We start from the raw sequence: 72,089 nt of genomic DNA, 5'->3' as shown, positions 1-72,089 counted from the left end.
GGACTTTATCCACTCGATAAGTGATAACCACTTGGAAAGTCCGGATAGGGTAGTTCGATCATTCATCGTATGAATATCCATTTGCATGCTTCGAACATCTCTATGTTCCTTACCAATGAAACGTGGTACTCCGCATCGCAAATGCTAGTCTCAAACTCGAGCGATCCTTATCCTTATTATCGGACGGCTCAATCGACTAGGAACAGTTTAGAATATACAGTGACTATAAGATGTGTTTCATGATAGACATCTCCATGTTCTACCACATCTTACATACACTATAGTATATTCAAGGTCTTTATCAAAACAACAATAGTATATCACAATATAACAATATGAAGAAAGATAAAGTCATTGCCATTAATAAAAGTGTAAATAATATTAAACAAAAGATTGTTTATACAAAGAGTCATCAAAGCCCTTAGCCATAAGTTGGCTCACCGGGCACCCACTCTTTCAATCTCCCACTTTCCCTAAAGCCAACTAGTCATACTACGTAGACCCATTGCTTCGCGATGTTTGTCAAATAATGGTCCTGGCAAGGGCTTAGTAAGTGGATCAACGATATTGTCTGCAGAGGCCACTCTTTCGACAGTGATGTCTCCTCTTTCCATAATCTCCCGGATGATGTGGTATTTCCTCAGTACGTGTTTGGATCTTTGATGAGACCTTGGTTCCTTTGCCTGAGCAACGGCACCCGTGTTGTCACAGTACACCGGGACTGGACCAACAACTTCAGGAATGACGCCCAACTCTTGGACGAAATTCCTCATCCAAACGGCCTCTTTAGAAGCAGCTGATGCTGCAATGTATTCTGCTTCAGTGGTGGAATCCGCTGTGGTGTCCTGCTTGGAACTCTTCCAAGAGACAGCACCGCCATTGAGCATGAACACAAATCCAGAGGTTGACTTCGACTCATCCACGTCACTTTGGAAGCTAGAGTCGGTATAGCCTTCCAATTTTAGTTCTCTTCCTCCATATACCATGAACATATTCTTAGTCCTTCGTAAGTACTTAAGAATGTCCTTCACGGCTTTCCAATGCATTTGACCGGGATTAGCTTGATATCTGCTCGTGACACTCAGAGCAAATGCTACATCCGGTCTGGTAGATATCATCCCATACATGATACTACCTATGGCTAACGCATATGGTACATGTGTCATTTTCTCTATCTCTTCATCCGTCTTGGGACACATAGACTTGGATAGAGAAACTCCATGACACATGGGTAGATGTCCTCTCTTGGACCCATCCATTGAAAACCGTTTCAATATGGTGTCGATGTAGGTTGACTGAGTGAGTCCTATCATTCTCTTAGATCTATCTCTATAGATCTGTATCCCTAGAATATAGGATGCCTCACCCAAATCCTTCATCGAGAATCTACCTGATAACCATATCTTTGTTGACTGCAACATCCCTACATCATTCCCAATGAGTAGGATGTCATCAACATAAAGTACTAAGAATGTCACAGCATCCTTAACTACTTTCTTGTACATGCATGGTTCCTTCGGATTCTTGATGAAACCAAAATCTTTTATTGTTTCATCAAATTTCTGGTTCCAACTTCTTGATGCTTGTTTTAGACCATAAATTGATCTCTGAAGCTTGCATACCTTATGCTCGCTTCCCATGGATGTGTACCCCTCAGGCTGCTTCATATAGATTTCTTCCTTAATGTCTCCATTAAGAAAAGCAGTCTTCACATCCATTTGCCATATCTCATAGTCATACCATGCAGCTATGGCAATAAGGATTCTTATGGACTTGAACATTGCAACTGGTGAAAAGGTTTCATCATAGTCAACTCCTTGTCTTTGAGTATAACCTTTTGCCACCAATCGCGTCTTGTAGGTCAATACCTTACCATCAGGCCCAAGCTTTCTCTTGTAGATCCATTTACACCCTATTGGAACAATTCCATCGGGAGGATCTATTAAAGACCAAACTTGGTTTGTATGCATCGAATCTATTTCCGACTGCATAGCTTCAATCCATAAATTTGAATCTGCATCAGAAATTGCTTCCTTGAAGTTTCTTGGATCACATCCAACATCGGGTTCATCTTGATCCCCTTCAAGAAGAAGACCATATCGAATAGGAGGTCTAGAAGTCCTCTCGGATCTTCTAGGTACAGGCGTGTCTATCAATGGTTCCTGAGGTGTAGGATCGTTATTTTGTATTTCGGGTTCTTCTCGAATTTCTTCGAGTTCCATCATCTCGCCTTTCTTATCCAATAAGAACTCCTTCTCCAAGAAGGTGGCATTCCTTGAAACAAACACCTTTGTTTCAGCAGGATAAGAGAAATAATATCCGATTGAATTCTTCGGATACCCTACAAAATAACATAAGCTGGATCGACTATCCAACTTATCTCCCACTGTCCGCTTCACGTAAGCAGGACATCCCCAAATACTCAAGTACGAATACTTAGGAGCTTTGCCATTTCATAACTCGTATGGTGTTTTGTCCACTGCTTTAGTGTGGACGTTGTTCAACAACAATACCGCCGTTTCAAGCGCATAGCCCCAAAACGAAGGTGGAAGCTCAGTGAAGCTCATCATGGACCGAACCATGTCCAACAAAGTTCGATTACGACGCTCCGATACACCATTAAGCTGTGGTGTCATTGGAGGAGTCCACTGAGAGAGAATCCCATTCTCTTTTAGATAGTCCAAAAACTCGGTACTCAAGTATTCTCCACCTCGATCCGATCGAAGTGCTTTAATACTTTTACCTAGCTTGTTTTCTACTTCAGCCTTGAATTCTTTGAACTTTTCAAATGCTTCAGACTTATATTTCATTAAATATAAATACCCATACCTAGAATAATCATCAGTAAAGGTAATGAAGTAGGTGTGGCCATATTGAGTACCAACTCTAAATGGACCACAAACATCTGTATGGATCAAATCCAACAGATTTTGACTACGCTCAGGTTTCCCCTTAAAAGGAGATTTAGTCATTTTTCCTTTTAGGCAGGATTCACAAGTAGGTAGAGAATTAATATCAGACATATCAAACATGCCCTCTCCCACTAGCTTGTTCATCCTCCTTGAGGAAATATGACCTAGCCTAGCGTGCCAAAGGTTTGCCGGGTTTTGGCTATCGATTTTCCTTTTGTTTGTTGTTGCCGGTTTATCAACATAATTTATTGGAACGTCTTTTAGTTTTAAGTTGTATAGATCGTTTTCAAGTTGTCCATTTCCAATTAAACATTCATTCTTGTAAATATTGCAAATCTCATTCACAAAATTGCAAGAATAACCATCTCTATCAAGCATAGAAACAGAAATAATGTTTTTAATCAAATCCAGAACAAATAAAACATCTCTTAAAAGTAACTTAAAACCGTTCTGCAAAATTAAATAAACATCTCCCACAGCTGTAAGAGTGGGTGCCCAGTGAGCCAACTGTGTGGCTATGGGCTTTGATGACTCTTTGTATAAACAATCTTTTGTTTAATATTATTTACACTTTTATGGCAATGACTTTATATTACTTCATATTGTTATATTGTGATATACTATTGTTGTTTTGATAAAGACCTTGAATATACTATAGTGTATGTAAGATGTGGTAGAACATGGAGATGTCTATCATGAAATACATCTTATAGTCACTGTATGTTCTAAAACCGTTCCTAGTCGATTGAGCCGTCCGATAATAAGGATAAGGATCGCTCGAGTTTGAGACTAGAATTTGCGATGCGGAGTACCACGTTTCATTGGTAGGGAACATGGAGATGTTCGAAGCATGCAAATGGATATTCATAGGATGAATAATCGAACTACCCTATCCGGACTTTCCAAGTGGTTATCACTTATCGAGTGGATTAAGTCCGCGGTTTTGGTTGTACACCATTAGTCCTTACGACTTGAAACATCATGGAGACTCTATATGCTAGTGCTGTGCTTTGACTCGTTTACCGACTCTATGGGGGTCATCAGGTGTCGAGATTGGGTACAGTTACGACACATATAGGAGTCAATGCATTGTTGTCAAGGATTCACCACATACTTGCGAGTGTGGATATCCTATGCGATCTGAGGAGATATTAGTGTGATAAATCTCTGGCCAGAGTAATTGATGTGATTTAAGAAATGGTTTCTTAGTAGCACATGCGATGTCACTAATTTGATCTTCAAGATGTATTGCATAGTTATCGAATCTTGAGCGACTCTCGATATACCAATGGTTGTTGATTCGATCGGGATATATGGATGAAGGGACCGTACTGTACGCTAACCAAAATCTACTGGTTCTTGTAGGCACTATCAGTGATACCTAGGGAATCATGGGGCGATGTTGCTAGGCGCTTTACCATGATTCGTTGGGCAAGTCGGAAAGTGTTGTTCCGAGTCACAAGGAGTTGTGAGCCCACGGCTAGCTGTATCCCTGAACCATTGAGGGTCACACAGTGTAATGGAGTTTTAATCCCCGTTGAGATAGTTAAATTTAAAGAGTTAAATTTAATGAACTAAGGAGTTGGACTTCTTAAATAAGAGTAAGGGAGTAGGATTTCCTAAAATGACATAGGGATGGACATTTTAGGAAACCACTGAATTCGGATTCAGGAAAATTTATTTTGACTTTAAAATGTGCAGAAATGGTTTCTGTGCACATTGGTGAAATCGGTTCATCAATCGGAGTCACGATGAATTTTATATTAATTTCTGAACGTGCGGGCTTTGCTTGTCGGGCCCTAACTTATGACTAATGGGCCCTAAGGTGTTAGTGGCCTGCATTATAAATAAGTTATTTCAGTACAGAAATTACAGACAACAGCTCATTATTTTGAGAAGCAAAAATCGAAAACCCTAGCCTCTCAAAGTAATAATCGGCCGTCCCCTTCCTTGCTCTGCCCGAGAAATTTCGGTCTGTGATTTTGAATCGCAGTCAGGAATAACGAATCAGATTCGTTTAATCTCTTCGCAGAAAAACTTCTGATAGATTTTCTAGTGCAATCTATCAGAGGGATTTAAACCTCATTCGTGGACCTGATTGAAGGAGTTCATCGGTTCCAGGGAGAGACAACAAGAGCAGATAAAATCTGTTGGTGTCCAGTAATCTCGTTGCGAGATTGAAGGTAAAATTTAATTAATTGTTATTTGAATTTTACACACACAATAATTTAATCGTTAAACGGTTGATACCCACACCATGGAATTGTTCCATGATAAAATTTTTAAACTTCCGCTGCACCGGGTATCAATCGTGATTGATCTGACCGCCTGTTTTCCAACAGTGGTATCAGAGCCAGGTTGCTCAGATCAAACGATTAAATTAATCAATTGTACAAAATTTTTGAGTCTCGGTTTTTGAAACAAAATAAATATTTTTAAATAAAAAAAAAAAAAAAATTTCGGGGCAAAACCCGGGCAGCGATTGGATCGCTGCCCGGTGGGGCAGCAATTGTTGCTGCCCCGGGCGGCGACCGTTGCCGCCCAGGGCGGCGCACGGCGCCGCCCAGGGCAGCGTTGTGCGCTGCCCAGCGCAGCGCTGGGCGCTGCGCAGGGCAGCGCACGGCGCCGCCCAGGGGCGGCGCCAGGCGCTGCCCTAAGGGGGCAGCCGGGCTGCCCCGGCCCGCGCCCGGGTGCGGGCCGGCCCGGGAGTGTCCCGGGCGGCCCGCGGGAAAAATTATATTTTTATTTAAAATTAATTTTAATATTTAAAATTTTATTTTTGGTCCGGTCAAAAATTGTTTTTGATTGGTTCACGAGATTTCGGATCGAATTGTTCGAGTCCGTAAATTTTAAAATTGATTTTGGATAAATTTGAATTTTTGGAAAATTTTAATATTTTATCCGTAAATTGAATTTTGAAATCAATTATTTTGGTACAATTGATGATAAGATATGATCTTATGATATATTAAGTAAAATATGATTTTATTTGTAAAATTGGATTTTATAGATAAAATATGATTTTATTTGATATAGAGATAAAATATGATTTTATATGTGAAATGAGATTTTATATATAAAATATGATTTTATCTTGTTTAAATTTGAATTGCCACAGCATGTTATCCAATAAATTAATTTTGAATTAAATGTTATTGGATAAGGATGATCGATTGCCATGACCAATTTTGTAGGTGTATGTTAGGAATTTACATTTTGTCTTTATTATTGTTGGTTTTATTAATGGGTCTGGTTTATGGCCCGATATGAATGTCATATGTAATAAAAGTGGGCTTGGTTTATAGCCCGTTCCCACCCCCTAAAAATGTATCCCCTACTTGTCATTGTTATTTATTGTAAATACATTAGATTTAGTGGGAGATCAAGATTTGAAGATGGTGGGCCCAGCAGACAATGAAGACTGAAGAAATGTAAATTGGAAGCATATGTAATAGGATTGCATTTGCATACTGCATATTACCTAGGATTGGACTAAGACCCGTGATTGGCAACCACGGGTCAATTAGAAATGGAATCGATCATCCTAAATAATATGTGATATTATGATTGTATGCATGTTTAGACATAAATTGCGTGAATCCGGCAATGCATGCAATAAATTAAATATGATGAGACAAATATTTTTATAAATAAAATCCCTCATTTTAAATATGATTTAAAATTTATATCAAGATAAATAAAGGAAATTTAAATATTGTTTAAATGTTCCTACCTTCCATCAACGGTCAATGTATGTGATGCTACCCGCGGATACGGTCCGGCTCATATTATTGGGGGGGCCCGTCCGTCGGAAAGCTGTACATTGGATCGACAAATGTTGTAAGTTGGGTGGAACTCCCATGGGATCGGCTCATATTATTGGGGGATCCACATGGCGACCGTCCATCACAACTTAATATTGATGGGTCATCTTGACATGTCACTTTAAACGGCGTCATATTATTGGGCCCTTATTGGACATGAGGTAAATACATGGGGGTTGCTTTGGAAGCAATTGGGCTCTACCTTTTGAGAATTATGGTTGGCTGATATTATTCGGGACCATAAGTTTGTCAATTGGACTCCATGTTCTCACTAAGGAAAAAGTTTCCCGTTTTCACTAGAGGGTGGTGAAATCGTTAAAATAGTGGGAGTGAGATTCATAAAATTAAATTCGCCTATTTTATGTCTTAGTAAATTGTTAAACAATCATTGATATATGTCTGTTTTCCTTTTCAGTATTTCATACAATGAATTCGCGAAATCCATTATTCTCGATCCTCGAACAAAACAAATTGACTGGCGCCAACTATACGGAATGGTTCCGGAAGTTGAAGATTGTCTTAACTTCATAGAAAATGCTCTACGTGTTAGAGAAAGCACCTCCGAAGGAAGCACCAGCTGACATAAGTCCGGAGGAATTGGCCAAACTTGATGCATGGTGTGACCATGACATCAAGACCAAATGCTATATGCAAGCCTCGATGTCTGATGAACTCCAGAGGCGATTTGAGGACACGGTGAATGCTGCTGACATTCACACGCAACTCAAGGAACTTTTTGGGGCTCAGTCGAGGGCTGAAAGGTTCGCTACTGTTAAGGAGTTGATGACGTGCCGCATGCGTGAAGGGACTTCGGTCCGTGATCATGGGGTACGAGTGATTTGGCTCATACAGAAGTTGGCGACCCTAGATTTGGTGTTGGAGCATGAACTCAATGTGGATTTATTGCTTCTGTCTCTTCCTTCTTCATTTGATGGATTTGTGATAAATTTTAATATGAACAAGATAGAGGCCACCCTTGAAGAGATGGTCAATATGCTCGTTACATATGAATCCACACTTAAGAAGGATAAGCCAGCTTTCTTGGTGGGCTCCTCATCTTCTGCGAAGAAGGGGCCAAGTATGAAGGGCAAGAAACGTTCTACCCCACCCAAGAAAGTCGAGCCCGAGAAGAAGCAAAAGACAAAGGCTTCAAACATTGGAAAATCCAAGGATGTTTGCCATTACTGCAAGAAGCCGGGTCATTGGAAGCGCAACTGCAAGGAGTATCTTGAGCAGTTGGGAACTGCAAAGGGTATGTTCTATATTGAAATAAACATGTCACTTAATACAACTTCTTGGGTATTGGATACCGGATGTGGATCTCACATTTGCAATGATTTGCAGGTGATGACAAGAAGTCGCAGGCTTAGAATGGGTGAGACCCAGCTGAGGCTCGGGAATGGTTCCAGAGTTGAAGCTACGGCCATTGGAGATGTTTGTTTGACTTTGCAGAACGGTTTTAAATTATTGTTAAGAGATGTTTTATTTGTGCCAGATTTAATTAAAAACATTATTTCTATTTCTATGCTTGATAGAGATGGTTATTCTTGCAATTTTGTGAATGGGATTTGCAATATTTACAAGAATGAATGTTTAATTGGAAATGGACAACTTGAAAACGATCTATACAACTTAAAACTAAAAGACGTTCCAGTGAATTATGTTGATAAACCGGCGACAACAAACAAAAGGAAAATCGATAGTCAAAACCCGGCAAACCTTTGGCATGCTAGGCTAGGTCATATTTCCTCAAGGAGGATGAACAAGCTAGTGGGAGAGGGCATGTTTGATATGTCTGATATTAATTCTCTACCTACTTGTGAATCCTGACTAAAAGGAAAAATGACTAAATCTCCTTTTAAGGGGAAACCTGAGCGTAGTCAGAATCTGTTGGATTTGATCCATACAGATGTTTGTGGTCCATTTAGAGTAGGGACTCAACATGGCCACACCTACTTCATTACCTTTACTGATGATTATTCAAGGTATGGGTATTTATATTTAATGAAATATAAGTCTGAAGCATTTGAAAAGTTCAAAGAATTCAGGGCTGAAGTAGAAAACAAGCTAGGTAAAAGTATTAAAGCACTTCGATCGGATCGAGGTGGAGAATACTTGAGTACCGAGTTTTTGGACTATCTGAAAGAGAATGGGATTCTCTCTCAGTGGACTCCTCCTATGACACCACAGCTTAATGGTGTATCGGAGCGTCGTAATCGAACTTTGTTGGACATGGTTCGATCTATGATGAGCTTCACTGAGCTTCCACCTTCGTTTTGGGGCTATGCGCTTGAAACGGCGGTATTGTTGTTGAACAACGTCCACACTAAAGCAGTGGACAAAACACCATACGAGTTATGGAATGGCAAAGCTCCTAAGTATTCGTACTTGAGGATTTGGGGATGTCCTGCTTACGTGAAGCGGACAGTGGGAGATAAGTTGGATAGTCGATCCAGCTTATGTTATTTTGTAGGGTATCCGAAGAATTCAATCGGATATTATTTCTATTATCCTGCTGAAACAAAGGTGTTTGTTTCTAGGAATGCCACCTTCTTGGAGAAGGAGTTCTTATTGGATAAGAAAGGCGAGATGATGGAACTCGAAGAAGTTCGAGAAGAACCCGAAATACAAAATAACGATCCTACACCTCAGGAACCATTGCTGGACACGCCTGCACCTAGAAGATCCGAAAGGACTTCTAGACCTCCAGTTCGATATGGTCTTCTTCTTGAAGAGGATCAAGATGAACCCGACATTGGATGTGATCCAAGAAACTTCAAGGAAGCAATTTCTGATGCGGATTCGAATTTATGGCTTGAAGCTATGCAGTCAGAATTGGATTCGATGCATACAAACCAAGTTTGGTCTTTAGTAGATCCTCCCGATGGAATTGTTCCAATAGGGTGTAAATGGATCTACAAGAGAAAGCTTGGGCCTGATGGTAAGGTATTGACCTACAAGGCGCGATTGGTGGCGAAAGGTTATACTCAAAGGCAAGGAGTTGACTATGATGAAACCTTTTCACCAGTTGCAATGTTCAAGTCCATAAGAATCCTGATTGCCATAGCTGCATGGTATGACTATGAGATATGGCAAATGGATGTGAAGACTGCTTTTCTTAATGGAGACATTAAGGAAGAAATCTATATGAAGCAGCCTGAGGGGTTCACATCCATGGGAAGCGAGCATAAGGTATGCAAGCTTCAGAGATCAATTTATGGTCTAAAACAAGCATCAAGAAGTTGGAACCAGAAATTTGATGAAACAATAAAAGATTTTGGTTTCATCAAGAACCCGGAGGAACCGTGCGTGTACAAGAAAGTAGTTAAGGATGCTGTGACATTCTTAGTACTTTATGTTGATGACATCCTACTCATTGGGAATGATGTAGGGATGTTGCAGTCAACAAAGATATGGTTATCAGGTAGATTTTCGATGAAGGATTTGGGAGAGGCATCCTACATTCTTGGGATACAGATCTATAGAGATAGGTCTAAGAGAATGATAGGACTCACTCAATCAACCTACATCGATACCATATTGAAACGGTTTTCAATGGATGGGTCCAAAAGAGGACATCTACCCATGTGTCATGGAGTTTCTCTATCCAAGTCTATGTGTCCCAAGACTGATGAAGAGATAGAGAATATGACACATGTACCATATGCGTCAGCTATAGGTAGTATCATGTATGGGATGATATCTACCAGACCGGATGTAGCATTTGCTCTGAGTGTCACGAGCAGATATCAGTCTAATCCTGGTCAAATGCATTGGAAAGCCGTGAAGGACATTCTTAAGTACTTGCGAAGAACTAAGAATATGTTCATGGTTTATGGAGGACGAGAACTCAAATTGGAAGGCTATACCGACTCTAGCTTCCAAAGTGATGTGGATGACTCGAAGTCAACCTCTGGATTTGTGTTCATGCTCAATGGCGGTGCTGTCTCTTGGAAGAGTTCCAAGCAGGACACCACAGCGGATTCCACCACTGAGGCTGAATACATTGCAGCATCAGCTGCTGCTAAAGAGGCCGTTTGGATGAGGAAGTTCGTCCAAGAGTTGGGCGTCATTCCTGAATTTGTTGGTCCAGTCCCGGTGTACTGTGACAACACGGGTGCCGTTGCTCAAGCAAAGGAACCAAGGTCTCATCAAAGATCCAAACACGTACTGAGGAAATACCACATAATCCGGGAGATTGTGGAAAGAGGAGACATCATTGTCGAACGAGTGGCCTCTGCAGACAATATCGCTGATCCGCTTACTAAGCCCTTGCCAGGACCATTGTTTGACAAACATCGCGAAGCAATGGGTCTACGTAGTATGACTAGTTGGCTATAGGGCAAGTGGGAGATTGTAAGAGTGGGTGCCCAGTGAGCCAACTGTGTGGCTATGGGCTTTGATGACTCTTTGTATAAACAATCTTTTGTTTAATATTATTTACACTTTTATGGCAATGACTTTATATTACTTCATATTGTTATATTGTGATATACTATTGTTGTTTTGATAAAGACCTTGAATATACTATAGTGTATGTAAGATGTGGTAGAACATGGAGATGTCTATCATGAAATACATCTTATAGTCACTGTATGTTCTAAAACCGTTCCTAGTCGATTGAGCCGTCCGATAATAAGGATAAGGATCGCTCGAGTTTGAGACTAGCATTTGCGATGCGGAGTACCACGTTTCATTGGTAGGGAACATGGAGATGTTCGAAGCATGCAAATGGATATTCATAGGATGAATAATCGAACTACCCTATCCGGACTTTCCAAGTGGTTATCACTTATCGAGTGGATTAAGTCCGCGGTTTTGGTTGTACACCATTAGTCCTTACGACTTGAAACATCATGGAGACTCTATATGCTAGTGCTGTGCTTTGACTCGTTTACCGACTCTATGGGGGTCATCAGGTGTCGAGATTGGGTACAGTTACGACACATATAGGAGTCAATGCATTGTTGTCAAGGATTCACCACATACTTGCGAGTGTGGATATCCTATGCGATCTGAGGAGATATTAGTGTGATAAATCTCTGGCCAGAGTAATTGATGTGATTTAAGAAATGGTTTCTTAGTAACACATGCGATGTCACTAATTTGATCTTCAAGATGTATTGCATAGTTATCGAATCTTGAGCGACTCTCGATATACCAATGGTTGTTGATTCGATCGGGATATATGGATGAAGGGACCGTACTGTACGCTAACCAAAATCTACTGGTTCTTGTAGGCACTATCAGTGATACCTAGGGAATCATGGGGCGATGTTGCTAGGCGCTTTACCATGATTCGTTGGGCAAGTCGGAAAGTGTTGTTCCGAGTCACAAGGAGTTGTGAGCCCACGGCTAGCTGTATCCCTGAACCATTGAGGGTCACACAGTGTAATGGAGTTTTAATCCCCGTTGAGATAGTTAAATTTAAAGAGTTAAATTTAATGAACTAAGGAGTTGGACTTCTTAAATAAGAGTAAGGGAGTAGGATTTCCTAAAATGACATAGGGATGGACATTTTAGGAAACCACTGAATTCGGATTCAGGAAAATTTATTTTGACTTTAAAATGTGCAGAAATGGTTTCTGTGCACATTGGTGAAATCGGTTCATCAATCGGAGTCACGATGAATTTTATATTAATTTCTGAACGTGCGGGCTTTGCTTGTCGGGCCCTAACTTATGACTAATGGGCCCTAAGGTGTTAGTGGCCTGCATTATAAATAAGTTATTTCAGTACAGAAATTACAGACAACAGCTCATTATTTTGAGAAGCAAAAATCGAAAACCCTAGCCTCTCAAAGTAATAATCGGCCGTCCCCTTCCTTGCTCTGCCCGAGAAATTTCGGTCTGTGATTTTGAATCGCAGTCAGGAATAACGAATCAGATTCGTTTAATCTCTTCGCAGAAAAACTTCTGATAGATTTTCTAGTGCAATCTATCAGAGGGATTTAAACCTCATTCGTGGACCTGATTGAAGGAGTTCATCGGTTCCAGGGAGAGACAACAAGAGCAGATAAAATCTGTTGGTGTCCAGTAATCTCGTTGCGAGATTGAAGGTAAAATTTAATTAATTGTTATTTGAATTTTACACACACAATAATTTAATCGTTAAACGGTTGATACCCACACCATGGAATTGTTCCATGATAAAATTTTTAAACTTCCGCTGCACCGGGTATCAATCGTGATTGATCTGACCGCCTGTTTTCCAACAACAGCTTTAGCTTCAACTCTGGAACCATTTCCGAGCCTCAGCTGGGTCTCACCCATTCTAAGCCTGCGACTTCTTGTCATCACCTGCAAATCATTGCAAATGTGAGATCCACATCCGGTATCCAATACCCAAGAAGTAGTATTAAGTGAAACATTTATTTCAATATAGAACATACCCTTCGCAGTTCGCAACTGCTCTAGATATTCCTTGCAGTTACGCTTCCAATGACCGGGCTTCTTGCAGTAATGGCAAACATCCTTGGATTTTTCCATGTTTGAAGCCTTTGTCTTGTACTTCTTCTCGGGTTCGATTTTCTTGGGTGGGGCAGAATGTTTCTTACCCTTTGTACTTGGCCCCTTCTTAGCAGAAGAAGAGGAGCCCACCAAGAAAGATGGTTTATCCTTCTTTAATGTGGATTCATATGTCACAAGCATATTGACCATCTCTTCAAGGGAGGCCTCTATCTTGTTCATATTGAAATTCACCACAAATCCGTCAAACGAAGAAGGAAGAGACAGAAGTAGTAAGTCGACGTTGAGTTCATGCTCCAACACCAAATCAAGGGTTACCAACTTCTGTATGAGCCAAATCACTCGTACCTCATGATCACGGACCGAAGTCCCTTCACGCATGCGACACGTCATTAGCTCCTTTACAGTAGCGAACCTTTCAGCCCTCGATTGAGCCCCAAAAAGTTCCTTGAGTTGAACGTGAATGTCAGCAGCATTCACGGTGTCCTCAAATCGCCTCTGGAGTTCATCAGACATCGAGGCTTGCATATAGCATTTGGCCTTGATATCATGGTCCCACTATGTATCAAGTTTGGCTAACTCTTCCGGACTTACGTCAGCTGGTGCTTCCATCGGAGGAGATCTTTCTAACACGTAGAGCATCTTCTCCGAAGTCAAGACAATCTTCAACTTACGGAACCATTCCGTATAGTTTGCGCCAGTCAACTTATTTTGTTCGAGGATTGAGAAAAGTGGATTACGCAAATTCATCTTATGAAATACTGAAAAGAAACAGACAAATATCAGTGATTGTTTAAGCAATTTACTAAGACATAAAATAGGCGAAATTTATTTTATGAATCTCACTCCCACTATTTTAACGATTTCACTACCCTCTAGTGAAAACGGGAAACTGTTTTCCTTAGTGAGAACATGGAGTCCAATTGACAATCTATGGTCCCGAATAATATCAGCCAACCATAATTTTCAAAAGGTAGAGCCCAATTGCTTCCAAAGCAACCTCCACGTTTTTACCTCATGTCCAATAAGGGCCCAATAATATGACGCCGTTTATTGTGACATGTCAAGATGACCCATCAATATTAAGTTGTGATGGACGGTCGCCATGTGGATCCCCCAATAATATGAGCCGATCCCATGGGAGTTCCACCCAACTTATAACATGTGTCGATCCAATGTACAGCTTTCCGACGAACGGGCCCCCCCAATAATATGAGCCGGACCGTATCCGCGGGTAGCATCTCATACATTGATCATTGATGGAAGGTAGGAACATTTAAACAAATTTAAATTTCCTTTATTTATCTTGATATCAATTTTAAATCATATTTAAAATGAGGGATTTTAATTATGAAAATTTGTCTCATCATTTTTTAAAATTTTGTATGCTTGTCGGATTCACACAATTTTGTCTAAAACATGCATACAACTATAATATCACATATTATATAGGATGATCGATTCCATTTCTAATCGACCCGTGGTTTCCAATCACGAGTCTTAGTCCAATCCTAGGTAATATGCAGTATGCAATGCAATCCTATTACATTGAGCTTCCAATTTACATTTCTTCTGTCTTTATTGTCTGTTGGGCCCACCACCGTCTTCAAATCTTCATCTCCCACTAAATCTAATGTATTTACAATAAATAACAATGACAAGTAGGGGATACATTTTTAAGGGGTGGGAACGGGCCATAAACCAAGCCCATTTTTATTACATATGACATTCATATTTGGCCATAAACCAGGCCCATTAATAAAACCAACAACAATAAAAACAAATGTAAATTCCTAATATACACCTACAAAATTGGTCATGGCAATCGATCATCCTTATCCAATAACATTTAATTCAAAATTAATTTATTGGATAACATGCAATGGCAATTTAAATTTAAAAGGATAAAATCATATTTCATACATAAAATCTTATTTTACATACAAAATCATATTTTATCTTTTTATCAAATAAAATCATATTTTATCTATAAAATCCAATTTTATACATAAAATCATATTTTACTCAATATATCCATAAGATCATATCTTATCATCAATTGTACCAAAAATAATTAATTTCAAAATTCAATTTAACGGATAAAATATTTAAATTTTCCAAAAATTCAAATTTATCCAAAAATCAATTTTAAAATTTTCGGACTCGAACAATTCGATCCGACGCCTCGTGGACCAATCAAAAACAATTTTCGATCGGACCAAAAATAGAATTTTAACATATTAAAATTTAATTTAAAAATTAAAAAAAATTAATTTTTCCCGCGGGCCGCCCGGGACATTCCCGGGCTGCCCGCGCCCTAATGGGGTCGGGCCGGGCTGCCCGGCTGCCCCTAGGGCAGCGACGATCGCTCCCCTGCGCAGCGCCCAGCGCTGCGCTGGGCAGCGCCGTGCGCTGCCCGGGGAAGCGACCATCGCTGCCCCCCCCGGGCAGCGATCCAATCGCTGCCCGGGTTTTGCCCGAAAAAAATTTTTATTTTTTAAAATATTTATTTTGTTTCAAAAACCGAGGCTTAAAAAATTTTGTACAATCGCTTAATTTAATCGCTTGATCTGAGTAACCTGGCTCTAATACCACTGTTGGAGAACGCGGCGATCAGATCAATCAGGATTGATACCCGGTGCAGCGGAAGTTTAAAAATTTTATATGGAACGATTCCATAATGGGTATCAACCTTACGATTAAATTGTGTGTGTAAAAATTAAATAACAATTATAAATTTTTACCTCCAATCTCGAAGCGAGATTATGAACACCAACAGATTGCTCTGCTCTTGTTGTATATCCCTGGAACTGATGGACGAACTGTTCTTCAATCAGGTCCACGAACGGATATTTAATCCCTCTGATAGATTGCACTAGAAAATCTATCAGAAGTTTCTACGAAGAGATTAACGAATTTGATCTGTTAAACCAGACTGCAATTCAAAATTCACAGACTGGATTTTACGAGCAGAGAGGGGAGAGGGGGGCGGCGGCCACTAGGTCTCAAAACCCTAGTTAATTTCGAAAATTATGCCTGTTGTTGTATCTAATTTCTGTACTGCAATAAATTATTTATAATGTAGGCCACTAACAGCTTAGGGCCCATTAGTCATAAGTTCAAGCCCGACAAGCAAAGCCCGCATGTTCAGAAATTAATATAAAATTCATCGTGACTCCGATTGATAAACCGATTTCACCATTATGCACAGAAATCATTTCTGCACCTTTTAAAGTCAAGATAAATTTTTCTGAATCCGAATTCAGTGGTTTCCAAAAATGCCCATCCCTATGTCATTTTAGGAAATCTTACTCCTCTACTCTTAATTAAGAAGTCCAACTTCTTTGTTCATTAAATTTAACTCTTTAAATTTAACTATCTCAACGGGGATTAAAAATCCATTACCCTGTGTGACCCTCAATGGTTCAGGGATACAGCTAGTCGTGGGCTCACAACTCCTTGTGACTCGGAACAACAATTTCCGACTTGCCCATCGAATCATGGTAAGAGCGCCTAGCAACATCGCCCCATGATTCCCTAGGTATCACTGATAGTGCCTACAAGAACCAATAGATTTTGGTTAGCGTACAGTACGGTCCCTTCATTCATATATCCCGATCGAATCAACAACCATTGGTAAATCGAGAGTCGTTCGAGATTCGATAACTATGCAATACATCTTGAAGATCAAATAGTGACATCGCATGTGCTACTAAGAAACCATTTCTTAAAACACATCATGTACTCTGGCCAGAGATTCGTCACACTAATATCTCCTCAGATCGCATAGGATATCCACACTCGCAAGTATGTGGTGAATCCTTGACAACAAAGCATGGACTCCTATATGTGTTATAACTGTACCCAATCCCGACACCTGATGACCCCAATAGAGTCGGTAAACGAGTCAAAGCACAGTACTAGCATATAGAGTTTCAATGATGTTTCAAGTAGTAAGGACTAATGGTGTACAACCAAAACCGCGGACTTTATCCACTCGATAAGTGATAACCACTTGGAAAGTTCGGATAGGGTAGTTCGATCATTCATCGTATGAATATCTATTTGCATGCTTCGAACATCTCTATGTTCCTTACCAATGAAACGTGGTACTCCGCATCGCAAATGCTAGTCTCAAACTCGAGCGATCCTTATCCTTATTATCGGACGGATCAATCGACTAGGAACAGTTTAGAATATACAGTGACTATAAGATGTGTTTCATGATAGACATCTCCATGTTCTACCACATCTTACATACACTATAGTATATTCAAGATCTTTATCAAAACAACAATAGTATATCACAATATAACAATATGAAGAAAGATAAAGTCATTGCCATTAATAAAAGTGTAAATAATATTAAACAAAAGATTGTTTATACAAAGAGTCATCAAAGCCCTTAGCCACAAGTTGGCTCACCGGGCACCCACTCTTTCAAACAATTCTTACATATCGTCTGAAGACATTTCTCAAATCTCTAGTTCAATTCGACAGCACGTTCGAAAATCCAAAATTCCCCAAATTATTATATCTACAACCTGAATTTATACTTCAAGAACTTAGTACCCAATTAGGCACCTTGAAGAGTTTGTAACCCGATCGTATATGCTTCCTCAGTATTCCCCTAGTACCTTAGTATTTCGCAGGTAATTAAATCTACAGCTTATCCGATAAACTGCTTGAATATTCTATTCGTCATTTTGTTCCCATAGTTGGTGCAATAGTCCTACCAGTTGACATTCACAAAACATTAGAATGCTAATATAAAATACCCAAAAGTCTCTAGGGACAACTCTATTTCTTATCTCGCAACTTTACACCCATTAAGCTTACCAAAAATAATCTGTCTACTCTTAACGATCCTATTTAAAATTGAAACAACACATTCAAATAATTTACTACCTAGCAATCTACTCACTAAAACTAGATACAATTGATGGTCGCCACTCCTAGGATCACAACAATAACTTAGGATTTTATCTAGTATGAATGCTAAATTTCAACAGTCTAAACGTTCACTAAGCGGCTACGAGCCAATTCTCTACACAAGAATTTGAAATAATAACTGAAATTATGATCCACCCAAATCCTCATCATGATGGATCATGAAAGGAAACAGACATACAAGTAATGTTGCTCGATATGAAATGAAATAACGCAAACATTACAAACAAACGAGCTGAAAATAAATAATAAAAAAAAATCTAGATAAGTGAAAATAACTCACTCATAATTCAATTCTAGGGACGAATGAATAATAATGGAGGCTCCATGAATATTGAATATGAGCCAACAAGATACAAATTTCGTGATCATTCATCCATGGGTAGTGAAATCATGCTCAACAATCAAAGCACAATTAAGACAGTCAGTGTGACTTCAGTCGAGAGAAGTACAAATGAGTCAATAATCAGGAAAAACAACGGTCTCAAAATAAAATCAGATTTCAGCCACACAACATGAGTAGGTTACCAAAAAAAAATGAATCTTACTCACATCAACATGTGGTTCTAGAACCGAAAGAAAAGTTTCAAGAAGTGTGAATCATTAACAAGATTTTACTACGAAGTTCAACCAATGCCAAAGTGGCAGAATTCAACGCTGATTAATGTCATACGAATCCATAAACGCTCAAAAAGTGCAAAGAAATTTCGGATACTCAAAAATATATGTTGTAACGGATCTGAGCACAAAAAGAAGGAAAAATAAATAACGATCGGAATAATAGTTCACATAATTGAAAGGCTCATAGTAACCGACTCACTATTTCCAAAATCATATTTTCCCATAAAACAAAAGAAAAACTCAAACTATCCATAATAATATAAACAAAGTATATACCTCAAGTCTTGACACCATTTCGATTCACAACTTAGCTGACAAACCATACATCTATAATTTTCTTAAGCAAACTATACCCTTAGTTTATCCGACTAAATTCCATCCATAAGAAAATAAATTACTACAAGGACACATCAATTAATATTTCCTAATGCGCAAGTTCAATGTCTTCAACCAACTCCTACAATCTCATCAAGAATTGTTAACACTGCCTAATAACTCAATCAATTCTCCTGTACTGTCCAAAATTGGAAGCAATATTGGTACACCAACTCCGTTTAAATTGAAGTCGCATGCAAAAAAAAATAAACATTTGAATGGCACACTTTAAAACTACTAACAGAAATTTTTAAACAAAATTAAATATTGAAATTACACATTTAAAGGATTTAAACATATATTTTGAAAATATTCTTAAAAAGATGGCATCAAAACATTTAAAGAAATAAATCAATTACGACTACCATATAAAATTCATTAAACTTACAGACCTTGAGGCGAGATCCCTTGAGTTTCGGCAACCGGCAGTAGGCTCAGCCCAAACCAAGACCGTGCTCTGATACCAACTGAAACGACCATAACCTCTAAACTAATTAAATAGTAAAGAAAATACGGATTTATAAAAATTTTGACATGACTTGTTTGAAAGTAAACAAAACCACCCTGACCCACAAAGCAATTCTAACATAAAGAAATAAACGTCCGATAAAAATCCAAATTTGCAATAATCATAAACTGCGATAATCATAAATTGCGATAATCATAAAAATTCAAGCACAGGGAAAATACATCCTGACTAATGCTGAAAGTGCTCAAAATAACATTCTTTATTTCAAAACAGAGTCTTATGCGGAAACATAAAAGTAGCAACGGTCATAGGGCCTCACACCACCGGCGACCTCAACCCCGAGGATCCTGCCCCTCGATCCCTAGATACTCCTCCTCACCTGACAATCAAACAAGCATAGTGAGTCTAATGACTCAACAAGTATAAACAGTGTAATAACAAGGGTTTGAAAATACCTGCAGTAATACTCAAAGTACTGTACATAATATACTTTGCAACTTAAACTGAAAATATGCATGATCAAGAGAATGAGACAACCTGTAAATAATGAACTCACGCCAACTCACGCTATGAGACTTTTGATCTTTCCTAAATTAACATGAAACTGAACTTGAAACTGAAACACGATACTTTCATAAACTTTACTTTCTTTTCTGAGAACTTAGTTCATTGATTGTGACACTTTCTTTAATATTTTGATCGATCATGGCTGCAATGCACTATGCCGGCAAGGAAGTCAAGATTTCTCTCAACCCCTCATTGCCCCTCTATGGTAAGAAAACCGAGATTTCTCCCAGCCCCTCCTTACACGTCTGATTTGGTAAGGAAACCAAGATTTCTCCCGGCCCCTCCTTACACGTCTGATTGGTAAGGAAACCAAGATTTCTCCCGGCCCCTCCTTACACGTCTGGGTGGTAGGGAAACCAAGATTTCTCCTGGCCCCTCCCTACACGTCTAAGTCACAAATCAATTCACTTTCTTTTAATACTTTTCTTTCTTGACTTGGAACTTTAACCTTTCTTGAGATGCAAAAGAAATACTTTACTTGCTTTAACTTTACTCAATTCGAAGACGAGAACTCACGCACACGAATATGCAACTTTAGGGAATGAAACCCAACTCAAAAATATGGATGTTAGGTGGGTCAGTGGCTGCCCTTAGGTGAACTACCCAAACTTTAAGTCCAATTCTTACAAACAAGGCATAACCCGAGCAATCAAACCGAAAAGCCCATAACTCAATCTTACCTTACCCGAATTCGACCCCGCTCGAACCGACACTCTCCATACACTACAAAAAAACCCTTAGAACCAGATTGTATCCTCATTTGATAGCCTATGCAACCTGAACACAAACCCAATCCGGACAGCCCACTTTTGCTCACAAAATTCTGCACCGACACCTAAACTTCAAAAATCCATAACTTATTGAAATCTTATCCGAAATGAGCCTATTTTATACCGACGCGACCAAAACATCCTGAAATTTACCAAGGACTAGCCATAACCCTGCCCAACCCTCGGCCAAAACCTCCCCTGCCCCGAAATCAGACTGCTTTGCCCAAGACAAATTTCACCCTACACACTTCTACCTTGAGAGAACACCACCAAGACTTATTCTCTTACCTTCCCTTGCTTCCAAACCACCAACCTACTCAGAACCAACCTAATGACCTCTCTTGGGACTTAAAACAAACACATAGGCAGCCCTTCACCACACTTCAACACCACAATTCAAAAATATCAAGATTATGCATCAAAAAGCCTCCAATTCATGAGTAATCGATCAAGACCAATTTTCAAACAATAAATTACAATTATACACCTCAAAACAGCCCTCACATGATGCAAAATTCGAAATTAAAATAGCATGTACCTCTGAATTTTCGAAAAATAACAAGTGTAACCAAATCATAAATCATCATGTAACTCTATAAAGTCTAAAGCAACTTCAAATTTCGAAAATCACAAGGAACCCTACTGAAAATAATGCAAAATTCGAACCCTACAACTCCAAAATACAAGGCATTTCGAATTTAAACAAAGGATTATCATAGGAACATAAATAGTTTGCTAGAATGCCCAAAGAAGTGTTTATACTTGCCTTCTTGATTTTTACCCAACCAAAAAACGAAAATGAAGGAGGGGAAGGGCTGGACTTCGTATAAGGTCCAAAAAGTCCACTAGCTTAATCACGATTAATTGATTTAATGCATGTTATTTATAATATTAATTGTTATGTGAATTATGTGTTATATTATTTTTTTAAAAGTTTTAGGTTGGGATTAATTTTGGATCGTAGGGACGAGCCTAGCCTTGAAACGAGTTAAGAAAAATATTTTAAGAAAAGTTAGTAGATGCAGAAGTATTTTATTGAGAGAGTAAAATTTTAAAATAATTTTAAGTATAACTAATGGGCCGTGTTGGAGCCCATTAATCACGGAAGAAAAGCGTTCAGAAGTTTTCTGAACTCTCATTTGAACGCTTACTCTTCTTTCTCAAAATCTCTCTCAAACACTGCGATCTCCAAGCTAGGGTTCTTCAGGCTTCTCAAGGCTAGATCGTTCCGCAGTCCAGGTTAATCCCAATCAGATGATCCAGGCAAGTTTTTACTGTTTTTTAAAACCATTCAAGAATATATGTATTTTTTTTTAGGTAAAATCCTAGGTGTTTGATTGATGATCTATGCATGTTTCTTGAAAATTTTATGATTATGTTGCTTGAGTGTGATACGTGAAGCATTCCTGATGTGTTCGGTTCATGTTTATTGAGTTTTGAAAGATTTGAATGCATTATATCAGATTTTTGGGTAAAAGTAGTTATGAAGGTTTTTGACTCAAAATCTTTGAATGTTTGATGTATTGGTACAAGTTATTTTGAAATTTTGATGTTGTTGAATGGTATTTTTGATGGAAAATCGTCCCTAAGCAATGTGGTTTTGAAAAAGTGCAGAAAAAATCAGTTTTCGGAAAAAGGAGTCGCGACGGCGCGCCCGCGCTGCCAAGCAGCGCGCCCGCGCGTAAGTCGCGCAGGTCTGCGCATAGGAGGCGCGCCCGCGCTGCCAAGCAGCGCACCCTCGCCGAGCGCCCACACTTTTGCGAGCGGGTGGCGCGCCCGCGCTGGTTGTGCGCGCGGTCGCGCCGCAGGCTCGAACTTCCCACCCCATTTTACGAGTTTTTGAGTCCCAAAAATCATGATTTTGATATTTTAAGGTATTTTGATTATTTTTAAGAATGTTCATGAAGAATGTTAAAGTTTTCAAGGTCCGAAACGGATGGAATGCCTCACGTGGATCAGTCAAGTTATGTATTGTATGATTATGTGATTTTCTCATGAAAGTTAATTTCTCATGGAATGTTTTGACGGATTTTAAGCATGTAGCATCACGAGAAACTTTATGAGCATGTACGAGATTTATGAAATGACATGATAAGATGAATGATATGATGCATGGAAAATATTTTGATGATTTATGCATTTTGTGGTGATTATATGGGGTATGCACTTCGGGATGAACTCCGGAGCGGCTATCCAAACATGGCTCATGGGATGGTTATACGGGGTATGCACTTCGGGTTGAGCTTCGAAGCGGCTATCCAAAGAATGAAAGTTTACGGGCGTAATGCCATATGCTTGTTGATCATCAGGAAACCATGAATGGCTCGTTATGACGGTTACCACACTACTCATACTTCATCTCCCCAAATATTTTTATGATATGGCTATATTAAAGTTATGTTTATTGCATGGGAGTTTAAGTTAATGTTTTCCTTTTAAAGTTAGAAAATCCTTTTCTACATGCTCTTGCTGAGTCTTTTGACTCACTATACTTGAATGGTGCAGGTAATGATGATGTGGATGCTTTTATTGATGATTATGTGGGCGGACATGAAAAAGAGGCAGGGGTCGGTCCAACGGGCAATGCATGAGTGTGAATGCTTTATAATGAAAGATGTTTTAAACCTTTTATTTGATGAGAGACAACAAGTTTTAATTTTTTTTTAAGTTGATGGCCATGTTTTGGCAAATATTTTTAGATGTTATTTTATTTTGTGCACATTTTATACGCTATTTTAATAAATAAGATGATGCTTCCGCAAAGTTTTTATTTTTACCAAATCTTTAAGTAAGTATGTTCAAGTAACGTTTCGATTGAGAAATTGGGACGTTACAGCTTGGTATCAGAGCAGTTCGCTCTGGGTTTGTCGCACACATGCATTCTCGCCACGACCCTATACTTCGTCTTCATGTCTGTAAGTTCTATGTTATGGATTGTTTAAGATGCATGATAGCTTTTGCGATTAATATTTATGCATGTTAATTAGGATGTTATGTTTAAATAACGTAATTAAGCATGTGGACTATATGGACATCAGGATCATGGCTAACCATAGGAATCCGAACAATGAGGACAATCAGAATAACCAGTTTTTGGCTGGGTTGGCGACTCTATTGCAAGAGCAGAGTAGAGCCCAAGGGGAGAAGATTCAACAGTTAATCCAAGCACAAGCGGGAGGATGGAACAACAATCAGCCACTACTAACTAATCCGATCTTTAAACAGTTTAAGGATCTAGGGCCGCAGGAGTTCAGAGGAGGGGCTGATCCCCTTGTAGCCGAGGAATGGGTGCAGTCAGTGGAGACCATTTTTGACTACATGCAGCTCAATGATGCAGATTGTGTGAGGTGTGCCATCTTTATGTTTCGTGATGATGCAAGGGTTTGGTGGCAGGGAGCCCGTTCTGCTGTGGATATGACTATGTTGACCTGGAATGGATTCAAAGACATGTTCTATCACCAGGACTAGACTTGCTAGAGAATTCCTGGAGCTCCGCCAAGGGAGCATGTCCATTTCTGAGTATGTGAAGAAGTTTGAAAGGGGGAGGTATTTTGTGCCCATGATTTCGGGTAATGCTGTAGAGGAGTTGAAGCATTTCACAGAGGGACTGAATGCCACTATTCGTCGTGATGTCAGATTGAGTGGGGCACAAATTTACCAAGCAGCAGTCGATGAGGCTATGTTGTCAGAAAAAGATGGGAATGATATTATCAAAGAATCGCAAGCGAAAAAAGCCAGTTACCAAGGGAGAGAACAACAAGGGTCTAGTCAGAAGAGGTCGTACCAAGCCCCAGCTCAGAGGAGACCGCAGCAGCAGCAGCGCCAAACCCCAATCAGGCGCGACCTCAGGGACAGAATCAGCCGAACGCCAATGCTCCAAGGCCGGTGAATGCACCTATCTGTCAAAAGTATGGGAAGTCACGCTTAGGTCAATGCATGCTTGAGACCAATACTTGCTTTCTTTTCAAGAAGCCAGGGCATTTCGCCAAGGATTGCCCGCAGTCAAAGGATCCTATCAGGGGAAGAGTGTTTGCTATGACTCACGATCAGGTTGACCCAGATTCTGCAATTGTCACAGGTATGATCCGTATCGCTGGTTTACCTGCTTTCGTGTTGATTGATTCAGGAGCTACGCACTCTTTTATATCTGTTAATTTTATGATGAAATTGGGGGTCTTGCCGGATGAATCTATTTCAAAATTTTGTGTGTCGTTACCCTCAGGAGAAGAACTGGAAAGTAGTAGTGTGGTAAGAAATTGCAAGGTTCAGATGCAGAGTCTAGTTTTGTGTGCAGATTTTATTGTTTTGAAAATGGTGGATTTCGATGCGATTTTTGGGATGGACTGGTTGTCTCGGCATGAGGCTATTATTGACTGCAAACGAAAAACTGTCTCATTGAAAGATCATAACGGGAAACCGTTTGCGTTCCGCACTACCTCTAAGAAGAGCGCACCAGGTATGATTTCTGCAGGAACAGCCTGGCAATTATTGAGTAATGGGTGTACAGGCTTTCTTGCGAGTCTAATTGGTGATCTGGAGGTACAGCGACCGAAACTTGTGGAAGTGGAGGTAGTAAAGGACTTTCCAGAAGTTTTTCCCGATGATGTTGCGGGATTGCCTCCAGTCAGGGAAGTCGAATTTGGGATAGAATTGTTGCCTGGAACTAAGCCAGCTTCTAAGGCACAGTACAGATTGGCACCGACCGAGATGAAAGAATTGAAGGATCAGTTGCAGTAATTACTGGATAAGGGGTTCATCAGACCGAGTGTATCGCCTTGGGGTGCACCGGTGTTGTTCGTCAAGAAGAAAGATGGGTCAATGAGATTGTGCATTGACTACAGAGAACTGAACCGAGTTACAGTGAAGAACAGATATCCTTTGCCCAGAATAGACGACTTGTTCGACCAACTGCAAGGGGCAGAGGTGTTCTCAAAAATTGATCTGCGATCAGGTTACCATCAGCTGAAGGTAAAGGATGCAGATGTGCAGAAGACAGCATTCAGGACTCGCTATGGCCACTATGAGTTCTTGGTAATGCCGTTTGGGTTGACCAATGCACCAGCTGTGTTCATGGATTTGATGAACAGGGTGTTTCAACCTTTCTTGGATCAGTTTGTCATAGTCTTCATAGATGACATATTGATATATTCTCGTAGTAGGGAGGAGCATCTTCAGCACTTGGCTACGGGGTTGCAAATTTTGAAAGAAAAGCAACTGTATGCTAAGTACAGTAAGTGTGAATTCTGGCTGGAGCAAATTTCATTTTTGGGTCATATAGTTTCAGCTAAGGGGATTGAGGTGGATCCGTCAAAGGTGGAAGCGGTTCGTAATTGGGCTGCCCCGAAGAATGCTACAGAAATACGAAGTTTCTTGGGTTTAGCAGGCTATTATAGGAGATTTATTCAAGACTTATCCAAGATAGCCCTACCACTGACTTCCTTAACTCGAAAAGGTGTGAAGTTTGTGTGGTCAGAACAATGTGAGAAGAGCTTTACAGAATTGAAGGAAAGACTGATTTCAGCTGTAGCACCAAGAACTTCTAAAATTTGAAAATCATGCCTAAAAATTATTTTCAGTATTTATATTTTAATTTCTTGAAGTTAATTGTTTAAGTTTCAGTTAAAGTTAGCCTTGCTTGACTTATTTGAATTAAATGCCTTGAACTGTCTAGTTAGTAATTTTTATCCAGGCAGGCGACGACGGTGGGCTTCGGTGGTTTATTTTCAAGATTTTTAATTTTAAGATTTTAAGTTAGAGGTAAAAGAGGGGTTTTGGCCAAAAATGCAAATTTTGAATTTTTAGGGGTCAAAAAGCAATTTTATCATTTTCTTGGGTTATTTCCTAAATTTTCCATAAAATAGAATTTTATTAAATCCGGGTTAGTGGAATTTCAATTAAAATGTTGAGAGTTGAAATTTTAAATTTAGAAGTTTGAAAATAGCAAAAAGTTTGAGGTAAAAAGTTTTAATAGTAAAAGTAGTACTTTTGCTAGTACAAGTGAAATTTTAAAACACTACACACAATACACTACACTTTTAATTTACACTATCATTAAAACATTTCAATTAAAATCAAGACACAAACCCTAACTCCCAAACCCTAGCCCTAGCCGCCCACTTCTCCCCTCTCCCTTGAAGAAGCCGTCCAACCCCTCCAGCCGCCTGCCGCCGTCCCAGCCACCGGAGAAGCTCCCCTAGGTGCTTAGCTTGGTGTTTGGTTGAAGTTCCGCTCTCATCTCCTCTTCTTGTTCGAAATTTGTTGGTAGATTGGTGAAGGCAAGTGTAACTATTTCTTTGGGCTAACATTCAAGCAATATCTACCCCCACCCTTAAGACTTCTTGCAATAATTTCGAAAATGCATGATGTTGTGATGTTAGGGTTTCGAATTTGGGCATTTAAGGGGCTGATTTTGCTAAATGTGTTATGGGGTTGAGTTTATGTGATTTAATGTTGAGTATATGTGCAATGACATGGATTTATATGGATGTTCTTGCCAAAATTCGAATTTTCAGAATGTATAAGGACCTAAATTTCGAAATTTTGCATGTGTAGGGGCTGAAATTTAATTGATGTTGAAGTATTTAATGGTCTTGCATTGGTCTTGATTGTTTGTTCAACATTTTGGAGTTTTGATGGTTAATTCTTGATGTTCTTGATATGTGTTGTGAAAGTGTGGATTGAGTGTAGCCCAAGTGTTTGGGAAAAGTCCTAAGAGAGGTTATTTGAGGTGTTTGGGTGTTTGGTGTGGAGATAAGTTGAGAAAAGTGGGCTAAGTGTTTGAATTGTTGGAATTGGAGGTGTGTGAGGTGCAGGGCAGTACTGTTCACGGGGCAGGGCAGGGCTGGTCTGAGGTCTGGGCAGTGTTTGGTCTGAACCATAGTAAAGTTCGTGTCGTTGTGGTCGCGTCGATATAAAATAGGCTCGATTCGGATAAGAATTGAGTGAGTTATGGATTTTTCAAAATTGGGTGTAAGTGCAGATTTTTCCTTTGAATAGGGGTTGTCCGATTTTTGTGTTTTGTAAATTTGCTCTTTTGATCTTTTGATGATACCACCTATTCCTTGGGATGATTTGGAGTGTTTGTTGAGTGTCGGTTCCAGCGGGACGGGTTTTGGATAAGGCATGACAAAGTTAAGGGCTTTTCGGTTTACTTGCTCGAGTTAAGTCAAGTTTGAGGATTTTGTTGGGTAAGTTGTCTTCTTTGGACTTAGGGGCAGCCACTCATCCACCTTAAACTCACATTTTCGAGTCGAGTCTCATGTCTTAAAGATTGCTTATTCGTGTGCATTTGACGTGTTCTTGAGTTTAATAAAGAAAAAGGAAGTTTACTTGTTTGCATGCGGTATGAGTTGAGTCTTTATAAATGAAAAGGGAAAAGAAAGCAAATATTTTTGAATGAAGTGATCTGTTTGTGACAAGAGGGGTGTTGCTAGGCCGGGGGATGCCTCGGTCTACTCACCAAGAGGTTATAGAGGTTAGGCAAGGAGCAAGAGACATCTTGTTTACCCTTGCCACAGAGGGGCAATGTGGGATCGGGAGGCATCTCGGTCTCCTTGCCATAGAGGGGTTAAGTTCGTCGGGAGAAATCTCGTCGTCTTGCCGACATAGTGCACTGCAGCCATGATCATGATCGAAACAGAGGGTCACAAATCAGGGATCGGATTTCTAAGAGGAAAAAGTAAAGAAAAGTTTAAAAGTTAAAGTTTCACAATTTTAGTTGACTCGTTTTGCATTGATGTCAGTCTTTCAGTTATGCATGAATCCAAGTTGAATGTTATGAAAGTTAAAGTTTACCATAGTGTGAGTTCATTAATGCATGATTTCTATATCTTTCTAGTTTCATGCATATTACAGTTTAAATTGAGTTTTTGCATCACGTATTTTAAACCCTTGTTATTATCCTAGTTATGCTTGTTGAGTCTTTAGACTCACTATGCTTGAATGTTTGCAGGTGAGGATTTTGTGGAGGAGACGGAGGGGCGTGATCTACTGGGATGAGGCCATCGGTAGTGCGAGGCCCAGTGACAGTTGCTTCCTTTTAGTTTATGTTTTTCCGCACAGTTATCTAATTTGTAATAATTAAGTATTATTTGAGATCTTGTAGTATTTATAGCCAGGATGTGCATTCCCTGTGCTACAGCTTATGTTTTGAAGTACGTTTTCCGCTTTTGCAAGTTTATGATTATCGTTGGAATTAATTTTAAATGCTTTAGTTTACTTTAGGCTGTAACCGGGAGGTGGTTACTAGGATTGCATGTTTATGTTTAACGCACTTAAGTTTTGAAGTCAATTTTCTTTCCTTATTTAAATTGTTGTTTGAGTCTTGATGGCTTATTTGTTTTACAAATAGGTCATGGCAAAATTTTTAAAAATCCGTAATTTTCCTTTATTTTAATTATAGTCTAGTAGCGAGTAGTTAGGGTCGTTTCAGTTGGTATCAGAGCACGGTCTTGGTTTGGGCTGAGCCTACTGTCGGTTGCTGAAACTCAGGGGATCTCGCCTCAAAGTCTGTAAGATTTAAGTTTAATGTCTCTATCTGTTTAAGTTTTGATGTATTAGTTTCTTGAGTTATTGAGAAGTTTAAATTTGAAGTAAAAATATTTTCTAAGGCATGAAATTTGAATGTTGGATTTTCTCAATGCGTTTAGATGGCTCGTCATCGTGATCCACGTGCAGTTATGCCTCCACCGCCTCCACCGGCGCCGCAGGTGGATATAGGAGGGCAGGTGCTAGCAGGATTGGCCCGTATCCTCGAGCGTCATGTGGATGCTCCTGTTGCTAGATCGGAGACTACTTATGAGCAGTTTCGGAAGATGAATCCGAAGGACTTCGCTGGCACCACTGATCCGTTGATAGCGGAGGGTTGGATCCGCTCCCTTGAGGTGATCTTTCGCTATATGCAGATGGGAGATCCAGATAGAGTGAGATGTGCTGTGTTTCTCCTCCAGGATGATGCCGCCCTCTGGTGGGAGGGTATGGAGAAGATTGTGAACCCAGCTACTCTACCTTGGGCTGAGTTCAAGAAGTTGTTCTTTGAGAAGTACTTTACTGCTGATGTGAGAGCCCGTTTGAAGACGGAGTTTATGAGCTTGAGGCAGGGTGATCTGTCGGTAGCCCAGTTTGTGGTGAAGTTTAAGAGAGGCTGCCATTTCGTGCCATTGATTGGAGATGATGAGAAAGAGAAGCTGGAGCACTTTCTTGTAGGGCTTCGACCTACCATCCGTAGGGATGTGCTGATGGCTGAGCCATCTGATTATGCTTCAGCACTGAGGCGTGCCTTGAGGTCCGAGCAGACGCTGAGAGATATTAGCGCGGAGGCGCATGGCAAGAGGCCCTTCCCTCATCAGGGCCACTCTCAGCAGCAGCAGCACGGCAAGAAGCCGTATCATGGGCCCCCGAGACAGCAGGGACAGCAGGCACCGCAGGGGCATCAGGCCCAGAGACAGGTTCCTCCCAAGGCTGGGGAGAAGCCTATTTGTCAGTTTTGCCATCGTTCGCATTTTGGGAAGTGTTTGAAGGATGCTGGAGTTTGCTTCAAGTGCAAGAAGCCAGGACATATGTCTACCCATTGTCCAGAGCTGAGGAGGCCCGTGCAGGGCAGAGTGTTCGTGATGGAGGCCGAGCAGGCCGACCCAGACACTACTCTTCTCACAGGTAATATCTTAACTTTTGGGTTAGAGCAGTTAAAGATTTTTTTTGATGCATGCGACTCTAAATCTTTGCTTGTTTGAGGTTTTACTCTAGTAACTTGTTGCATGCCTTAGGACCTTTGATTGTTTAGCATGAATAGTATCTTGTTTGGGAATTGTTGAATTAGAATGAGCCTAAGTAGAACTCGTGGTTTTAACTTCAACCTTTCGTCGTTGTAACTACTGCTATGCAGGTAGGATTGTTGTGGCAGGCGTAGCCACGAGGGCCTTATTAGACTCAGGGGCTACCCATTCCTTTATATCGGAGTCTTTTGCCCTTGAGAGGGGCATTCAGAGCGAGGAATTGGAGGTTGGATTCTCAGTTACTATCCCCTCAGGGGAAGAGCTATCCACCAGGAGCTTGGTGAGAGACCTTGTATTGCTTTTGCAGGGTCAGTCAGTGGTAGCAGACCTCATAGTGCTACCTTTGCCAGAGTTTGACCTGATTCTTGGGATGGATTGGATGACGAAGAATGCGGTGATGATAGATTTTCAGCAGAGGTCAGTACTAGTCAGGCCTGAGGGCGAGGAACCGTTTTGGTTTGAGGCTGCTAAGAGCTTGAGGAAGACTCGAGTCATTTCTACTTTGCAAGCTCAGAGGCTTGTACTTAGTGGGTGTGAGTCATTTCTAGCCAGTTTATCTTTGACAGAGCTGCCAGAGCGACCAGTTATTTCTGATGTGGCTATCGTCAGGGAGTTTGAGGATGTGTTCCCTAGCGATGTTGTGGGAATTCCGCCCGATAGAGAAGTGGAGTTCTCTATATATTTGATTCCCGGTACTGTGCCTATCTCCAAGGCACCGTACAGATTGGATCCTACCGAAATGAAGGAGTTAAAAGAGCAGATTCAAGAGTTGCTTAACAAGGGATTCATTCGCCCTAGTTTCTCCCCATGGGGCGCACCAGTTCTCTTCGTTAAGAAGAAGGACGGTAGTCTAAGATTGTGCATAGACTACCGAGGTTTGAACGGAGTGACTGTGAAGAACAAGTACCCATTACCTAGGATCGAGGACCTCTTCGATCAATTGCAAGGTGCATCCGTCTTTTCGAAGATTGATCTTCGTTCAGTTTATCACCAGTTGAAGGTGAAGGAGTCAGATGTGGCGTAGACAGCTTTTAGGACTCGTTACGGTCATTATGAGTTCCTTGTGATGCCGTTTGGGATGACGAATGCGCCAGCGGTTTTCATGGATCTTATGAACCGCGTGTTTCAGCCTTACTTGGATCGCTTTGTCATTGTTTTCATCGATGACATCCTCATTTATTCGAAGGATAGAGTGGAGCATGAACAGCATTTGAGGACCGTTCTTGAGGTGCTTCGAGAGCACAAGTTGTTGGCCAAGTTTGATAAGTGTGAATTCTGGTTGGAGAAAGTTGCTTTCTTGGGTCATATTATTTCTAAGAGCGGTGTGGAAGTAGACCCTTCAAAGGTTCAAGCAGTGAAGGAGTGGTCTATACCGAGGAGCGCGTCTGAGATTCGCAGTTTTCTTGGATTAGCCGGTTATTACCGAAAATTTATCAAGGGTTTTTCCTCCATTGCTGTGCCTATGACAGCGTTGACTAAGAAGAACGCCAAGTTTTTTTGGAGTGCCGAGTGTCAAAGGAGCTTTGATACTTTGAAGGAAGCTCTTACGACAGCGCCAGTGTTGACCATGCCATCCGGGCAAGGTGATTTTGTGGTGTATACTGATGCTTCCAAGTTGGGATTGGGAGCAGTTCTGATGCAGCGAGACAGAGTTATTGCCTATGCTTCTAGGCAATTGAAGGAGCACGAGAAGAACTACCCTACTCATGACTTAGAGTTGGCAGCGGTAGTGTTTGCTCTTAAGATTTGGAGACACTATCTTTACGGAGAGAAGAGTCAGATCTTCACAGACCACAAAATCCTCAAGTACTTCTTCACCCAGAAGGAGTTGAATATGAGGCAGCGTAGGTGGTTAGAGTTGGTGAAGGACTATGACTGCAATATTAGCTACCACCCTGGTAAAGCTAATGTGGTTGCAGATGCTTTGAGCAGGAAGACTGCAGTGATTACCTCCTTGTCAGTGTCTAGACCGTTGCAGGTTGAGATTCAGAGGTATGGTCTTGAGTTTTATGCGAGTGGTAGAGCTCCCCGTTTGTCTTCCCTTAGTGTGCAGACTACACTTTTTGATCGTATCCGTGCAGCGCAGTCAGTTGATGAGCAGATCAGGAAGTGGAGACAGAGGGACGAAGAGAAAGGCAGCGGTTTGTATGCTGTGGTAGATGGGATTGTGAGGTACAGAGGTAGATTTTGGGTTCCCGCAGGTGATTCTCTGCGAGTTACTATCATGGCAGAGGCACATACATCGCCGTACTCAATCCACCCTGGTAGTACGAAGATGTATCGGGATCTTCAGCAGCTTTATTGGTGGCCAGGCATGAAAAGTGACATTTCCCGATTCGTGTCAGAATTCCTGACATGCCAGCAGGTTAAGGCGGAGCATCAGAGACCCACCGGTTTGCTTAAGCCTCTCCCTATTCCTGAGTGGAAATGGGAGAATATCACCATGGACTTTGTTGTGGGATTGCCGAAGACAGTGAGAGGTTCAAATGCTATTTGGGTTATTGTAGACCGTCTCACTAAGTCGGCTCACTTTTTACCGGTGAAGATGACTTTCACGATGACTCAGTTCGTGGAGTTGTATATCCGGGAGATAGTCAGACTACATGGTATTCCAGTCTCCATAGTGTCTGATAGAGATCCACGGTTTACTTCGTCTTTTTGGAAGAGTCTTCATTCCGCTATGGGTACGAAGCTACTTTTTAGCACCGCCTTCCACCCGCAGACCGATGGCCAATCGGAGAGGGTGATTCAGATTTTGGAGGATCTTTTGAGAGCGTGTGCTATTGATTTTCAAGGAAGTTGGGAGTCGAGGCTACCACTAGTGGAGTTTGCGTACAATAACAGTTTTCAATCCACTATTGGCATGGCTCCCTATGAGGCACTTTATGGGAGGAAGTGTAGATCTCCAGTGTTGTGGGATGAGATAGGTGATAGATCAGACTTTGGTCCGGAGATTGTTCAGTTGACCACCGAGGTAGTGGCTAAGATCCGTGATAGGATGAGGACTGCCCAGAGTAGGCAGAAGAGCTATGCTGATCACCGGAGGAGAGACTTGGAGTTCTCGGTGGGTGATCATGTATTCATCCGTGTAGCGCCGCTGAAGGGATTTTTGAGGTTTGGGAAGAAAGGAAAGTTGGCACCGAGGTTTATAGGACCCTTCGAGATTTTGGATAGGGTAGGGGCACTGGCTTATAGAGTGGCCTTGCCGCCTAACCTTGATAAGATCCATAATGTCTTCCATGTGTCGATGTTGAGGAAGTACATCTCGAACTCATCCCATGTGCTTAGTTCGGAACCGCTTTAGCTATCTCCTCACTTGTCCTATGAGGAGACGCCCATCCGGATTTTGGATAGACAGGAGAGAAGACTCCGTAACAAGTCAATTCCAATGATCAAGGTGAGATGGCAGAACCATTCGGATGAAGAGGCCACTTGGGAAGCAGAAGCAGATTTCAGAGATCGCTATCCGGAGCTTTTTGGTGAGTTTTAATTTCGAGGACGAAATTTCTTATTAGGGAGGGAGGAATTGTAGCACCAAGAACTTCTAAAATTTGAAAATCATGCCTAAAAATTTTTTTCAGTATTTATATTTTAATTTCTTGAAGTTAATTGTTTAAGTTTCAGTTAAAGTTAGCTTTGCTTGACTTATTTGAATTAAATGCCTTGAACTGTTTAGTTAGTAATTTTTATCCAGGCAGGCAACGACGGTGGGCTTCGGTGGTTTATTTTCAAGATTTTTAATTTTAAGATTTTAAGTTAGAGGTAAAAGAGGGGTTTTGGCCAAAAATGCAAATTTTGAATTTTTAGGGGTCAAAAAGCAATTTTATCATTTTCTTGGGTTATTTCCTAAATTTTCCATAAAATAGAATTTTATTAAATCCGGGTTAGTGGAATTTCAATTAAAATGTTGAGAGTTGAAATTTTAAATTTAGAAGTTTGAAAATAGCAAAAAGTTTGAGGTAAAAAGTTTTAATAGTACAAGTAGTACTTTTTCTAGTACAAGTGAAATTTTAAAACACTACACACAATACACTACACTTTTAATTTACACTATCATTAAAACATTTCAATTAAAATCAAGACACAAACCCTAACTCCCAAACCCTAGCCCTAGCCGCCCACTTCTCCCCTCTCCCTTGAAGAAGCCGTCCAACCCCTCCAGTCGCCGCCCAGCCGCCGTCCGCCACCGTCCCAGCCACCGGAGAAGCTCCCCTAGGTGCTTAGCTTGGTGTTTGGTTGAAGTTCCACTCTCATCTCCTCTTCTTGTTCGAAATTTGTTGGTAGATTGGTGAAGGCAAGTGTAACTATTTCTTTGGGCTAACATTCAAGCAATATCTACCCCCACCCTTAAGACTTCTTGCAATAATTTCGAAAATGCATGATGTTGTGATGTTAGGGTTTCGAATTTGGGCATTTAAGGGGCTGATTTTGCTAAATGTGTTATGGGGTTGAGTTTATGTGATTTAATGTTGAGTATATGTGCAATGACATGGATTTATATGGATGTTCTTGCCAAAATTTGAATTTTCAGAATGTATAAGGACCTAAATTTTGAAATTTTGCATGTGTAGGGGCTGAAATTTAATTGATGTTGAAGTATTTAATGGTCTTGCATTGGTCTTGATTGATTGTTCAACATTTTGGAGTTTTGATGGTTAATTCTTGATGTTCTTGATATGTGTTGTGAAAGTGTGGATTGAGTGTAGCCCAAGTGTTTGGGAAAAGTCCTAAGAGAGGTTATTTGAGGTGTTTGGGTGTTTGGTGTGGAGATAAGTTGAGGAAAGTGGGCTAAGTGTTTGAATTGTTGGAATTGGAGGTGTGTGAGGTGCAGGGCAGTACTGTTCACGGGGCAGGGCAGGGCTGGTATGAGGTCTGGGCAGTGTTTGGTCTGAACCATAGTAAAGTTCGTGTCGTTGTGGTCGCGTCGATATAAAATGGGCTCGATTCGGATAAGAATTGAGTGAGTTATGGATTTTTCAAAATTGGGTGTAAGTGCAGATTTTTCCTTTGAATAGGGGCTGTCCGATTTTTGTGTTTTGTAAATTTGCTCTTTTGATCTTTTGATGATACCACCTATTCCTTGGGATGATTTGGAGTGTTTGTTGAGTGTCGGTTCAAGCGGGATGGGTTTTGGATAAGGCATGACAAAGTTAAGGGCTTTTCGGTTTACTTGCTCGAGTTAAGTCAAGTTTGAGGATTTTGTTGGGTAAGTTGTCTTCTTTGGACTTAGGGGCAGCCACTCATCCACCTTAAACTCACATTTTTGAGTCGAGTCTCATGTCTTAAAGATTGCTTATTCGTGTGCATTTGACGTGTTCTTGAGTTTAATAAAGAAAAAGGAAGTTTACTTGTTTGCATGCCATTTAATGTATGAGTTGAGTCTTTATAAATGAAAAGGGAAAAGAAAGAAAATATTTTTGAATGAAGTGATCTGTTTGTGACAAGAGGGGTGTTGCTAGGCCGGGGGATGCCTCGGTCTACTCACCAAGAGGTTATAGAGGTTAGGCAAGGAGCAAGAGACATCTTGTTTACCCTTGCCACAGAGGGGCAATGTGGGATCGGGAGGCATCTCGGTCTCCTTGCCATAGATGGGTTAAGTTCGTCGGGAGAAATCTCGTCGTCTTGCCGGCATAGTGCACTGCAGCCATGATCATGATCGAAACAGAGGGTCACAAATTAGGGATCGGATTTCTAAGAGGAAAAAGTAAAGAAAAGTTTAAAAGTTAAAGTTTCACAATTTTAGTTGACTCGTTTTGCATTGATGTCAGTCTTTCAGTTATGCATGAGTCCAAGTTGAATGTTATGAAAGTTAGAGTTTACCATAGTGTGAGTTCATTAATGCATGATTTCTATATCTTTCTAGTTTCATGCATATTACAGTTTAAGTTGAGTTTTTGCATCACGTATTTTAAACCCTTGTTATTATCCTAGATATGCTTGTTGAGTCTTTAGACTCACTATGCTTGAATGTTTGCAGGTGAGGATTTTGTGAAGGAGACGGAGGGGCGTGATCTACTGGGATGAGGCCATCGGTAGTGCGAGGCCCAGTGACCGTTGCTTCCTTTTAGTTTATGTTTTTCCGCACAGTTATCGAATTTTTAATAATGAAGTATTATTTGAGATCTTGTAGTATTTATAGCCAGGATGTGCATTTCCTGTGCTACAGCTTATGTTTTGAAGTACGTTTTCCGCTTTTGCAAGTTTATGATTATCGTTGGAATTAATTTTAAATGCTTTAGTTTACTTTATGCTGTAACCGGGAAGTGGTTACTAGGATTGCATGTTTATGTTTAACGCACTTAAGTTTTGAAGTCAATTTTCTTTCCTTATTTAAATTGTTGTTTGAGTCTTGATGGCTTATTTGTTTTACAAATAGGTCATGGCAAAATTTTTAAAAATCCGTAATTTTCCTTTATTTTAATTATAGTCTAGTAGCGAGTAGTTAGGGTCGTTTCATCAGCGCCAGTGCTAGCGATTCCCAAAGGCACGGGTCGCTTTGTGGTTTATACCGATGCTTCTAAGAGTGGATTAGGAGTTGTGCTGATGCAGGATGATAAAGTAATAGCATATGCATCTCGACAGCTGAAGGTCCATGAGAGGAATTACCCAACTCATGATCTTGAGTTGGCGGCAGTTGTTTTTGCTTTGAAGCTATGGAGACACTACTTGTACGGCGAAAGGTGTCAGATTTTCACTGATCACAAAAGCCTAAAATATTTCTTCACTCAGAAGGAGTTGAATATGAGGCAGAGGCGATGGCTGGAATTAGTGAAGGACTACGACTGTGACATTAGCTATCATCCTGGTAAGGCTAATGTTGTAGCAGATGCCTTGAGTCGCAAGTCTGCAACATTGAACCAATTGACAGTGCAGCAGGAGTTGATTGCTGAATTTGAACGTATGAGTTTGGAGGTATTTGAACCAATGGAGGTATGCACTCTAGCAGCCTTAACAGTAGTACCTAGTTTGCTTGAGAGAATCAGAGTAGGCCAAGCTTCTGATGAACAGTTGACGTTGTGGAGGAACAGAGATGAAGCCAATGGTGGTACATTGTACACTGTCAAAGATGGAATTGTTCATCACCGAGGTAGAATGTGGGTGCCAGCAGTAGACTCATTGAGAGTGGAAGTGATGACTGAAGCCCATACTGTTCCATATTCCATTCATCCAGGAAGTACAAAAATGTATAAGGATCTGCAATCCTTATATTGGTGGCCAGGTATGAAGAAGGATATCGTAGAATTTGTGAGTGAATGTTTGACTTGTCAAGAGGTAAAAATTGAGCATCAAAGGCCAGCGGGACTCCTAAAACCCTTGCCAATACCCACATGGAAGTGGGAAGATGTCACTATGGATTTCGTAGTAGGATTACCAGTCTCACCGCGAAGGATGAACTCGATTTGGGTGATAGTTGACAGGTTAACCAAGTCAGCTCATTTTATTCCAGTCAGGAATAACTTCTCGATGAATCAGTATGCAGAGCTGTACATTCGAGAAATTGTCAGATTTCATGGAGTTCCAACGAGGATAGTATCTGACAGGGATCCTAAGTTCACTTCGAACTTTTGGGGAAGTTTACATAGAGGAATGGGAACAAAGCTAGCTTTCAGTACAGCTTTCCACACTCAGATAGTTGGTCAGTCAGAACGAGTGATCCAAATACTCGAAGACATGTTGAGAGCTTGTATGATCGACTTTGGAGGGAATTGGGAATCGAAATTACCTTTAGTGGAGTTTACTTACAACAATAGTTATCAAGCAACTATTGGTATGGCTCCTTATGAGGCATTGTATGGGAGAAGGTGTAGAACTCCCTTACACTGGGATGAAGTTGGAGAGAGAGCTGTTTTGGGACCAGATATAGTGACTCAAACGGTGGATGTAATAGCTAAGATCAGAGACAGAATGTTGACAGCTCAAAGTCGACAGAAAAGTTACGCCGACCAGCGACATAGAGATTTGGAGTTTGAAGTAGGTGACCATGTATTTTTAAAGGTATCACCATGGAAAGGTGTTATGAGATTTGGAAAAAAGAGTAAATTGAGTCCAAGATATATAGGACCTTTTGAGATCCTAGAAAAAGTTGGGGCTCGAGCTTACCGAGTAGCACTACCACCCAACTTGGGGGGTGTCCACAATGTCTTCCATATCTCTATACTAAGGAAGTATGTGGCAAATCCTTCTCATGTTATCCGACATGAGCCAGTGAAATGGACGTCAGACTTGTCCTACGAGGAGATGCCTGTTCAAATCTTGGACAGACAAGTTCATAGGTTGAGAAACAGAGAGATTCCAATGGTGAAAGTCTTATGGAGCAACTAGTTGGTTGAAGAAGCTACTTGGGAAACATAACAAGATATGCGAGCACGCTATCCTAAACTGTTTGGTAAGTCGAATTTTGAGGACGAAATTCATTTAAGGAGGGTAGAGTTGTAAGGTCCAAAAAGTCCACTAGCTTAATCACGATTAATTGATTTAATTATATGATTTAATGCATGTTATTTATAATATTAATTGTTATGTGAATTATGTGTTATATTATTTTTTTAAAAGTTTTAGGTTGGGTTTAATTTTGGGACATAGGGACGAGCCTAGCCTTGAAACGAGTTAAGAAAAATATTTTAAGAAAAGTTAGTAGATGCAGAAGTATTTTATTGAGAGAGTAAAAATTTTAAAAGAATTTTAAGTATAACTAATGGGCCGTGTTGGAGCCCATTAGTCACGGAAGAAAAGCGTTCAGAAGTTTTCTGAACTCTCATTTGAACGCTTGCTCTTCTTTCTCAAAATCTCTCTCATACACTGCGATCTCCAAGCTAGGGTTCTTCAGGCTTCTCAAGGCTAGATCGTTCCGCAGTCCAGGTTAATCCCAATCAGACGATCCAGGCAAGTTTTTACTGTTTTTTAAACCCATTCAAGAATATATGTATTTTTTTTTAGGTAAAACCCTAGGTGTTTGATTGATGATCTATGCATGTTTCTTGAAAATTTTATGAGTATGTTGCTTGAGTGTGATACGTGAAGCATTCCTGATGTGTTCGGTTCATGTTTATTGAGTTTTGAAAGATTTGAATGCATTATATCAGATTTTTGGATAAAAGTAGTTATGAAGGTTTTTGACTCAAAATCTTTGAATGTTTGATGTATTGGTACAAGTTATTTTGAAATTTTGATGTTGTTGAATGGTATTTTTGATGGAAAAATCGTCCCTAAGCAATGGGGTTTTGAAAAAGTGCAGAAAAGATCAGTTTTCGAAAAAAGGAGTCGCGACGGTGCACCCGCGCTGCCAAGCAGCGCGCCCGCTCCGAGCGCCCACACTTTTGCGAGCAGGAGGCGCGCCCGCGCTGGTTGTGCGCGCGCTAGTTGTGCGCGCGCCCGCGCTACAGGGGTAGCGCGCCCGCGCCACAGGCTCGAACTTCCCACCCCATTTTACGAGTTTTTGAGTCCCAAAAATCATGATTTTGATATTTTAAGGTATTTTGATTATTTTTAAAAATGTTCATGAAGAATGTTGAAGTTTTCAAGGTCCGAAACGGATGGAATGCCTCACGTGGATCAGTCAAGTTATGTATTGTATGATTATGTGATTTTCTCATGAAAGTTAATTTCTCATGGAATGTTTTGACGGATTTTAAGCATGTAGCATCACGAGAAACTTTATGAGAATGTACGAGATTTATGAAATGACATGATAAGATGAATGATATGATGCATGGAAAATATTTTGATTATTTATGCGTTTTGTGGTGATTATATGGGGTATGCACTTCGGAATGAGCTCCGGAGCGGCTATCCAAACATGGCTCACGGGATGGTTATACGGGGTATGCACTTCGGGTTGAGCTCCGAAGCGGCTATCCAAAGAATGAAAGTTTACGGGCGTAATGCCATATGCTTGTTGATCAATAGGAAACCATGAATGGCTCGTTATGACGGTTACCACACTACTCATACTTCATCTCCCCAAATATTTTTATGATATGGCTATATTAAAGTTATGTTTATTGCATGGGAGTTTAAGTTAATGTTTTCCTTTTAAAGTTAGAAAATCCTTTTCTGCATGTTCTTGCTGAGTCTTTCAACTCACTATACTTGAATGGTGTAGGTAATGATGATGCGGATGCTTTTATTGATGATTATGTGGGCGGACATGAAAAAAAGGCAGGGGTTGGTCCAACGGGCAATGCATGAGTGTGAATGCTTTAGAATGGAAGATGTTTTAAACTTTTTTATTTGATGAGAGGCAACAAGTTTTAATTTTTTTTAAGTTGATGCCATGTTTTGGCAAATATTTTTAGATGCTATTTTATTTTGTGCACATTTTATACGCTATTTTAATAAATAAGATGATGCTTCCGCAAAGTTTTTATTTTTACCAAATCTTTAAGTAAGTATGTTCGAGTAACGTTTCGATTGAGAAATTGGGATGTTACACTTCGAACTAATATCAAGCTACACCTCCCTTGGAGGTCCTCCGGCGATGGTAGCGGCGGTGGATGGCGGCGGCGGCGGCTAGGGCTTGAAGGGGGGGAATAGCCGATGGGGGGAAAAGAAATGAGGGAAAGAGGGAGAGGGGTCGGCTCCTAGACAAATTTTGGGGCTAGGGTTTGCAATAAAATTGTGTTATAAAAGGTGTGTGTGGGGTGTACAAGTGTGTATATGTATAGGTGTAAGTAATTAAACGTAGATGTGTGTGTGCTTTTAAAAGTACAACTTATAGTACAATTTTTTTCCTACTAACTTACACTAATAAAATTCCTAAGTTTATAAACCCCTAATCAAAAATATTAAATTGGGTTTTACTAATATGGGTTTATGAAAATTTTAATTTTTGAAAAAGTCAAAGAATAAGCCCAATATTGCAATACTTAAGGAAAATGATTTCGGATACCCGGAAATTTCTAAATTTTGAATTCCCTCCTAAATTTTCCTCTTACCTCCCTATTAAACTTTTAAAGATAGAAATTCTTGAAATTTTACCGCCTAAATCCACCATGGCCAAGCGTCGAAACCGGGAGTCATTGTCTCAAAAATTTCATAATAAAGAACTTAAAATATTTGAGCACTTAAACTTTAAAGGAAAATTAAGCAATTAAAATCAAGCAATTAAAATCATAATTATTAAAAAGAATTTTAGGCACTATATTAGGAATTAAAATCAACACTTTAAATATTTTGATGTCACGGTAATAAATGGAGTATTATTGAAAGAGTGGGTGCCCGGTGAGCCAACTTGTGGCTAAGGGCTTTGATGACTCTTTGTATAAACAATCTTTTGTTTAATATAATTTACACTTTTATTAATGGCAATGACTTTATCTTTCTTCATATTGTTATATTATGATATACTATTTTTGTTTTGATAAAGACCTTGAATCTACTATAGTGTATGTAAGATGTGGTAGAACATGGGGATGTCTATCATGAAACACATCCTATAGTCACTGTATATTCTAAACTGTTCCTAGTCGATTGAGCCGTCCGATAATAAGGATAAGGATCGCTCGAGTTTGAGACTAGCATTTGCGATGCAGAGTACCACGTTTCATTGGTAGGGAACATAGAGATGTTCAAAGCATGCAAATGGATATTCATACGATGAATGATCGAACTACCCTATCCGGACTTTCCAAGTGGTTATCACTTATCGAGTGGATAAAGTCCGCGGTTTTGGTTGTACACCATTAGTCCTTATTACTTGAAACATCATTGAGACTCTATATGCTAGTACTGTGCTTTGACTCGTTTACCGACTCTATTGGGGTCATCAGGTGTCGGGATTGGGTACAGTTACAACACATATAGGAGTCGATGCTTTGTTGTCAAGGATTCACCACATACTTGCGAGTGTGGATATCCTATGCGATCTGAGGAGATATTAGTGTGACGAATCTCTGGCCAGAGTACATGATGTGGTTTAAGAAATGGTTTCTTAGTAGCACATGCGATGTCACTATTTGATCTTCAAGATGTATTGCATAGTTATCGAATCTCGAACGACTCTCGATATACCAATGGTTGTTGATTCGATCGGGATATATGGATGAAGGGACCGTACTGTACGCTAACCAAAATCTATTGGTTCTTGTAGGCACTATCAGTGATACCTAGGGAATCATGGGGCGATGTTGCTAGGCGCTCTTACCATGATTCGATGGGCAAGTCGGAAATTGTTGTTCCGAGTCACAAGGAGTTGTGAGCCCACGGCTAGCTGTATCCCTGAACCATTGAGGGTCACACAGAGTAATGGATTTTTAATCCCCGTTGAGATAGTTAAATTTAAAGAGTTAAATTTAATGAACAAAGAAGTTGGACTTCTTAATTATGAGTAGAGGAGTAAGATTTCCTAAAATGACATAGGGATGGACATTTTTGGAAACCACTGAATTCGAATTCAGAAAAATTTATCTTGACTTTAAAAGGTGCAGAAATGGTTTCTGTGCACATTGGTGAAATCGGTTTATCAATCGGAGTCACGATGAATTTTATATTAATTTCTGAATATGCGGGCTTTGCTTGTCGGGCTTGAACTTATGACTAATGGGCCCTAAGCTGTTAGTGGCCTACATTATAAATAAGTTATTGCAGTACAGAAATTAGACACAACAGGTCACAATTTTCGAAAAAACCCTATTTTTCTATCTGAAGTGGCCGACCCCCTCTCCCCTCTGCTCAGTAAAATCCAGTCTGTGAATTTTGAATTGCAGTCTGGTTTAACGGATGAAATTCGTTAATCTCTTCGTAGAAACTTCTGATAGATTTTCTAGTGCAATCTATCAGAGGGATTAAATATCCGTTCGTGGACCTGATTGAAGAACAGTTCATCTATCAGTTCCAGGGATATACAACAAGAGCAGAGAAATCTGTTGGTGTCCAAAATCTCGATTCGAGATTAAAGGTAAAAATTTTATAATCGTTATTTAATTTTTACACACACAATTTAATCGTAAGGTTGATACCCATTATGGAATCGTTCCATATAAAATTTTTAAACTTCCGCTGCACCGGGTATCAATCCTAATTGATCTGATCGCCGCGTTCTCCAACAATTTTATATAATAGCAGAGCGATTAAAATAATTTAAACAACCAGACGAACGTTTAAAATTAATTTAAATAAATACACAAGCGGTATAAAAATATTTAAAACGACTTGGATAGTTAAAAGCATTTAAAATAAATACGCTAGACAATTAAAATAATTTAAAATAACTAACCGCTAAACTTAAGTTATTTAAAATAAATAAGTTGGACAATCAAAAGTATTTTAAATAAATAAGCTAAACAGTTAAAATCATTTAAATGAATAAACTAAACAATTAAAATCATTTAAATATGCAAGCTTAAACCTTTAAAATATTTAAAACAATTTAAATTGCGCAATAAAATCATTTGGACAGATAAACTTAAACAATTAAAAATATTAATTAAATAGTTAGTAAAATAAAATCATTTGAATAAATATTAAAAATATTTATTAACACATAATTCACATACAGAATTTAAATCAATTGAACTTAAAAATAATAATCCCAATATTTATTAAATTAATTCATGCGATTTAGTAGATTGGATTCTAGGCGTCACAATATCAGTTTGAGGACATCTCCTCAGACGAAAGTATATACGAGGAAGAAATACTTTCCAGTCAAAAAGGATCTGATGATGAATCCGAATCAGAATCAGAATCATACTAAGGAAGAAGTGTTTTGACACAAAACACATGAAAGTTTGGCAAGTTTTTTTTAGTCAAACTACAATATCTCATAATATGGTCCAAAGAATTATGAGAGAAAATCCCAATTTACAAAAGTATCAAGGATTTTCAGCAGGACAAGTAGAAAGAGTCTTGGGAAACCTGGGGCTTAGACAAAGATAACATAATTTAATTTATAAGGTATCCAGAAGGGAAATGGAAGAGTTAACCAGTAATCAAATTGAAATGCAGTTAATTTCATTTGAATAAATAAGAGAGGAATTACAGAAATTAAAAACTGAAGTAGCAAAGACAATGTCTTGGATTCATATTGGATCAATCCAGATCATGATCAAAGCTACTTTCAAGGAAGGAATAGATTCACCCATAGATATTGTAGTATGCGATAAAAGAATGGGGAATATTCAGGATGCGGTGCTGGGAACTATCTCGAGTAATTTATGTGCAGAGAAAATTGTAGGAGTTATTTATCCAATAATATCCTACAATTTAGCTGACAGAGACTTTAGTCGAGCCTTGACGTTGCATCAAAACTTTAAGGAAAAATGATTAATGAAAGAAGGTAATAGACCATATTCTATTACATATCAAATTTCATATATTCTTTCTAATACTCACCATTCGAAATTATTCATTAGAATTACAAAAATCTTTGGAAAAGTTTCTCAAGCGATTTATCCAAAAAAATCGAGTTTCCTATAATACAAGAAACAGATATTCAGATTCAAGATAAATCGGTTTTATACAGAGATTTTAAAATAGAACCCAAAAGTTATCTTTTCAAGATAACAAAATTACAAGCCAAAAATGGGAAAAATTTCCAATTCAAGAAGTTCAACCAGAAGAAATAGAGTTTTCGGTAATAGGAAAACTTAGATCTCCAGAAGGTTGAAAAAAAGTCAAAATAGTATTCAAAATTACAAGCCATAGGAATCAATTCCCTTGTAACTTGATTTACTATTTAGAACAACAGATAAAAGGAACTTACCAAGGATTGATAAATATTGGTGAATTGGAAGTTCAAATTTGTGGAATTCCGGGAAAAGATGCAGATCAACTAATTCTTGGCTTAGAATTCCTAGAAGATCATAAACCATGGAATCACCTTGAAAAAGGAATAGATTTTATGGCAAAAGAAAATACTTGGAGAATTCAATAAGAATTCTACGAGATGGCAAACCAAGAGAATTGGATAAGGGACAACCCCTTGATTAGATTCGATAACTCTGCTCACAAACAGAGAAAGAAGTAACTATTGAAGTTAGTAAATCATGAACATGATTTAATAGATCTAATTGAAGAAGTAAAACAGAGTAACCATACTCTACCTACTAAAGCATTAGAGACAACAAGGATTAACAGTCTTAAGAGGATTACTGAGTTACAATGTAGTCTACTAAAAATGGCAGGACCATTTAGCAATCCTTTTAAATGACAACAAGTCCTTTCTCCATATACATTCCAATTGGAATGTTGTACGAACAATATAAGGTTGAATACTTTGCAGCTTATATTGATTCAGAAGTAGGAATTTGTACAACAAAAAGAGGAGTCTTTCCCCCAAGAATGTGAAGAAGACTTGCCAAAAATTGCTGGACGAGATTTATCTCGAAGAATTTTAATTCTTTGTAAATGAATAAAACAAACAGAAATCCTCATGGGAGGAGCAGGATAAACACTTTGGTACAAGGTTAAAACACCATCAATCTATTTCCATGACACAGGAGCTGATATCCTATTAGGAAATAACTTCTTACAAATGTTTAAGAAGTATACACAAGATAACGAGTCAAAACGACTTATGTTTACTATAATTTGTGATTATAAAATCATCGTTCAAAGACTCAAGGTTGCATTTCATCGACAATTACCGATAATATTTTGCAGCCAGCGTGGTGATAAAGGACAACTTGTTCACCAAAAATAAAAGATTCAAGAAGGTTTGGAGAAACTATGTTAAAAATAACAACAGAACAAGAACTCCAAACATAGGATATGGATTTTCTCAAGGTAACTCTAAATTATAGAGATATAGAGTTAGAAAACAAGGTCCCTAGAAGATGTCAAAAAGAAGCTCAAAGAAAGTTATAACGAGCATCCTTTGGCGTGGTGGGATAGAAATCAACTCAAAGTTAGCCTTACTCTAAAGGAAGGAAAAGAGTATGATTTCGTTAGATATAAGCCTATCCCAATGAACATAACAGATCAAAGGGATATGAGAATGATTATCAAAGAACATTTGAACCTTGGTCTAATCAAAGAAGGAGTTTCACCATATAGCAGCCCAGGTTTCCTGGTTAGAAATCATGGTGAAATAAAAAGAGGAAAACCCAGGCTAGTTATTAACTATCAAGGTATTAATAAAATCTTGGAGTTTGATGGGTACTTTATACCCAGTAGAGAACTTCTAATTAGCTGTGTACGAAATGCTAAAGTGTTCTCAAAGTTTGATTGTAAGTTTGTTTTACTAGATTTGGATGGAAGAAGGCAGTAAAAAATTTACAGCCTTCTCTACACCATAAGGACACTATATTTGGGAAGTTATGCTTATGGGATTGGCTAATGCACCCCAAATTTTTCAAAGAAAGATGGATAATCTTTTTAAGGATTATTTCAACTTCATGTTTGTTTATATTGATGATATTATTATAGCATCAAAAAATATAGATGAACATATTAAGCATTTAGATATTTTCTCAAAAATTTGTAAACAAGAAGGACTGGTTTTATCTGAAAAGAAAGCAGTCGTTGCAACAAGGAAAATTGAATTCTTTGGTATTGAGATTGATGAATCTGGAATAATTCTACAACCTCACATTGTGGAAAATGTACAAAATTTTTCAAAAAAACTCAAAGATGTAAAACAACTCCAAAGTTTTCTGGAAGTAGTTAATTTTGCAGGAATGTTCATAAACACCTAGCAATATACAAGAAGGTGTTCAGTCCTTTATTAAAAAATGAGGCAAGATTCATATGGACAGAAGAACACACAAAAAGGGTTAACTAATTAAAGGAGATATGTAAGAATCTCCCAAAAATGGCCATACCGGTAGATGAAGATGATCTGGTATTATTCACAGATGCCAGCGATGATTGGTGGGCAGCAATTCTTACTATGCTCACTCCAAATGGTGAAGTACCTTGCAGATACTGTAGTGGTCTTTTTACAGAATATGAGGGTATCAGATGGCATATCAATTAAAATGAATTTTATGCAGTTAAAAAGGCTTTTGAAAAATGACCATTATTTTTACTTGCTAAAAAATTCACCTTAAAGGTTAATAACACACAGGTAAAAGCTTTCATAAGAAATAAGGTTGAATCAAAACCAGAGAAATCTAGGTTATTAAGATGGCAAACATTATGTCAAAATTATATTTTTGATATTGTTATTATTAAATCTCATGAAAATATTCTTGCAGATTTCTTAACAAGAGATGGAAGGCAGTGAGGTGAATTCCATCATGAAAATGCAGAGGCATCTCCGAGAACACCTTGGTTGCTTCAAACCGAGTTCAACCAGCTCGCCATAAACGCTGATATGGCAGGCAGGTTACAACAAGCTGATAGGATTAAAGTATCTAATCGTATCACAGGATGTTTGTAAGCTCAAACTCAATTATGGGCTGCTATTCAAGGGCCAATTATGTGTGCCACAGAGAAATCACTAGTTTCTCAAAAACAAGAAATACAGCCACTGGCTGTAAAATAAGATGTTGAGGATTCTAATACTCAAGAAACAAGTTTAATCTATCATCAGCTTTTGATTATTTAAATGAAGCAACAGTTGATGAAGAAAACTCATCAAGTCAACCCTCTGCCTCTGGGATAAAAGAGGAAGAGATCAATCTCAGGCCCAACACAGACAAGTGCAAATCTAAGATTGATACTAATCCAGCTGCCATCTCTTCATTCCAGGTTTCCAACAAAGGTGGGAGAAATTAAGTACAAGGAGTTAAGTTAACCCGACCACTTGCAGGGTTGATGTTGCAGAAATATATCCAAGGGTTTGACTAAAAAACAACGTCAACCCTAAGGATGTAAAACTATGGTATGAATTCGGGGCTTTAGCCTCAGTTTATACAACTTCACCAGGCTTCCCGGAGATATCTCAATTACCAAAATGGATCCAGGAAGCAATCCAAGAGACATGGGAGAATAATGATCATTTGTCCAGAGGAGATGTGCTCGAATTATACTTTTTCAGTGCAGCTCCAGAACCAACAGGGAAAGGATCTCATGAGTCCTTTGATTTCATCAACCTGAGGAGACCTGATATGAATAATCAAAGATTTATCAAGGATCTTATATCAAAAGAAATACCATTGGTGTCTACTTTCGGAAAAAATGAAATCTCAACCAGAAGGGCATGGGGTATTTGGGTCTGTCTCACCGAGATGGACAAGGTCAAGTTTCCATTCAAAATTTATCAAAATTATGTGAATGGTGCGTTCCTGTTAAATACAATGACAGGAAAAACTACGGTTTTTGCGGAAGAACTCTTCGAAAAGAAGAGGAACTTTTTGTGGAATAACAAATTGTCAGGGAGTAAAGAAACTCGCCGAAAATTTTGTAACATGGCTCATATCGGAATATGGTCAGAAAATATCTGCCCGGAATGTCCAAACCAGAAGGAACCAGAGTTTGGAAAAACCTTCAGAACCCGAACGGATCGAAAAGATTTTTTCGAGACAAGCAAAGGTGGACAGGGATCACCAAAAACACGTTTTCCCAGGGGCCCACTGCAAAAGCAAAATATCCCCCGACAACAATAAAGAAGGCATGTGATGAGATTAAATCCAAAAGAAAAGGTCAAGCATGTGACTCCTCCACTAGTAAAAGATGTCATCAATAATGGCATAAAAAGACAAGACAACTGTAAGATTCCCTGAAGTTTCTCGGTGAAACGGGTGAAAATACAGCTATAAATATAGGCTCTCAAGGAAGCTGAAGACATCGATCATTCCCTTTAGTTTTCTTAAAAATAAAAGCATTGTAATATTTCTCTTTCTAAGTTTGTAATAAGTTTTCCAGTTTTATGTATTTCAAGAAAAAAAACTATTATGAGTAGCTAAACAAGTTATCTCCTCATTTTCAAAAGGTTGATTTATGTAATAATATGTTGTCTGAATAAATTTCTTAAGTTCTCCCCTATCATGTTGATTTCATTTTAAAAATCAAGTTTATTACTGTACGTCTTAAGGTAGGAAACGAAATAAGGTTGTGCTAGGTGCTGCCGAAGAAATCTACGACAGGAACCATAGGTTGCGATCTCGTGGTTAGGTTGTGAGGAACAACCTGTAAACCCCGATGGATATAACCCGGCAACATTCTGGTCAAAGAGGTTATTTGTCTTAATTTACTTACGGAAGCATGATGGACTTAAGCATAATTTCATAAAAAAGGGTAAGAAAGGGCAAAATAGACATTATTTAGTTTTAAGGACATATTCGAGAAATATTTTAATTAATAAAGGATAATTTTGGTTCATGACAAAGAAAAGGGATATAATTGGAACGATAATGAAACTATAATGATATATTTATGAATTATCCCGTAAGAAAGTGCATGGAGATGGGAAGGGGGAGGTGGAAGCCAGTAGTCAAGATCAGTACTTTTATAATTAATTAATTTATAAGCTGGAGTAGTATTCCTCTCTTTCCCTTCATGCTAGCTATTAATGCTTTCAAACAATAGAAATTGACATCTAATCCAACTCTTTGGATAAATATTGAATGAGTTTCTCATTATGAATTTCAACTTCACAACTAAAAAATTCATTTACCTTCAATCCTTGCATGCGTAAGTAAACCAATTGCCAGCAAGGCCTTTGTTCGATTAAAATTAGAAAGGAAAATTTTTGCCTAATCTTTGTCCAAAATCAACAACAGAAGTGTAGCCATTTTCAAACCTGAGTACTTTGGAATCGACATTTTTTGACCTCAAATTTCTTTGCGAATCGAAGAGGGTGGGGAGAAGAGATAGAGTTGAGCTGATAATTTGTGCGCCACTTTTATAAAAAACATAAGACAAAATTTGAATATTTACAGTTTTACCCATAAAACTTGTTAATACACGATTGTTGCATTATAACTTTCAATCACCCCCTTTTCTTTGATAAATCGAAAATATTAATATTGTAATTTGTTTTGTTTTAGATTTTACCCATTTCACGTTTGAAAATATATAGGACGAAAAGTGAATAAAATAAAATAAAATAAAATTTATTGACGGGAGTAAAAAGTGGAATATAGATTTATAGAGCTATTGCCAATTTTTCCCGGGAAAGCAAAACAAATCCAAAACCCTCGACCTGCAAAGCGAGAGCATCATAATCGTGAAGAAGAAGATGAAGAAGAAGAAATGAGCGTGCAAACGGTACCGTATCACCAACCAGCCACACTGGAAGAAGTCCGCACCCTTTGGATTGGGGATTTGCCTTACTGGGCCGACGAATCCTATCTACGCGGCTGGTTTGCCCACACCAGCGAGGTACCTACACTTATAAGCACATATATGTTGATTTACATACAGAATAAGTGGCAATTTTTCGACTTTTTCTTTAAGTGTTTGAATTTTATATTCTGGAAGTTTGTGCCTGGGTAGAACTGATGATATGCATTTCCCTCAATTGATTTAGAATTTTTTGAAAATCGCTTTTGGTTTTTACTTCCTAAGGACAGTAAGAAACAGACCATTGTTTACGTGTAGTTGTGTGTAGTGAACGTTTTCTTTCTGTTTTGTTAAGCAGGTAAGGTTAATAACTGCGAAATTAGTTATTTGAATGTCTATTCGATCCATCAGGTGGTTCAACTTGGTTACCTTGTGTACACTCTACTAGCTGTAAGTTTGTGTGTTCTTGATGGTTTTTTCAATATGCTTTCAGTTAATTTTGTGGATATTCATACGATGATTAGAGAAAGTTATCTGGTGATATATTTGTTGTTTCTAGTTTACTAGAGATTAATGAGTCTGTTGTCATTCCATGCAGGTCCTTTCAATAAAAGTAATTCGAAACAAAATCACAGGTCAGCCCGAGGGTTATGGTTTCGTGGAGTTTACATCTCATCAAGTGGCAGAAAGGGTTCTGCAATCTTTTCACGGGATCCAGATTCCCGGGACCGAGCTAACTTTTAGATTGAATTGGGCATCATTTGGTGTAGGAGAAAAGCGTATTGATGGAGGCCCTGAACACTCTATTTTTGTTGGGGATTTAGCACCAGATGTTACAGACTATCTGCTGCAGGAGACTTTCCGAGTTAGTTATCCGTCAGTTAGAGGAGCCAAGGTCGTGACAGATCCAAACACTGGGCGTTCTAAGGGATATGGTTTTGTTAAGTTTGCTGATGAAGTGGAGAGGAATCGAGCGATGGTTGAGATGAATGGTATCTATTGCTCAACCAGGCCTATGCGAATTAGTGCAGCTACACCCAAGAAAACAACTGCTGCTGTTCCACAGCAGTATGTTGCAGCCAAAGGTGAACTTTCTTTTCTATGCATTATGAATTGACCTTACAAGTTTTTGACTCTGTTGATTTTTTTTTAATGAGTTATGGTTACATGTTTTATTCGACTCTTTTGGGAGCACCTTCATTATGCAATAGAATTTTGCTTTCAATGACCTCGGGCTAAACTCGTATAGGAGTATGATTGCTTCTCAAACGCTGCATCAGCAACCGATTAATTGGTTTCTTTCTTCGATGGTTTGCTACTTCAACTTCCTAGATCTTGAAATTTTGTTTTGTTTTTTTTCTGGCAGCGATATATCCAGCACCAATGTATTCCGCACCAGTTCAGACACATCCAGTGGACAACGATATCAATAACACTACCGTAAGTTAAATATTATACATTGTAATGTAGATATATTTCCTCTCTTAATATTCTTGTTAATTGCAGGTTTTTGTGGGTAATTTGGACCATAATGTATCAGAAGAAGAACTGAGGCAAATATTTTTGCAATTTGGGGAAATTGTCTATGTCAAAATACCAGCATCCAAAGGTTGTGGTTTCGTGCAGTTCACAGCAAGGTGAGCTTTGGCTTATAAAGCTATTATCTGTGTGTATTCACCTCTAGTTATGGCAGGGGTATATTCATGTCTCAAAAATTCGCTTTTGCGGCAGTTTTGTCTCTGTCTTTGCATGAGCCATGAATACAGCAATGTTCTCAGTGTGGATGAGGTTAACTTCTTCAATTGTCCGACTTTTTTTCAAATTACAAGTTATTACAGCATCTTGTTTCATTGCATAGGACATCTGCAGAAGAATCAATCCAGAGCATGCAAGGTGCTGTGATTGGTCAACAAGTCGTCCGTCTTTCCTGGGGAAGGAGTCCAACAGCAAAGCAGCAGGTATCTCAAACCTTGTGTTGGCAATTGCTAATATGTGCCTACTGATGTAGATACTAAATTTAAATTGAGAAAACAAGGCAAAAACCTTGTTAGCAATACCTGTAACAATTGTTGTCATACGCTGTAGGATGTTACTGGTGTCTGGGGTCAATCTGCAGATCCAAATCAGTGGAGTGCTTATTATGCTTATGGGCAAGGATATGATCCATATGCTTTGGGAGCCACGCAGGATCCTTCAGCCTATTCATACGGTGCATATGCTGGATATGTGCAACATCCTCAACAGGTATTTCTCTCTCTTCTGTCATTCTTTTAATGCTTAGCTTATGATATATGTCTTTGCGATTGAGATGGTTCCCTATCATAATAAAGTAACAGTCTAGAAGTTCTATATATATGTATCGCTGTATGCCACAGTAGCATTACAATGCAATCGGATTAGAAGTTGAGGTGTGGTAGGAAAATTTTTTTAAGGTAACGATATTTTTGCATGACCTAATTAAATTCGGAAGTTTTTATAACAATTCCAGTTTGTCTTTATTTATTTTCTCCGGATCACTTTCAAGAATCACCGAAAAGTGAAGAATATTATTATTCCTGTTCTCTTGCATTGGATATATCATTCAGTTTACCTTTTTTGTTGTTTTGACCCCTCTCAATGCTCTAATAGATGGAAGGGTCTCAAGACATGGCAGTTTTATCTGGTGCTGTTCCACCTACCGAACATAGAGAGGAGATTTATGATCCCTTGGCTACACCAAATGTTGACAAGTAATGTTTCCCCCATACTTTGCATTTTTTCTTGAGTTCAACAGGATGTTGATCAATGGTACCGGGTAGTCGATTTGGCTTAATGTAATCAACTTGTCATAGGTTAAATGCTGCTTACCTTGCTGTTCATGGAAGCGCCATTTTGGGAAGGCCAATGTGGCAGAGGACCTTCTCGCCGTTACCATAAGTATAGAATTCGTTGGATAAAAAGATATGGCACTTGTTTTTGTTCGTCGCAGAAAATCGTAGGTGAAATTAGCATCAAGAGTTCCGATCTCGGTGAACTATCGAATCAATTATATGGGTGTTACGGAAACATTTTTGCCAGCAGGGAGGAAATGGGCACGATTGTCATTTACTTAAAGCCAGGTGCAAATCTTCAATGTGCTCTGTTGATTATGGATGTCTGCTCTGTAATGAACTCGAAATATGGAACTTTCAATGAATTTTTTTTTTTTTGATTTTCATATCTAATTCGTCTAACCTTATATGCCCTTCAAAATCGAACCAATTAAAAAAGAAACAGATAATCAGAAGGCATCCATAACAAAAATGTCACAGAAACACGTATCTTCCAACAATCTCTCCAAGAAGTAAAAGTTCAAAATGGATCTCATCCCACATGTGAAGTTCACATGCCACAAGTCCTTTAAAGGGAAATGAAACACGAATAAATAATGGATTGGATCTCCTATTGATCGTATACTATTAGAGATACTTGGCCAACCAAGGCAAGTCCTTGCTGTCTTTGAGCGCGAAAGTGACATCATCGCTGCCATAATATATCAGGGAAGCAGTGAGAGGTGATACAAAATCAATGCATTTCATAAGCTTATGTATGTATTTATTTCTATACCAACATAATAACTCTTATTCTAAATTTGAACTCACCTAGGATAGTTGAGTTGCAATTTCTGCAATTTGTGCTTTGCACCAGATTCACACAACAGTATTCTGCACTCACCAAGCTTGCATCTGATCATTTGACATCAATTCAGACAATCAGTTGGTAATCATCCTTGTTATTTGTGAGCAATTCAATAGCACAAAAAATGTACTGAATGGACAATTAAGAGCCAGCATCAGTCATTTTGGCAGCACATGAAAAAAGGCCTTTAAATGTCAACAGACTGCAAGACTAGTAGAAGAACGAACCCGACTTTCAGGAGAGTGTCGTATCCTGGAAACAGTTCTCCGTTGTTTGAGCAGAAACACGAGACTGTCACTGTCAACTGTGCGGATGAAAAAGAGACTTTCAACATACCCACGGACAAAAGTGAGAACAAGAAATTTGAGTAATTTGACGGAAGTAATGAAGAATAAAGCATAAATGATCTGAAAGTAATCAGACTCAAGTGATACTGCCATCAGGATCTGAAGATCAATTACGAGATTCAAAAATAACTAAAGCATCCATAATAAGCTTTCTGAGCTAGTCCAGAGTACATTACACAAACAATATCAGCTACAGGCATACTGCATATGGGTGTACATGAATTTAGTAAGATAGATAGCTCAAGAAAATAACCTTTTCAAAGGTTGTTTCACCCATCCCTGTTTTATAGAGTTCATGTACCATAGCAGCCAAAAAGATTTTACTCAATTTACAACAACTTCTTATCACCTGACGGCAAAAAAACAAAATTAGTACAATAATCGGGAAACGTCAAGGCAGAAGAATGATCCTTTTAAGTACAGTACAAATTTGTTCGTTCGGTGGTTAGTCAAGGATATCGTCATTGTAAAAGAGGATTCTCTCACTCACTTGAATATGAGGAGCCTGGAACATCTCTTTTATGGCTGCTTCGACATCTTGCATACCTACATTCACTTTCCAAGAAAAACAAGCCAAACGGGATATTTTTTAGTGTTACATCTTTATGAAACAAAATAAAAAAAAAAGTTGTAGTCAACTCTATATCATGGAGAATGATGAATTGGCAATGCCAACTGAATCCTACTAAACATCCAGTATGCATTGCAGTAACACTGCAATTTGGAGGTACTAAGCAGAAAGGAAGAATTAGTAAAAGGGATTGCATTTCTAAACCAAAAAATTTGCAGAGATATTTTTTAGTACAAATTCAGTAGTTATATGATGTTACAGGATGTGAGAACGAATAGAACCAGAGGATATGTTGCCTAAAAGCCTTAGTGCCTTACCTGCAGTGTTTGAGTTGGAAAGTGGCAAGCTTTTAGCATGATAATCAGCAATTTCTGCAGCTCTCCGACAAATCTCCAATGCACGACGAGCATCTCCAGAAACAGCTGCCACCTTAAATTAAAAATAATCATACAAGTATATCACCTCAATGCTCATATTAGCCGTGCGGCAGACTGAAAAGCAATAGATAAAATGGTCGATAGTTGCACCCACCTTTCTTGAAGCAAATTCAATTGCATGTTCTTCAAAAGCATCAATTCCTTTTAAACGGCTGGATATTATTTCCTGAAGCTGCAGGTAGTTATATGGACCAAAGCAAAGCCTTTGTATGCCCATTCGACTAGAGATACGAGGAAGCAACTTCTCTGGAAGATCCATAGTGTTTGCTATCCCTGAATTAATAGGATAACAAAAATAATCAAACACCTGGTCATCAAATAAACTTCATTTGTTTGGCGACGACAAGAATTTCGTACCTATCACAATCAATTTGGAATTTGGCTTGGTAGGCCAATCAAGAATATTGTATAGAACCTGTGAGGTAAAATTTGCAGATTTAAATATTGTTTTCATAAAGAATCGTTTTAGAAGAAAACGAAGAAGCTTTTGACCCTAATATGCACAGCCTACCGATTGATTTCTGGTTACTAGAAGATCAAGCTCATCTATGAGAAGAACACAAGGTTTTGAATCTTCCTTCCCACATTTGTTTTCCCATGAAAAGCGTTCAGTCAAGAAATTGAGAGCCTTTTTCCAACCAACTTTATGCCCACTCAGTCCCTCGTATATTACCTGAAAATAATTGCATTAAAATGACTTGTGGAGAAGCATGATAAATTTGGAACCTACTAAAAAAATAATCGGTCGTTCTTACACTATATACACTTTCTGGTGAAGTCAATTTGAGACCATTTATCTCCACAAAGCAGTAAGGTCTAATGCTTCCTGCATCAACTTCGGACCTTATATTCCTCATCACAGCAAGTACGCTCATTGTCTGAAGTTTGCAGACAAAAGATAAGCCAGATTGACTTCACAACAAAAGTGCAAAGATGAATATATGTGGGTTTAACTGATGTCTGAGTTGTAGACTCGTAGTATCATCCATATATTTTACCTTGCCGGTTCCAGGAACACCATGAACATAGAGGCATCTTCCCAGGCAGTGCTCATCACATATGCCCTCTTTAATAAATGCCGTTATCTCATCCATTTCCCTGCATAAAGAACATGATGTAAGATAATTACTTTTACAGATTTAGCAACCTTATCTTAACAATACATACTTGTCCCTACAAGGGAGAGACTTGGGCAATGTTGCAAGTAGAAGCGTTGCTTTTGCCCTTTCAAGATCAGTCTGTTTGCGACACCGAGCATGTTCTGGTATTGTCTTTGTCCCTATCTTTTGCAGGCCAAATATCCGTCCTTTTCGTGAGTTCTGCAATAGTATTGCAAATTACAATCTTGTATTTCCTGCTAAACTCTTGTTAAGACTCGGGTGTCAACAAAGCTAAAATCACTATACCGCAGCTAAAGGACGAGCGGGAGATGGTCCGGGCAATAAACAATGTCTGTTATCATTGTCATATTCCGTGTCTTCTTCGGTGTCAGAGTCAGAATCATCACAAGAATTCCAATCATCATCACTGTCAACTCCTCCACCATCCTGCCAGAAGGATGAAAGTATATTAATTCCCAGAAATGCAAGTCTTTTTGGTCGGAAGCCATCTATAACTTACATCTTCATTGCTGTCAATCTCAGCAATGCGCTTGAAACTATGCCAGTGAATGTTGTACTCGTATTCACACAAAAACACATCATCCCCCTCATTGTCGGCCTTGGAAAATTCTTTTGGATTCATAACAAAGCAGTGTCTTATGATAGATTCCATCTACAAAACATTGTTGTGTAAAGAAAATGAGAGAGCTATCTCTTTCAGAAATTAGAATCTCGGAAATGAATATCCACATCCTCAGTAGCACTCAAAGATGTGTATACATATACTAAGAACCCAATAGGTTCATAACCTCCCAGAGTTCATACATATGATACATCTTGCTTCCCGAATCAACAGATAATGTGGGATGTGAGTTCAAATACGTAGGTGTAGGTCCTCAAGAAGAGCATCTGTAAGCTCTAACCGAGTCAAAAGAATCTTAAAACATAAAATCAAAACAGAATATATCACCTCAACATCAGCAAAATCATTAGTCAAATAGAGCTCCCTCCTCAAATTATGAGGTTGTCTTCCCGCAGATGTCTCTTCTGGAATAACATACCACCGTGCCCGGAACCAATAATTACCGTCCACATCTTTCCACAAACTACTCAACCCCCAAACATCACAAATGAATACAATTAGCAAGTAAATTTTCATATTTTACAGTTGATAAAAAAAATAAACCAATGGTACGTACCTTTCAACATGAGCAGCCCACAAATCGCTGGAAATTAACTTTTCCCTTGCAGTCCTAGCCCTCTTCTTCCCCTTAGGCGGCTCCGGGAACTCTACCATTTTCCCTGATTTTCTCGCCTCGCAATAATTACAAATCCAACTTCCCTCTGGAACCTCCTTCAATGGCGGTTTCAAGCACCTCAAGTGATACCCATTCAAGCAATCGTTCGCATTCAATCATAATTTTCTTACCAGCAGGCTTGAAGCACACCCTACATTCCTCCATCAGCGGATCCTCAACATCGGAGGCTGTGTCTTCTCTCCTCTTCAAATAAACATCGTCCCCTGCTGAAAACTGGCCTCCATCATAAACAACATTTTTATAGTACACCCTTTTCTTTGTTCTGCCACTCCCATGACGGGCATTTTTGTCTAGATTCCTCGAGGCCCTTTTTGTCTCGAGACCCTCATTTTGTTCGTTTTCGATTTTTCTTTTTCTCTTGGATTCAGTGAGTTGTGGCGATGCGGGGGCTAATGAAATGGTGGTGGGTGAGTTAAGGTGGGAATTCAGGCGATTCTTGGGAGTCGAATGTGGGAACTTTTCTGGAGTTGCGGAGGTGAGGCGAAGGGAGCGACGGAGAGCGGTGGTGGTTGAGATTTGTGGAGTTGGTGGACAAATGGAGTGCTTTAGATTGTTTGAAGAAGACCTGGATTTCTTAGTCACTGGTGTTTCTGTCATTTTGCGGCTACTGGATCGGAAACAGGATCTGAAAATCCTATAACTAAAAATGATTGCAACACTGAATAAATGTTACTAAGAGCATATGCACCGCAAGAACGAATTAAGCTCAATGCCAAACATGAATTTTACAGAAGAACAACCAACCCTACATTGGAGTAAAATTTCATGATTGATTAGGATCCGAGAGCCCGACGTGAAAAGATTGGGTGATAAGATTTGGAATCAAGAGCCCGGAGTGAAAGGGCTGGGAATATCTGAGAATGGAGTAAATTAAGAGAAAGACTTCTTTTAGTCGCTGAATGAGAAACGTGATGCAGGTTCCTTGAGACGTGGGTATTAGAAGGGGTAGGAAAATATTACTCTTGCAGAAAAGAAAAGATAAGTATTAAAGGTTTAGAACAAATAAAACTGTTATAATTGCTAATAAACATTTAAATTTTTTTTTCCAAATATCTAAATTTACGATTTTATCTATCTATAATCTATTATCTATTAGTGGATAAAAATTCACGTTTGATCGTAAACTTTAATATTATTTAAATATAAAAAAGGATACAATAACAAAAATAATTATTAGTATATTTAGTATTGTTTGTATTTTGTCCCAAGTTTTAATACGGTATACAAAATATCGATAATTTTTCACCATTTCTTTCAGTAAAATTTAATTAAATTTTGTGATAAACTATCTAATAATTAAAATTTAAAATTAAGTTTTCGTTTTTACTTTTTATTTCAGAATATATCCTCTAGTTAACATTAAAAAAAAAAAATTACACCCAAACAAAGTACGCCATTAACAAGAATCATCATTACAATACAAGTTCACTAAAATTAATATTTGATATAAAAAAAATTGTTTTGCATATTATTTTTTAAATATCTTCTTCATTAATAATATTTAATACTATATTGTCTATATGATACATAAGAAAAATAATTTTAAATAAAATTTTTTAATAATAATAAAAAAATCAATACTATAAAGTCACCAAATTTATGATAAAGTAGGTTTTTTAATTAAAAAATAATGGAGGTACATAAGGAAAAAAAGGCTAGGGAAAACTCAACCAAGTTGAATTCCGTTCGAAAAGTCGTTTCCCTAAGTACCACCAACCCCGATCCCTTCACTAAATCCAGACTCTAACCCTGTTATAAGTGCTCATTCCCGGACAGCACCCGCACAACCTCCAATTCTGCCCATGACTTAGTTACCTGTCCAATGAAAACCTTAGCGAGTTGACTCCCATCTCCCAAACCAAAGAACTAGGACCATAACCAGTGCATTAGACCCATTCACACCACTAAACCAGCCCCACAAACTCACCAAAACAAAGCTCGACGGCATTCCCAGCCATCCTCAAACCGAGTCCCTAAGTTAACTGGCTAGTTCGAAACCTCCAAGCCAATACCGCATTCCAAATTCATCCCTTCTAACGCTACCATGTGAACTACGTATCACCCATGGTAGCTCCTACATCACCAACCAATCATCATCATCAATAACATCAATTTTCGAAAATAACTTGTCAAGAAAACTGGAAAAATTTCGAACATAAGCAACTTTCCATTGCATTACCTTTCAAATGCTTCAAAATCAACCATTCCTCAACCTTTAACATTATTAAATCAGTTTCCAAACAATAAACAACCAAAAAGCTTCATGCCATGATTTGAAGAAAATACAGGGGCACGCATTCATACATATTTTCAAAAAAATGAAATGCACAAAACCTATCACCAATCAAAACACACATAAATAATATACTAGGTGAGCAATGAAACCATAATCTTGCCTATCTAGAATAGGCAAAGAAAACCGATGGAAGCAGATTTGTGAGCTGCGGCCAATCGCAAGGCTGGGGAAGAAGAGCTGGAAGAAAGCTAAAATCGAGCATCGTCACCAACTATCCTAGGATCGATTTACTTGAAGAGGAAAAAAAATGGAAGCTCTCGTGAAGAAGGCTGGCGGATCGAATAAGGAGAAGAGAAGGGGATTTCATTCCCTGTTCGTGCGGTGTGTGTGTGTTTAGACGATAGTGTGTGCGTCTGTATAAATTAGAAGCTAGGGTTGTATATTTTAAATTGGGATTTTCTAAGGGCTAAATAAATAGAAGGGAAAATACTACAAAACTCTAAAAATGCTAATTAAACGTAGGAACTAAAAGTTAGGAATTTAATTGACAATAAATAAAATACAAGTTCCAGGTTCTAATTTAAAAATATTAAATTTGGATTTTACTGGTCCGAAATTTTTTTAAAAATAAGTAAATTTTCACAAAAATTTAAAAATAAGCTCAAATGCGCGGGAAAACATATTTTTTTAGAAAATTAATACTGAAAATTAAAATTATAAATATTAAAACAGATTTTTGGCATAAAATTCAAATTATGGAAATTTTAGGCGTCACAGTTCCTCCCTCCCTAATATGAAATTTCGTCCTCGAAATTCAAGACTTACCAAATAGTTCCGGATAGCGAGCTCTGATATCTGCCTCTGCCTCCCAAGTGGCCTCTTCATCCGAATGATTCTGTCATCTCACCTTGATCATTGGAATCGACTTGTTACGGAGTCTCCTCTCCTGTCTATCCAAAATCCGGATGGGCCTCTCCTCATACGTCATGTGAGGAGATAACTGAAGAGGCTCCAAGCTGAGCACATGAGACGAATTTGAGATGTACTTCCTCAACATCGACACGTGGAAGACATTATTGACTCCTTCAAGGTTAGGCGGCAAGGCCACCCAATAAGCAAGTGCCCCTACTCTGTCCAATATCTCAAAGGGTCCGATTGTAACACCCGGTATTTTAAATACGTAAATCCGCATGCATAATTAGGATATTTAATTATTTAAATTTTAGATTTATGGGTTAAATAATTATGTGAATTATTTGTGCATGATTTAATTTATTTTTAAGCATTTAACCCATAATTAGTGATTTTTATGATTTTTAGTATTTTAATTATTTTATCGCGTAGACGGGACCGTGGACGGACGAGATGACAACTTTCTAGCCAATTAATTTCATGAGCCTTTTTAGAGCCCTAAAATATTATTTTGAGTTTTATTATCTCAAAATTTTTAGTATTTAATTTTATATAATTTTAGGAGTCCATTTTTTATTCAAAATAAGCCAAAATTATTTTTTTAGTATTTTTAAAATTCCATTAAATTGATATTTCGAGATTTTAATATATCTAAGATATTTATCAGATTTCTTTTCTTAATTAGATTTTTTTAGTTATGTATTTTATATATTAAAATCCTTATTAATATATTTAATTTCCTAAAAACCTATTTTAATTAAATTAAAAACTCTAACCTAATCTACCCCAAACCCATCGACCAAAAGCCATCAGCCGCCTCCCTCCCCTCCATTCATCATCTTCATCGGCTTCCCACAAGAAAAATCCCATAGCCTTGGTTGTTCAAGCTCCAAGTTGGTCGTTCGTCGTCCCGGAAACGTTCTACGTACGTGCTCAATCGATTTCTACGGTGAAAGACATGTTTCTTTCTCAAAAATTTCGTTACTATATCAGTGAGTATTAGTGTGGATGTGTATGCATCAGATTCTTTCAAATAATTTTCAGAAAAACGATTTGATTTTTGTGGGTTGAAGCTTATGTATTCGTGGTTCATTCATCTCACGTTTTTATCACTCTTGGATCGGTATTAGCTGCTGGTCAGGTCCAGTAGGTGGTGTAGAAGAGGTCTAGGCTGGAATGGCTCGAGTGGCTCGAGCCAAACAAGCCTAGAACCTTGGAAGAGCAGTTCGGCCGAGGAAGGTGCAGTCTAGGGTTTCGGGAAAAAGGGCTTCGGGTTCGATGGTCCAGGCTGCATGGGGGCTGGGGCTGGGTCAGGTCAGGTCAGGTCCGCCCAGACGTGGGCTACGTCTGGGCGGTGGCGCTCCGGCCAGGGGCGGCCGGAGCAGGCCGGCAGCAGCCACGGAGTGGCTGCTGCTCACGGCCGCAGCCGAGAAGAGATAGGGCGTCGGGTTCTAGGGTTTCAGTGGTGGTCCGGGTCGGGTCAGTAGGGTAGTGGGTCGGGTTAAGTTGGTCCGGGTCCGGGTTCGGTGGGCCGGGCTCGAGTCTTTTTATTTTTAAAGTATTTTATGAATTAATTGGTTTTTGGGCCAATTAATTAGAAATAAATTATTTGGACTCTAAATTATTTGGGCTTTTAAAATTTTAATTAAGTTAGTCCATTAATTTTATGGGCTTTTGAGCCCATAAAAGTTATTGAGCCAGTCTTTGGGCTTTTGGGCCCATTGGGCCAGTTTAAGTTGTTATTGGGCCTAGAATGTTATATGGGCTTTAAATTATTTTAATTGGGCTTAGAACAATTTTATTGGGCTTAAGTATGTTATTGGGCCAGATTTAAGTAATTGGGCTTGAGTGTTAGGGCCAGCAGTCCAGGACCATCCATGAGAAATTTGCATGTGTCCTGATTATATATTTAATTATTTTTATGCATTGAAGTTATTTTAATATTTATATGTTAGTAAGAAATTAAATTAAATATATATGAAGGACACACAATTTTATTTAAGTACATGCATTCATGAAATAATTTTATGCATAATTAAATGTTTAAGGTTGAGCAATAATAAAATATTTTATGTTGGAAGTTGAAGTAGTGTGACAATTTAAGGGGGATTCGTCCCCAAAAGTGAACTATTGAAGGGCAGTTTACTGCCAATTTAAGAGGTGATTCGTCATCGCCACGTACGATTGGTTTCCACGCTGATCAGTATTTAATGTATGATTTAAGGTTACACTACGGATACAACCATGCGATGTTATAAAATTACCTTGCTCAACAATGTTATGTATTATGTATGTCTATGTTATTTAAGTTAATTTAAGTTATGTTTATGCCATGATATTTTTAAGCATGCTCATTCATGTATATGTAATGTATTAATATTTAATTGTTTTAAATTATTTTAAACCCTTGTTATGTTAGCATGTTGGGCCTCTAGGCTCCCTACACTGGTATGGTGCAGGTGAGTTCGTAGAGGAGGATGTAGCTCCCGGCGGCGAGGACCTATGAGAGGACATGCAGTGACCCCGTGACCGTGATAGATGTCTGAGTCACATGCATGTTTTTGATTATGTCAGTATGTTCCATATTTTTATTATTTTTTCAGTGGTTGTGAGTTTTGAATATTTTATTTGAATATTTTCAGTGCATGCAAAATTTACATCATTTTTCTTATGCAGTATTTTTTTTAATTAAATGTTTGACTCAGATATTTATTTTATTTAAGGAATGCATTTTTATTTAAGTTATTTATTTATTTATTTATTTTTAAATCTTTTTATTCTGTGCATATATGTATGGGCATATACGCACATATTTTATTTAGTAAGTATATAAAAAAAAAAATTTCCGCATATTTATTTATTAATTATAGAGTTAGGGTCGTTTCAGTTGGTATCAGAGCACGGTTCTTGGAGGGGTCATTACTGCTATGGCGAGCTCAGAAATCCACGCTACCGGTCTGTAAGTTTTAAGTGTTTATAGCATGATTTAATTTTTAGAATTTAAGTTAGCATTAATTTTAAACAACTTAGTTATGCATGGCGATTTACGTAAAGAAATATGTGGTGGTGCAGAATGCCTCCTAGACCGATGAACAGACGTGGGGGATCTCCACCTACACCTCCACCTCCACCTCGCAGAACCCTCTAGCAGCATTGGAGCAGGCCAATGCGAATATGATGGCAGGGATTACTGCAATGTTAGAGCAGCAGGCTACTCGTCCTAGGTTGTCTCATAAGGAGGACGTTGCTGAGAGGTTCCAGAAGAAGGGACCCAAGGAGTTTGTTGGTACCACCGATCCTTTGGTGGCTGAGGGATGGATTCGCTCTCTGGAGTCCATCTTTGCTTATATGGGGATCACAGACACCGACAGGGTGAACTGTGCGACGTACATGCTGCGGGGTGACGCAGCGCTTTGGTGGAAGTGTGCTGCCAGAGGAGTTCACCTTCCTACACAGACATGGGCAGATTGTAGGCGTATCTTCTACGCCAAGTACTTCACTGAGGATGTGCGCAGTCGCATGATCCGTGAGTTTATGAGTCTCCGTCAGGGGGACAAGACAGTGGTTGAGTATGTGAGACAGTTCGCGAGGGGCTGTCACTTTGTGCCTCTGATTTCAGATAGTCCACCAGAGAAGTTGAGGCAGTTTGTGGAGGGTTTGAAGGCGGATATCAAGCATGATGTTCGCATGGCAGACGTCCTTACTTATGAGTCTGCAGTCAGTAGTGAAACGACCCTAACTACTCGCTACTAGACCATAATTAAAATAAAGGAAAATTACGGATTTTTAAAAATTTTGCCATGACCTATTTGTAAAACAAATAAGCCATCAAGACTCAAACAGCAATTTAAATAAGGAAAGAAAATTGACTTCAAAACTTAAGTGCGTTAAACATAAACATGCAATCCTAGTAACCACCTCCCGGTTACAGCATAAAGTAAACTAAAGCATTTAAAATTAATTCCAACGATAATCATAAACTTGCAAAAGCGGAAAACGTACTTCAAAACTAAGCTGTAGCACAGGGAATGCACATCCTGGCTATAAATACTACAAGATCTCAAATAATACTTCATTATTACAAATTCGATAACTGTGCGGAAAAACATAAACTAAAAGGAAGCAACGGTCACTGGGCCTTGCACTACCGATGGCCTCATCCCAGTAGATCACGCCTCCGTCTCCTCCACAAAATCCTCACCTGCAAACATTCAAGCATAGTGAGTCTAAAGACTCAACAAGCATAACTAGGATAATAACAAGGGTTTAAAATACGTGATGCAAAAACTCAACTTAAACTGTAATATGCATGAAACTAGAAAGATATAGAAATCATGCATTAATGAACTCACACTATGATAAACTTTAACTTTCATAACATTCAACTTAGACTCATGCATAACTGAAAGACTGACATCTATGCAAAACGAGTCAACTAAAATTGTGAAACTTTAACTTTTAAACTTTTCTTTACTTTTTCCTCTTAGAAATCCGATCCCTGATTTGTGACCCTCTGTTTCGATCATGATCATGGCTGCAGTGCACTATGCCGGCAAGACGACGAGATTTCTCCCGACGAACTTAACCCCTCTATGGCAAGGAGACCGAGATGCCTCCCGATCCCACATTGCCCCTCTGTGGCAAGGGTAAACAAGATGTCTCTTGCTCCTTGCCTAACCTCTATAACCTCTTGGTGAGTAGACCGAGGCATCCCCCGGCCTAGCAACACCCCTCTTGTCACAAACAGATCACTTCATTCAAAAATATTTGCTTTCTTTTCCCTTTTCATTTATAAAGACTCAACTCATACATTAAATGGCATGCAAACAAGTAAACTTCCTTTTTCTTTATTAAACTCAAGAACACGTCAAATGCACACGAATAAGCAATCTTTAAGACATGAGACTCGACTCGAAAATGTGAGTTTAAGGTGGATGAGTGGCTGCCCCTAAGTCCAAAGAAGACAACTTACCCAACAAAATCCTCAAACTTGACTTAACTCGAGCAAGTAAACCGAAAAGCCCTTAACTTTGTCATGCCTTATCCAAAACCCGTCCGCTTGAACCGACACTCAACAAACACTCCAAATCATCCCAAGGAATAGGTGGTATCATCAAAAGATCAAAAGAGCAAATTTACAAAACACAAAAATCGGACAGCCCCTATTCAAAGGAAAAATCTGCACTTGCACCCAATTTTGTAAAATCCATAACTCACTCAATTCTTATCCGATTCGAGCCCATTTTATGTCGACGCGACCACAACGACACGAACTTTACTATGGTTCAGACCAAACCCTGCCCAGACCTCAGACCAGACCTGCCCTGCCCCGAACAGTACTTCCCTGCACTTCTCACCTTCCCATTTCCAACAATTCAAACACTTAGCCACTTCCCTCAACTTATCTCCACACCAAACACCCAAACACCTCCAATACCTTCTCTTAGGACTTTTCCCAAACACTTGGGCTACACTCAATCCACACTTTCACAACACATAACAAGAACAACAAGATTTAACCATCAAAACTCCAAAATGTTGAACAATCAATCAAGACCAATGCAAGACCATTAAATACTTCAACATCAAATAAATTTCAGCCCCTACACATGCAACATTTCGAAAATTAGGTCCATATACAATCTGAAATTTCGAATTTTGGCAAGGACACTCAATTAATTCCATGTCAATGCACATATACTCAACATTAATCCACATAAACTCAACTCCCTAACATATTTAGAAAAAATCAGCCCCTAAACATGAAAAATTCGAAACCCTAACCTTCTAACAACATGCATTCTCGAAAATATTGCAAGAAATCATAAGGGTGGGGGTAGATATTGCTTGAATGTGAGCCCAAAGGAGTAGCTACACTTGCCTTTACCAAAAATACCTAGAACTCGAAATCAAGGAGAGGAGAAGAAGGTGGGATTTCAACCAACACACCAAGCTAAGCACCTAGGGGCTTCTCCGGTGGCTGGGAACGGCGGCAGGCGGCGATGGACGGGTGGCTGGCGGCGGCGAGCGGTCTTCTTCAAGGGAGAGGGGAGGAGGCGGCTAGGTTAGGATTTTGGGGAGAGGTTTTGGTTGAGTCTTGATTTTCTTTTTATTGTAATGTTTTAAAAATGATAGTGTAAGTTAAAAGTTTAGTGTATTGTGTGTATTGTGTGTAGAGTTTTAAAATTCCACTTGTACTAGCAAAAGTACTACTTGTACTATTAAAACTTTTTACCTCAAACTTTTTGCTATTTTCAAACTTCTAAATTTAAAATTTCAACTCACAACATTTTGATTGAAATTCCACTAACCCGGATTTAATAAAATCCTATTTTATGAAAAATTTAGAAAATAACCCAAGAAAATGATAAAATTGCTTTTTGACCCCTAAAAATTCAAAATTTGCATTTTTGGCCAAAACCCCCTTTTACCTCTAACTTAAAATCTTAAAATTAAAAATCTTGAAAATAAACCACCGAAGCCCACCGTCGTCGCCTGCCGGGACAGAAACTTACTAGACCAAACAATTCAAGGCATTTAATCCAAATAAATCAAACAATTCTATCTTTAACTAAAACTTAAACAATTAACTTCAAGAAATAAAAATATAAATACTCCAAATAATTTTAGGCATGATTTTCAAATTTTAGAAGTTCTTGGTGCTACAATTCCTCCCTCCCTAATAAGAAATTTCGTCCTCGAAATTAAAACTTACCAAAAAGCTTCGGATATCGAACTTTGATATCTGCTTCTGCTTCCCAAGTGGCCTCTTCATCCGAATGGTTCTGCCATCTCACCTTGATCATTGGAATCGACATGTTATGGAGTCTTCTCTCCTGTCTATCCAAAATCCGGATGGGCTTCTCCTCATAGGTCAAGTGAGGAGATAGCTGAAGCGGTTCCGAACTAAGCACATGGGATGGGTTCGAGATGTACTTCCTCAACATCGACACATGGAAGACATTATGGATCTTATCAAGGTTAGGCGGCAAGGCCACTCTATAAGCCAGTACCCCTACCCTATCCAAAATCTCGAAGGGCCCTATGAACCTCGGTGCCAACTTCCCTTTCTTTCCAAACCTCATCACACCCTTCATGGGTGCAATACGGATAAAAACATGATCACCCACCGAGAACTCCAAGTCTCTCCTCCGGTGATCAGCATAGCTCTTCTGCCTACTCTGGGCAGTCCTCATCCTATCACGGATCTTAGCCACTACCTCGGTGGTCAACTGAACAATCTCCGGACCAAAGTCTGATCTCTCACCTATCTCATCCCACAACACTGGAGATCTACACTTCCTCCCATATAGTGCCTCGTAGGGAGCCATGCCAATAGTGGACTGAAAACTGTTATTATACGCGAATTCCACTAGTGGTAGTCTCGACTCCCAACTACCTTGAAAATCAATAGCACAAGCCCTCAAAAGATCCTCCAAAATCTGAATCACCCTCTCTGACTGGCCATCAGTCTGCGGGTGAAAGGCGGTGCTAAAAAGTAGCTTCGTACCCATAGCAGAATGAAGACTCTTCCAAAAAGACGAAGTAAACCGTGGATCTCTATCAGACACTATGGAGACTGGAATACCATGTAGTCTGACTATCTCCCGGATATACAACTCCGCGAACTGAGTCATCGTGAAATTCATCTTCACCGGTAAAAAGTGAGCCGACTTAGTGAGACGGTCTACAATCACCCAAATGGCATTCGAACCTCTCAATGTCTTCGGCAATCCCACGACAAAATCCATGGAGATATTCTCCCACTTCCACTCCGGAATAGGGAGAGGCTTAAGCAAACCGGCGGGTCTCTGATGCTCCGCCTTAACCTGCTGGCATGTCAGGCATTCTGACACGAATCGGGCAATGTCACTTTTCATGCCTGGCCACCAATAAAGCTGCTGAAGATCCCGATACATCTTCGTACTACCAGGGTGGATTGAGTACGGCGATGTATGTGCCTCGGCCATGATAGTAACTCGCAGAGAATCACCTGCGGGAACCCAAAATCTACCTCTGTACCTCACAATCCCATCTACCACAGCATACAAACCGCTGCCTTTCTCCTCATCTCTCTGTCTCCACTTCCTGATCTGCTCATCAACTGACTGCGCTGCACGGATACGATCAAAAAGTGTAGTCTGCACACTAAGGGAAGACAAACGGGGAGCTCTACCACTCGCATAAAACTCAAGACCATACCTCTGAATCTCAACCTGCAACGGTCTAGACACTGACAAGGAGGTAATCACTGCATTCTTCCTGCTCAAAGCATCTGCAACCACATTAGCTTTACCAGGGTGGTAGCTAATATTGCAGTCATAGTCCTTCACCAACTCTAACCACCTACGCTGCCTCATATTCAACTCCTTCTGGGTGAAGAAGTACTTGAGGCTTTTGTGGTCTGTGAAGATCTGACTCTTCTCTCCGTAAAGATAGTGTCTCCAAATCTTAAGAGCAAACACTACCGCTGCCAACTCTAAGTCATGAGTAGGGTAGTTCTTCTCGTGCTCCTTCAATTGCCTAGAAGCATAGGCAATAACTCTGTCTCGCTGCATCAGAACTGCTCCCAATCCCAACTTGGAAGCATCAGTATACACCACAAAATCACCTTGCCCGGATGGCATGGTCAACACTGGCGCTGTCGTAAGAGCTTCCTTCAAAGTATCAAAGCTCCTTTGACACTCGGCACTCCAAACAAACTTGGCGTTCTTCTTAGTCAACGCTGTCATAGGCACAGCAATGGAGGAAAAACCCTTGATAAATTTTCGGTAATAACCGGCTAATCCAAGAAAACTGCGAATCTCAGACGCGCTCCTCGGTATAGACCACTCCTTCACTGCTTGAACCTTTGAAGGGTCTACTTCCACACCGCTCTTAGAAATAATATGACCCAAGAAAGCAACTTTCTCCAACCAGAATTCACACTTATCAAACTTGGCCAACAACTTGTGCTCTCGAAGCACCTCAAGAACGGTCCTCAAATGCTGTTCATGCTCCACTCTATCCTTCGAATAAATGAGGATGTCATCGATGAAAACAATGACAAAGCGGTCCAAGTAAGGCTGAAACACGCGGTTCATAAGATCCATGAAAACCGCGGGCGCGTTCGTCATCCCAAACGGCATCACAAGGAACTCGTAATGACCGTAACGAGTCCTAAAAGCTGTCTTCGCCACATCTGACTCCTTACCTTCAACTGGTGATAACCTGACCGAAGATCAATCTTCGAAAAGACGGATGCACCTTGAAATTGATCGAAGAGGTCCTCGATCCTAGGTAATGGGTACTTGTTCTTCACCGTCACTCCGTTCAAACCTCGGTAGTCTATGCACAATCTTAGACTACCGTCCTTCTTCTTAACGAAGAGAACTGGTGCGCCCCATGGGGAGAAACTAGGGCGTATGAATCCCTTGTCAAGCAACTCTTGAATCTGCTCTTTTAACTCCTTCATTTCGGTAGGAGCCAATCTGTACGGTGCCTTGGAGATAGGCACAGTACCGGGAATCAAATCTATAGAGAACTCCACTTCTCTATCGGGCGGAATTCCCACAACATCGCTAGGGAACACATCCTCAAACTCCCTGACGATAGCCACATTAGAAATAACTGGTCGCTCTGGCAGCTCTGTCAAAGATAAACTGGCTAGAAATGACTCGCACCCACTAAGTACAAGCCTCTGAGCTTGCAAAGTAGAAATGACTCGAGTCTTCCTCAAGCTCTTAGCAGCCTCAAACCAAAACGGTTCCTCGCCCTCAGGCCTGACTAGTACTGACCTCTGCTGAAAATCTATCATCACCGCATTTTTCGTCATCCAATCCATCCCAAGAATCAGGTCAAACTCTGGCAAAGGTAGCACTATGAGGTCTGCTACCACTGACTGACCCTGCAAAAGCAATACAAGGTCTCTCACCAAGCTCCTGGTGGATAGCTCTTCCCCTGAGGGGATAGTAACTGAGAATCCAACCTCCAATTCCTCGCTCTGAATTCCCTCTCAAGGGCAAAAGACTCCGATATAAAGGAATGGGTAGCCCCTGAGTCTAATAAGGCCCTCGTGGCTACGCCTGCCACAACAATCCTACATGCATAGCAGTAGTTACAACGACGAAAGGTTGAAGTTAAAACCACGAGTTCTACTTAGGCTCATTCTAATTCAACAATTCCCAAACAAGATACTATTCATGCTAAACAGTCAAAGGTCCTAAGGCATGCAACAAGTTACTAGAGTAAAACCTCAAACAAGCAAAGATTTAGAGTCGCATGCATCAACAAATCTTTAACTGCTCTAACCCAAAAGTTAAGATATTACCTGTGAGAAGAGTAGTGTCTGGGTCGGCCTGCTCGGCCTCCATCACGAACACTCTGCCCTGCACGGGCCTCCTCAGCTCTGGACAATGGGTAGACATATGTCCTGGCTTCTTGCACTTGAAGCAAACTCCAGCATCCTTCAAACACTTCCCAAAATGCGGACGATGGCAAAACTGACAAATAGGCTTCTCCCCAGCCTTGGGAGGAACCTGTCTCTGGGCCTGACGCCCCTGCGGTGCCTGCTGTCCCTGCTGTCTCGGGGGCCCATGATACGGCTTCTTGCCGTGCTGCTGCTGCTGAGAGTGGCCCTGATGAGGGAAGGGCCTCTTGCCATGCGCCTCCGCGCTAATATCTCTCAGCGTCTGCTC

At 39.3% G+C, this 72,089-nt stretch overlaps 2 protein-coding genes, 1 non-coding gene and 1 pseudogene across 3 annotated transcripts; 2 read left to right on the top strand and 2 right to left on the bottom strand.

The window, feature by feature from the left end:
• Nucleotides 1-24,891: 24,891 nt before the first annotated feature.
• LOC140888050 (uncharacterized) lies at nt 24,892-25,692 on the top strand. The gene has a single exon (XM_073295722.1). The coding sequence runs from the start codon at nt 24,892-24,894 to the stop codon at nt 25,690-25,692; it is 801 nt and encodes a 266-aa protein (XP_073151823.1).
• A 25,036-nt stretch (nt 25,693-50,728) lies between these two features.
• LOC140892835 (polyadenylate-binding protein RBP47B'-like) lies at nt 50,729-54,001 on the top strand. The gene is made up of 8 exons (XM_073301843.1): nt 50,729-50,933; nt 51,433-51,919; nt 52,201-52,274; nt 52,341-52,471; nt 52,693-52,792; nt 52,920-53,078; nt 53,463-53,563; nt 53,666-54,001. The coding sequence occupies exons 1-8, from the start codon at nt 50,805-50,807 to the stop codon at nt 53,748-53,750; spliced, it is 1,266 nt and encodes a 421-aa protein (XP_073157944.1). The 5' UTR covers nt 50,729-50,804; the 3' UTR covers nt 53,751-54,001.
• An 89-nt stretch (nt 54,002-54,090) lies between these two features.
• LOC140892834 (origin of replication complex subunit 1-like) lies at nt 54,091-60,911 on the bottom strand (annotated as a pseudogene).
• LOC140893673 (small nucleolar RNA snoR28) lies at nt 57,482-57,559 on the bottom strand. Its single transcript, XR_012153265.1, has one exon. It is a non-coding gene; the product is annotated as a small nucleolar RNA snoR28 (small nucleolar RNA).
• Nucleotides 60,912-72,089: the final 11,178 nt, after the last annotated feature.

The sequence above is a fragment of the Henckelia pumila genome, chromosome 3 (genome assembly GCF_033568475.1).
Source record: "Henckelia pumila isolate YLH828 chromosome 3, ASM3356847v2, whole genome shotgun sequence".
Lineage (NCBI taxonomy): Eukaryota > Viridiplantae > Streptophyta > Magnoliopsida > Lamiales > Gesneriaceae > Henckelia > Henckelia pumila.
The sequence above is the reverse complement of the archived record's forward strand: the minus strand, read 5'-3'. Positions and strand labels throughout refer to the sequence as shown.

What these genes read in the sequence shown, in the direction of transcription:
- LOC140888050 (XM_073295722.1), top strand. Translation starts at nt 24,892, where the DNA reads ATGCTTGAGACCAATACTTGCTTTCTTTTCAAGAAGCCAGGGCATTTC.
- LOC140892835 (XM_073301843.1), top strand. Translation starts at nt 50,805, where the DNA reads ATGAGCGTGCAAACGGTACCGTATCACCAACCAGCCACACTGGAAGAA. An exon ending in GCAGTATGTTGCAGCCAAAG is followed by an intron (nt 51,920 to 52,200) that starts GTGAACTTTCTT and finishes TTTTTCTGGCAG; the next exon opens with CGATATATCCAGCACCAATG. An exon ending in ATGTGCAACATCCTCAACAG is followed by an intron (nt 53,079 to 53,462) that starts GTATTTCTCTCT and finishes ATGCTCTAATAG; the next exon opens with ATGGAAGGGTCTCAAGACAT.